The sequence below is a fragment of the Chiloscyllium punctatum genome, chromosome 6, assembly GCF_047496795.1.
Source record: "Chiloscyllium punctatum isolate Juve2018m chromosome 6, sChiPun1.3, whole genome shotgun sequence".
Taxonomy (NCBI): domain Eukaryota; kingdom Metazoa; phylum Chordata; class Chondrichthyes; order Orectolobiformes; family Hemiscylliidae; genus Chiloscyllium; species Chiloscyllium punctatum.
This window is the reverse complement of record NC_092744.1, coordinates 66792811-66856071: the sequence shown is the minus strand read 5'-3', so window position 1 is coordinate 66856071 and position 63261 is coordinate 66792811. Positions and strand designations below refer to the sequence as shown.

Genomic DNA, 63261 nt, shown 5'->3' with positions numbered 1-63261 from the left:
AAAGATTTAACAGCAATCTAGATTTGTTCAACACTTCACATCAATTACCTCCACATAAATCCATTGGACTATAACTTGGGCTGGTGTGATTTTTGACTTTGTCCACCACAGCATCTCCACATCATTGGAATTTAGGAAAGATGATCTCAGTGAAACACGTCAAGATTTAAAAGAGGATTCATAGGCTAAATACTGGTAGGATATCACCACCCATCATGGGAGAGTCAAGGGCCAGAGTTTAATCTCAGAATGAAGGGGTGGCCAATTCAAGACTGAAATCAGGAGGTACTTCTTGAGGGTAAGAAGTTGGGTGGGGGATTTGTGTATGCTTGAGTGACCGAATGGAGTACTCTTTTTGATCTTATTTAAAAATGCAGGTAGATTCTCAATTTTGAATACAAACAGGGAGTATTTTGTTTGCATAATTGATCGTTCAGATAATCAATCTGATCATAAACAAGCAGTAATGTATGAATGCCAGTCATCCAAACATTTCTTGGTTATCTGGTAATGCATGCCATAATTCTGTTTAATTGAATGCTAGGCTGCCCACTGTTTTTAACATGACTCAGATCTTGTTTGGATTATCAAAAATTTGGATATAAAGATTGTACTGCACATGTTTTCTCCTTAACATCACATCATTGGCATACCTACACCCAAGGTCTGCATTGATTAGAGACAGCTCACCACCAACTTCAGACAATTTGGAATAATACTGGCTTAACCTGTACCTACATGCTGGAAACAAATCAGACAGAAAATAATTTTCTCTGAACTTTTACAAAACAGGACTGAAGCATCCTTTAAATTTAAATGTGATTGATTTTGGACATCCAATTTAGGAACTTAGTGAAAAGCTAAAGTGACAGTAAGAGTGGCAAAATCCCAGTTCTCCACAACACTACCCCAAGATCAGATAAACAGTGAAAATGTAAAAGTAAAATAAAGCAAGTGACATTTTATTTCAGCAGCAAAGATTCATTGCAGAACATTTGAGGTAGTTAAGGCAAAACAATGTCAACTTCAGCTTAGTGCAAGATTTTTGATATCTTTAAAATGTTTCTGTTGATCCAATAGTTTAGAATGGTTTCACATTAACACTTAAATTTACTTCAAAATACAGTAAATCACAAATATTACTCAATAACTAACATTTCCCCAGAACATTTGCAACTGCCATTTGTGAATTCAAAAAAGTCCACTCACTCAAGATGCCTCCTGCATCTTCCCCATACACGTGTCCTAACCCCTCTGGTGCCAAAATGCTGCTGCCCTGAAATTGCACCTGCCAGAGGTGTTTCAGTATTCTGAGCGGTCAAGAATGATTCTACTTGGTTTATTTGTGCCATTTCCGTACTAGCTGCACGAACGTCAGGTTTTTGTATTGTTACTTGGTTAAAGTCACTTGCAGCATCTTGGTATTGAATTTCCTTTGTAGCAGTCAATGCATCAGTAAGTTTTTGAATTGAAAGTGTTAGCTGCTGACAAAGACTGGTCCTTAACTCCCTCACCTCCTGACAAAGACCTGTCTTCAACTCCCTCTTGACGAAGACTGGTCATCTCCTGTCTGATTAAATTCAACGAGTCTAACTGTCTGTCATGTTGAGCAACCAATATGTCTCGCAGTCCTGTAACAAAGTGCTCTTCCACTGATGTTTCAACATGGGGCTGAAGTGGTCATGTCACGGAGGATGATGGATGAACTGCTGTAGTTGTTGGACTCTCCCCACTTGACATTTGAGACTGGTCTATCACACATCCTCCTCCTAACCCTACAGAATCAACTTCATAATTGCTTGAACGATATTCAGCTGTGCCTCGCTCAGAGCAAGAAGGGCTGAGAGACAGATGGGGCAATCTGAATGTTGTCCCAGGATTGTAGTCCTCCCACAACAGCATCATTTTGCTTGCCCTCCCCACCATTTGCCACCTCCTGCTCCTCTGGAGGCCACACAACTTCCTTCTTAGTAATTCAATTACATTTATGATAGTCTCCTCTTTCACCTATGGCTCCATTCCCTCTCCATGCCAGCTTTCAATATTGGGCACTGTTGCCTGCTCACCATCTCCAGCTGATGGATGGATGTGCACCTGTCAGAACATGGCATATCACAGGGGTCCACATGCAGACATGGTTTAAGCATTCAGTTAACACTCACCTCTCCCCATTCCAATGTCTGCTTGACTACCAGACACTGAACTACTGATTCCCACCAGCTGCCTTGCCCTCTCCATATTCATTTAGATTCTTGCGAAATGCCACACCACCATCCCTGGTCAGTAAATGTTCCTGTGCATTATGAGCCATCTTAATCTGTTTAAACAGACATGCATCATAATTACTTGTGCTATCTTGCTAAGATTTGACTCACTTCATAGTTTAGAGTTAACATTCACTAAACATTTTATCTCATTAATCCAAGGGATCTGTACAAATTGTCAAAAGCCCAACCTCCAAGAGTAACAACTTCACAACCCTCTCAAATATGTCACTCAATCTGTCCACAAAACAAGACCTTCACTTCATAACCAGTTAAATCCTAAATGAAAATTCTACAAACCCTGGCAGATCGTGTTAAGTCAGTTTCTTGCAACATTGCTCCGCAGTCTGTGGAATAGTGCTATTAGCAGTCACCGTTTCTGCAACCTCCTTCCATGCCAAAATGCTAACTCTTCTAGGTGCCCTACGCTTTTCATAGCCAAGCAGCCTGTGTCGCTTTGCCTCCACCTCATTGAGAAGTGTCAAGGTCTTCATCACTAAAATTATGACCTTTCTTCCTCATCAGCCTTCTGCACTGCCATTTTTCTGCAAGAAAAAAGTTTTCAAATAACTGAATTACCTGGCATATTTATAAAGTGAGTGTTCACTTTCACAGTTACAGGTTCAGACTGGAATGCAGCACATAAGAAATTGAGTGGAATGCAGGACTACAACATATGACCAGAATGTAATGAATGAGAAATGGCATGAGAACAGAAAAAGGAACAATGGAACAACACAGATTTAGAACTGGGAAAATAAAGGTATAACATCACGTTCTTTCAAATGTTTGATGTTAGAACAATTTATAAAGTGCCCCTTTATCCATTTGTTCACAAGTCTTCAGTAAATTGTAAATCAACTAGTGTACTGCAGTAACAATGAAAAATTACAACAGGCAACAAAAACAAAAACCAATTTTAACACGTGTAAAATGGGTACAAACATTACAATTTAAGCCAACGCTAGCTAATCAAAACGCTTGCACATATGAACAATGCAGACTGATAGTCAACAATGGCAGAAACCTCAATATATGAGAACAGTGGATTTCAATTGCATATCAGGAGATCCACAAGAAAATGGTGAATAGGTGTTTCAGTCTGAGCGAGGAGTATTTTCAATAGCTCTTCATTTGCACTGTTTTGAAAAAAAAAGAACAAACATTAGTGAACAGCCAAGTGACACTCTCCAATGTTTACAATGACATCAAGAAATGACAATTGAGACTTGCGATTAATAACATGTTCTTTTGGCTTCTTTCAACCGAACAATGCAACTCCCAATTGTAAACAATATTGCACTGAGCACTTGATTTAAATATGTTAACCAGCTCTAATTACAACCCATAATTAAGAGAATTCTGAATTGACCATAACTAGGAATGTTATTACCACAATGTGGTAAAACAACCAAAGTGTTGAAAAATTAAACCTGCATTGGCAGCCAACATTACTTACCACTTTCAGCACAATCTTCGACAAAATACTGCAATGTTTCTTCAATGCTAATTGCTGAAAAAACAAAACAAAGTATGTCAGGCGGCATAATAGCCAGGAAAATAAAAACAGGATAACGAATGTCTTCACCTTTAGTCAGAAATGAAATTGAGCATCATCAGTCATCGCATCTGACGGCACTTCCTATGTGTATTATCATCATTCGGAGATTGAAGAACTGAAACTTTTGGTACAGTAATTTGATTGCAAGCAATGTTACACTCATTGAAACTCACCTGAAAATTAATCATCCATGTGTATACCCAAGCATTCAGGATGGTCAACATCTCCACCTGAGATAAGAGAAATGTGCTTAAAATGATTAAATCTTGGCATATTTAACTCAGGAACCAAATGCTATGATCAGAGAACCAATACTCAACGCTGCTCACTGACAGTAATATCAGCTTTCAGTAGTCAAAGCAGAGAAGCAATAAAACAAACCAGGATATAAATGTGTAGAAGATTTTAAGCATGGGTTTCAGGAAAATCTTAGGGCCAAGTTGGAATGGCTGTAAATGAAAAAACTGAAATAAGGGAAATGCACCAAGAGCACCCCAAAATGCTTCAGTAAAAGTGACCACAATCCATTAAGAAAAAAGTCATTTGCCACATTAAGGTCCTACCTTCAGCACTGGCAAAAGCCAATTCATGATTGAAGTCAGGTCAGCACTATTTAGCCATCTTCCATTACAACAACAGGCTCTTGGATACAAAGGAAAACACCAGACAATGTGAGTATTCAATTGCGCTTGAAATTTTTTTTTTTTAAAAGAGCAAATAAGCCAACATGAAAAGGTCTTACATCAAAAAAGGTCTTAAACATGATCAGAAAACCATTGCTCAACACATTCCAATCTGACGGTAATTCCAGCTTTTGAGTTTGGTTTCATCATTCATGTCTATCCATAACAGGTTACTCAAGTTTAGATACTAATCACAAGAGTGAAAGATCTTTTCAAAAAAAAGCCAGCATTGACTTTACAAGATGACAAAGCTAGCCTCCATTTTAGTGTATGCACATAATCGATTCAAAAAACCCAATGATAGTGAATTTTATCATGGGCACAAGCTGACCTGTTAGAGCAAACACTGTAGCGAATCTATCCAATTCCCATTCTTCAGATATCAAAATGGACAACTGCATTGGAAAAAAAACAATTAGAAAATACACCATTTGAATTCAGTACTTAAAACAGCCAGGCCACCTAACAGAGCTGTTTTGGATCATTTTCTTCATGCAAGTAATTCTACATTAAAATGTGCAGATCCATAAAATTTGTGCTATACATGAAGAAACATGCTTACTAAGGACAGACTATTTTCAGTCATTATAATCAAAACTTCAGTGGTGCAATTTGAGGTTTGCTGCAGGTTATGCCTATGGCACTCAACTAATTATGCTGAAGCTTTGACAACTGCCATGCAATTGTGATGAGAATACTCCGACGCAAGCATGCCTGCCATTTGTTAAATCAATTGCATAAGGAGCTGAAAAATGTGTTGCCGGAAAAGCGCAGGTCAGGCAGCATCCAAGGAGCAGGAGAATAGACGTTTCAGGCACAAGCCCTTCTTCAGGAATCTTTGGGCTTATGTCTGAAGATTCTCCTGCTCCTTGGATGCTGCCTGACCTGCTGCGCTTTTCCAGGGACATTTTCAGCTCTGATCTCCAGCATCTGCAGTCCTCACTTTCTCCTTGTAGAACTGAAGTACAACATTTAAAGAAATTGACCAATTAACACACTCCAGCAGAGGTATCAACTGTTAAAATAAAATAGTAATAATCAGTAATTTAATTCTTCAACTCAGGATTTGTTAAAAATGAAGTTTCATAATTAAAAAAGTCATCAGTTTTCAAATCTGACGACACTTCCTATTCGGTTTTATCATTAAAAAGGAGAAATAAAAGGCTTTTTACAAGCTCAAAATATCCTTTGCACCTCAATATTAATCACGTTTCCCATGCCCCTGCAAACTTAAGCAATTCCTCACATCTTTGCAATTCAATACTAACGATACACAATTACAGACAAAAATACAGAACCAAGTCCAAAAAAAGCAAGAATTGCAGATGCTGGAAATCTGAAACAAAAACGTAAAGTGCTGGAGAAACACAGGTGGCCAGTGGGCGTCTGTGGTGGGAAAGCAGCATAAAGGTCTCTGGACTTTTCCAGCAACACATTTTCAGCTCTGATCTCCAGCATCTGCAGTCCTCACTTTCTCCAAACATTAGCAGAATTGCTTTCTCCAGATTAGATCCCATACGTTGTGGAAATAAGCCCTTCGGCTCAAGTCCACAACTACACAAAAGAAACCCACCCAGAACCATTCCCCTACATTTACCCCTAATTAACAGGCAAGCTTGCAAGGCCAATCCAGCTAACCTGCACACCTTTGGGAGGAAACCCTCGCAGACACGGTGAAAATGTGCAAACCTCCACACAGACACGTGCCCGAGCGGGGCTTCAACCCGGATCACTGTCGCTGTGAGGCAGCAGTGTTAACCACTGAGCCACCGAAGCACAAGAGGGGGAGGCATAGGTTAGCACTCGGAGGCTGCCAAGACCTGCTGAAATCCTCCAGCAATTCATGTTTTATCAAAGTGATTCATTCAAGCGAACGAAACGAAAAATCCCACCGTGCGACTCCTGAACCTGCTCGAACAAACTCGCCCCCCGAGTGTGCAGCAGAAAGAACACATTCAAGTGCCTTCGCCTCAAGTTATGCCATACCGGCTCCGGCCCGGAACAGAGGAGCCTATTGACTGCGTGGGAGGGCCGCGGTTCCCCCGGGTAGTGTGATGGGTAAAGAGCCACATCCCCAGGGCCGCATACCCAGTCCCCCTCTCCCCCGCCCGCCCGCCCCGCCTCTCCCATCGACCCGGCCGCCATCTTGCCGAAGAGAACACGTGCGACCTAAAAGGTCCCAGGCAAAGTAATGGAACCCGACACGGGGCTCAGACGGAAATTCCGGCGAACTAGCCTCCGGAAAGTCAACAACTACCGCGAGGTGCGGGGAAGATAACGGGACACAGGCGGAGGGAGGCTCCGGCGCAGGCGCCCGATCTGCGCACACGCGGTGGTAGAGAACAACGCAGACGCCGGACCGGCACGGGACCGGGGGGGGGGGGGGGGGGGTGAAAGAAGGAAACAGCGCAGACGCCGGACCGGCACGGGGCCGGGGGTGAAAGAAGGAAACGGCGCAGGCGCCGGACCGGCACACGGGCAGAGGTGAACATCGCATGCGCCGCATTGGCGCAAAGAGAAATAAAGGGATCAACACAGGCGTGGGTCCGGCACACGTACCGTGACCGGGAAAAGCGTAAGCGTTCCTTTCACCGAGTTGCCAGCAGCACCCCCCCCCTCCCCACTCAAAACACGCGGTGCGTTTCTACTGGGGAATAATAAATTTGTGAAACTCGAATCATTCGCTGAGAATACACTTCAACCGCTATATCGTAACGAATTACCGTCATGACGGCAGCTCGTGAGCCAAACCACTTCTTCGTAGAGCGGATACAGACCATCCGTACAGAGTCAACGACACCCTCAGAGAGACTGTTGGTGTCGCTCGTTCCTGTTCTTATAGGCTCGGCTGGGCACGCCCCGTGACGTCACATCAGAACTTTAAATTAAACTTCTAATCGTGAACACACACCAGCTCGGGGATGTACATCAAATTTAAATTGCTGCACTGTTTAAAAAACTCGATATGTCACTTCATTTTCAATATTGATTTATGAAGGGGGCAGTGGAGGAAAGTCATTTCCGCTCTGTTTAAATCGGGCGCGCGCGGGGTTGAGTCACGTGATGGTTCTGAATGATCTGAGTGGTTCAAGTCAGTAGTGAAGCTTCTAAGAGGAATTGGATGCTTATGTGTAATATGTGCTCGTTTGGGTCAAAATACTAGGATGCTACATCCTTTTCTAATTATGCTTTACTGAGTCCCAAAATATGTACCGTAGCCTGAATTATTTTCCGATCTCCAAGTTCCTGCAGTATTCCCTATTTTTTTTTTGCTTCTGCAATGCTTTGTTGCAAGAATATTTTAAATTCAGGAATGGGATTTTGCTATTTGAAGTCACGTCAAAATAAACTCCTGGTGCTTTTCAAAACTTCTGGAAATCTTGCTTTGTAACAAACTATGCTGTCATTGAAGTGTCAACTTGTCGCTTAAATTGTGCCAAGGTGTCTTTTATATCTGCCTGAGCTGTTTCAAATTGAGCTTGGATTAATGTTTTATCTGAAAGATAGCTTTGCTTCTTGCACTGAAGATCTGGAGTAAAGCTTGACCTTTGGAATGTAATAAGGCAAAAATGGTATTGTGCTGTCGTGAACTCTTCATGGAAAAACCAATTGAGACCTTTTGCTATAGGAAAACTTAAATTATTTTAAATTGCTATGTTTATTATTCCAACCAGTCTGTTCTGAAGAAGGGTCACTGGACTTGAAACCTTATCAATGTTTTCTCTCCACAGCTGCTTCTAGATCTGCTGAGCCTCTGCAACATTTTCTCTTTTTGTTCCAGGACACAGCAGCCTGCTTCATTTGACACCACATCCACAACATTCCCTTCCTTTCCCACTAACAAACAATAGAACCAGTGTGTACTATTTACAAGATGCACTGCAGAAATTGACCAAGATTTCTTAAACTGCATCTTCCAAACCCATTACCACTACATCTTGAAAGACAAGGACATAGAAACACTGCTATCTGCAAGTTCCCCTCCAAGCAGCTCACCATCCTCACTTGAAAATATGTTGGTCTTCAGTGTTACTGGATCAAAATCTTGAAATTCCCAGTCATAACAAGACTGTGTGTCTGTGTGTGTGTAGCTACATCTAATGGACTGCAGTGATTTGAGAAGGCAGCTCACCATTACTGCCTTGTGATAATAAGGGATGAACACTAAAAGGCATAGCCAGCAAAGCCATGTCCCATAAATGAATTTTAAAAATGTTTTCTAGGGTGATGTTCTGAAGGAGCTAATGTTCATTTTACATTGGCTCCACCTATTCTACTGATGTCACATAGTCTTTTGGGGAGACAATGCCTTCTACTTGAGCTTTCAGAGGCTGTGAATATATCGACTAGCTGCCTCAGGTCTTAATAATTATGACTGTCCAAATGTTGCATTGATTGTTAATATGCGATAAACCCCATGTATCTTAGAAGAATTGATCTTCTGTAGGCTCTCCACAGTAGTATATGCTTTACCATTAATTACTAAATAGATCCAAGACAAAGCAAATACAAAGGAGGATTGGTGGCAGAGAACTATCTCAAACAATCCTTGACAACTTGTAGAGATAACAAATACCAAAAGTTGCTCGCAGTGATCATCTATGAAAATGCCAAAAAATAAAATGTTTTAATTTGTTTATATTGGAGAAAATGATATTCCAATCATCAATAAACCAATTCCATTAGAAATCCCATTCAGGTAGTATAATTTTAATGCATTGGTGTGAGCAGGCACAATTATACAAAGATGAGTGGAAAGAAGTAAAATTAAAATAATATGTAATGTTTACAAGTTTTATTTTAACGTAATAAAATGGCCTGAGATACCATGAGCTGCAATGGCACTTTCGGTTTAACAAATTTACAATGCTAGTGTTAATTTTAATCTTGATTGTCTATCACACTTCCATCCCACCCACCGTTTAATTAAAATTTATATTTCTTTCATTAATTTAAAAGCAATTAGATTAATTCTGTTCGAGCCTTCTACATAGAGTCATAGAGATGTACAGCACGGAAACAGACCCTTCGGTCCAACCTGTCCATGCCGACCAGATATCCCAAACCAATTTAGTACCACCTGCCAGCACCTAGCCCATATCCCTCCAAACCCTTCCCATTCATATACCCAACCAGGTGCCTTTTAAATGTTGCAATTGTACCAGCCTCCATCACTTCCTCTGGCAGCTCATTCCATACACGTACCACCCTCTCTGTGAAAAAGTTGCCCCTTAGGTTTGTTTCATATCTTTCTCCTCTAACCCTAAACCTGTGCCCTCTAGTTCTGGACGCTCCTACCCCAGGGAAAAGACTTTATCTATTTATCCTATCCATGTCCCCCATGATTTTGTAAACCTCGATAACGTCACCCCTTAGTCTCCGACACTCCAGCCTATCCAACGTCTCCAGCCTATTCAACCTCTCCCTATAACTCAAATCCTCCAACTCTTCACTTTCAAGGAGCTATCAACCTGATTCCAAGGTCTCTTTGTTCAGTAGGACCTTAGCATTAAATGTATAAGTCCTGCTAAGATTTGCTTTCCCAAAATGCAGCACCTCACATTTATCTAAAACACCATCTGCCACTTCTCAGCCCATGTTTCATTCCAAAATTAACATGTATGTTCTGAAAGTCATTTTGCACATTTGTCCCTTTTGGTTGCTAAGTTAACTCAAGATAACATTTGTGCTGTGCCCGCAGCAGAGTACAAGCAAGCACCTTTATGACAGTTTGGCATACACTAGCAAATATAATTGTTTGAGTTAAGAAGCAGATCAAGTTTCAGTTTGTTGCCTTGGGCAAAGATGTTATTCCCCAAAAACTCAAACTAAAATACAGTGCTGGAGACACTCAGCAGTCTGACAGCATCTGTGGATACAGAAAGTAGAGTTCTGAAGAAGTACCATATCATATCAGATTTGAAGCATTCATTTGCTTCTCTGTCCACAGATGCTGCCAGACTGCTGTGTTTCTCCAGCATTGCATTTGTTTCAGATTTCCAGCACTTTATTTTGCTTTTACTCAAATGGAACCTAACCCGGAGACACTACAAATCCACCATAGAATTATTTATAGTGCAGCCCACTGATCATTCATTCAAATCAAGAAAATTCAGAAAGATCTAATTGTACAATAGCAATTTATATTTATGTAGCATGTTTTATCATAATGAAGCAAACCAAAACAATGTAAGAGCATTATAAAACAAATCATGACACTGTGCTATATGAAGTAATATTTGATCAGAAGAACAAATACAGTACTTGATTAAAACGATAGATTTTTAAGGAATGTCTTTGAGGAGGAGGAAAGGGAGTTGGTGAGACAGAAAGGTGTAAGTAGAGATTCAGCGTTTGGGGCTTAGACACAGCTACCAATGGTAGAGATATTTTCAGTTGGGTACACATAAGGACAGAATTAGAGTGCAGATATCTCACATGGTTGAAGGAGATTAGAGACCTAGCAAAGGGCAAGGTCAAAGATGAGAATTTTAAAATCAAGACACTAATCAAGAGTCAAAAATCATGAAGGTCAGCAAACATAGGGGAAAGGGACTTGCAGCTTTTTAAGGTATTGACAATAGAGTTATAGATAACCTCCAATTTACTGAGGATAGAATGCTGGAGACAAACCAGAAGCAGTTGTACTTGAGGTAACAAAGGCGTGAATGGAGGCTTCAGCAGCAAGTGAACTGAGTCAAGAGTATGGCCAAGTGGTGTTGCAGAAATTGAAAAAAGCAGTCTTGGTGATGGCATGAATATGATGCTGGAAACTCATCTCAGGGTCAAATGCCATATCAAGGATGTGAATAGACAGACTTTGTTTCAGACTGTTGCGAGGAAGAGGGATAGAATTGGTAGTTATGGAATGGAATTTGGAGCAGGAATTGAGAACAATGGCTTCAGTCTTCCCAATATTTAACAGGGGGACATTTCTGCTCATCCAGTGCAAGATGTTGGATAAGCAGATGGATCATTTAGTAACACGGTATGAGAGAAATGGCAATAAGGTGCTGTTGCCATCATATAAATAAAAACAAATGTCATGCCTTTGGATGATGTTGCCTTGAGTCAAATGTTAATGAGAGTAGGAGGGGGCTAACTAATGATGTCTGGGGTGGTACCAGATGTAACAGTGCAGGAGCGGAAAGAGAAACCAATGCAAATGTTTCTTTGGCTATGATTGTAAAGATAAGGATGGAACCATGTGAGAGCAGTACCACCAGCCAACAGATATTCAGAATGCATTGGCGGAGAATGGTGTTGTCAACTGCGTCAAAGGCTGCAACAGGTCAAGAATGGTGAGGAGGGAAAGGTTACCATTGTCACAGACAGAATACATTTGTAACTTTCCTAAGAGCTGTTCTGGTACTGCGGCTGGAATAGAAACTTCTCATTCAGTGATTTCAATTGAGTAAACCTAAAGGAAAACTAACATTAGAGCAAAAAAAAGTAAAATAAAATGTAACAAGCAATACTTTACTTTGCTTAAATGTGTTATTGTGTTTTACAGATCTTAACACAAGATCTTTACAATACAAAATACAAAATCTATTCATTCATTTTTCACACAGTTTTGATAATCCTTCTCACAATATAACTAATCAGCAATGCTTTTAGTGTTGACAATCAAGTGTTCAATTTTTAAAAATTATATTAGTCTTCACTCAAAAGTCCATTTATTACTTGTTAAACTAAACAGTGATTGTTGACGGATGTGTCAGGATATCAGAATCAAGTCTAACATTATTATCCATCCTAGCAGTTCCATCCAGTATGGCTTATTGTGAAGCTTGCCAGCAATGGAACTCTTCCTCTAATCTGAAGACTGAAGCCAATTGACTTTTCTGGCTCAATAGGCAGAGCCTATAGTGGATTCTGTAGTAGAGACATCTTACTACAAGCCAGTTTAGGATTTTAAAACTTAATTCAGGTATTTTTAAAGGCGGGGAAGGGTGTTTGAGGGTTTTAAAAAAAAACTAACTAGGTATGGATATCTGAAGTAGTCATGATTTGGAGATGCTGGTGTTGGACTGGGGTGTACAAAGTTAAAAATCACACAACACCAGGTTATAGTTCAACAGGTTTAATTGGAAGCACACTAGCTTTCGGAGCAATGCTCCTTCATCAGGTGATAGTAGTTTCAGTATCTTTGATAGGAATAAACTTTTCCTCAATCTTTCATCAATACAGAATATTTCATTATAAAATGCAAGTAAAAATCTTGCAAATTTTGTATTTGTTTGACATTTTTCAGGGTGTGTTGAAATCACAACATATATTTGGAAAAGGATTTGAGAATCAGTTTGCTTTTAATGGTTTCACTAGCATTTCTCATCTTCTTGATAATCCAAGACTATTTTTAATAAACCAATGTTTCAAAATTGAAAAATGTTGTGAATTTATTTGGCATTCAGACTTAGTAGGAAGTTTTTTATTCTTCTTTCCAGCTATGTCATAATTTAATTAGGAAATATCAATATCTGCAAGCAGGTAGTACATTTTATTGAAAATCTATGCCAAAATGATAAAGTGATTTTGGCTTGGAATATGTGTAGATAGTATCTCAAAGAACGAAGAAGGGTGTTGATCCCAGGCTGGAAGACAGCAAGTTCTGCATTACTACAATGAAGGGAAACAGAAGTTATTAGCCTCTATTAGTTAATATTTACAAATGTAATCAATATTAAAGATTCAGAATTAAAAGTAAATGCAACATTATATCCTATAAAGGAATTTCATTTATTTGCAACCATGGAGGTATTCTTCTGTTTTCTATTTATGTGTGCATGTGAGCACATGGATGCTGAGTTCTAAAATATCACTGATTATTGGTACAGAAGAGGGTGGACCTTAGGCTAAATATCCACAAGACAAAGGTCCTTTACCAGCCTACTCCCGCTGCACAATACCGACCCCTGTCATAAAACATGGCAGGCCTCCAGACAATATAGATCAATTCCCATTTCTTGGGAGAATCCTCTGAACGGGATTCATGATGAAAATCAGAACGCCTCCAATGTGATAATGCAGGCTTTGGCCTTCTGAGGAACAGAGTGGTTGATAATGAGGACTGCAAATCCAGCACCAAGCTCATAGATAGAAAACTTATTGGTGTAGTATAAACCCAAATCTTTTTACAAGCCTGGCTATGCAACTTTATTAATTTGGCTGAATGCATTCAATGGATTTTCTCATTTAGCAAGTACTGATAACCAACAACAATAAAGATATAAAGTTTATATCTAAACACTTACACTTGGCACATAATATTCAATGACCTATGATGTTCTTTTGAAAGTATGTCATAATAATGGGTTCCATTCAATTTATTGATGCAAATAATGCAGATTAGAACATGATGCCATTTAACAAATTTCCAACAGATTGGTTATATTAAAACCAATGTCAAAAATAATATTCCATCTTCACCTCTATAACACCATGATACTGAAGACTTTTGCGTGTTTGTATGTGACAATAACAGTTGTATTATCATGCATGTACCCAAAGTTAGAGTAAAAAGCGTAGCTCAATTTTCAGTGAGTAACTTTTCAAAATGGTTTTGAAACCAGGATTTACTTTGTAAACTTATCATAAATATTTCAATGAGTTATGGATGACTACCTGAAATGATTGATCCATCCTCTTGTAAAAAAGAAGATAAGCTACTCCGTTCCTAAACAAAATGAAAATTGTTAAACTGTGATAGTATATAGCGTGCTGCATATATTTACATCCAGTGCACTACTGTTAATCACGGATCCAAGTGTACAGACAAGATATTGTGCTGATAGTAGCATAGAAAAGCTTGAGCATCAGCTTAGCAATTTTACCACAGCCCAGTGCTGGCAATGAGATGCTACTTCTGTGAACTGATGAAGGCAATGAAAGAAAAGTGGGTACTTGTTACATGGTTGGTTCACATGTACTGATCACTGGTTGTAGGCTCGTTCCTAAGTACTAACATCATCACACATGCTATCTTCCATGCCCACTGGGAAAGACGTGCAGCACAATTGATCTGATAAATAGTACTGCAACAGGAGTTCTGGAACTTTAAAAATTAAAATTCATTTTGCCCTCTGTAACAAGGCCAATGATGGGTGATAACATTTCCTCCATGATAATCCTCAACACTGGTGACCTGCAAAGCTGCGCATTCTGTCCCCTACGATACTCCATGCACCTGACTGTGTGGCCAAATCCACACCAACCCCATTTACAAGTTTGCTGATGACAGCACCATTGTAGGTCAGATCTCAAACAATGGCGAGACGGAGTACAGGAAGGTGATACAGTGCTTATTGGCATGACATAAAGACAACGATCTCTCCATCAACATCAGCAAAATGAAGGAGCTGATCATTGTCTTCAGGCAGTGGAGTGGCAGGCATGCCGCTGTCTGTATCAATGGTGCTGGGGTGGAGATAGAAGTGTCAAGTTCCTGGTAGTGATGATCACCAACAATTTGTCCGAGTCTACTCATGTTGATGTGACAGTCAAGAAAGCACAGCAACACTCCCAGGAGGCTAAGGAAATTCAGCATGTCCATAAAGAATGTTACCAATTTTTATAGATGTACCACAACATAGTACAGCAACTGCTCTTTGCAAGACTGCAAGAAACTATAGAGTTGTGAACACAACCCAGTCCATCATCGAACTAGTCTTCCATCCATTGACTTGATCTATACTTCCCTCTGCATTGGGAAAGCAACCAACAAAATCAAAGATCCCTCTCACGCCGGTTATACTTTCTTCCACCCTCTTCCATCTGGCATATAAAGGTTTGTATACAGGTACGAATAGATTCAAGAACAACTTCTTCCCTGCTGTTATCAGACTTTTGAATGGACCTCTTTATTGTTAATGTTGATCTCCCTATGCACTTTTTCGGCAACTGTAACATTGCATCATACACTCTGTTTTGTTACCATGATGCACTTGTACAGTACGATCTGCCTGTTTAGCATGTAAGGCAACACTTTTCACTATACTTTGTACACATGACAATAATAACTCAAATCAAATTTGGCAGATGTCTAGCCTGAAGTATTAAAACATATCGTATTATTGAAACTATTTGTGTAAGGTTGCACTGCATGTATTGCTACATTTGTGGGTCTTCTCTACCCTTTAGAATTTGTTAGCCTGTAATGACCCTTACAGATGAGCCTGAACACTCTACATCTTGGTAGCACTTTCATCAACTAGACAGATTTTCAGTAATATATCCTAGAAAATGAAAAGACCAACATTTTGTGAATTTGTTGTCTGTCTGTATTTGTCTAAACAGTACAAATAGTGTTTTTTTTATTAGTGTTTCTTTCCTCGATTCTTAGCAATGCAGCAGCTGTCTTGTCTGGACTGCTTCTCTGAGAAATTCAAAAATAACTTTTCCAGATGTGTGGTGGCTACACTTCCTTAAATGTTTCCAGTAGTCATTACAATTACAGATTTATTTGGATTAATTTCAAAATAACTGCATACATATAAAGGCTAAAACTTTGTGGAATAATCAACAATACTGACAATGGGGAGAAAGCATGCCCAAGGCTTTATGATGCTTATTTGGTGAAAGAGGTGGGAAATAAAGGAGAGGTGTCCTGTATCCTTGCAGTGAGTGAAAGCCCCGCAGACATGCACTGACTAGAAGGAAAAATAACCACAGAAGTCAATGCCATGAGTGTAGACGCAACGAGCTGCAAGTAGAGGTTTTGTGATTCTCAGACAAGTGGTCAAGGTCAATGAGTGTATTGTCAAATGCCATGTTCTGGTCAACTGCATCTCTATCCTCAGCTATTGCTCAATTCCTCTTCACTCACCTAAGTGAAACCTTAAACACATTGACAGTGAATTAATCAAGGCAGCCAGTCAAATATAGTCACAATGCCTTCTGACAATTCCCTCTCCCTTGCAGGAGACCATGCGTAACAAAAGGCAGCAGGAATTAAAAGCACAGGGATAGCCTGTGCATATTTCAACTCTTATGAAAGAAAGGACCATGCACTGGTTGAGTTGAATGGCTTCATTCGGTGCCATGTGTCCTATGTAATTGTTACTAATAAGTTATAATAAGTTTAAAGGTTTTGTGAATTGGGGATTATACCACCCATTTCTTAAACTACAAAAATAGTGTCTTCAATTCAGATGTGCTCTGGATCCCATATTTTGTAAAGGTGTTTCTGCAAGGATCTAGGGTGAAAGGCATAGAAACTGTTTAGCCCAACTCTTGCACACAAATGTTTTTCTACTCCCCTCAAGTTTCCTTCCTTATTTGGAAACATGGAAAAACCTATCATCATAACCAACTGTTTCCTTCTCTCGTATGTTTGTCGAACATTCCATTAAATGTACAGACACTATTCACCTCAACTGCTTCCTAGTGGATGTGAATTCTACACTCCCACCATTCTGTGGGTAAAGAAATAAAAAAAATTCTTGAAGCTAAAAGGAAAAACATCTTCATCTTTGTCGCAACTATGTATTCACTATAATTTACAACCTTTGCATGATATATGGTATTTACCTTATTTTAAGTATTTTTGAGCATTTCCATTTTGATGCTTGTGTTTGAAAACAATTTGTGTGAATACATTTGACTTTAAAGGACAATTCTTGAAAATATTTCTATTTCTTATATTCCAAATCCTTGTTTTGCAAAAAACAGTTTAAAAAAACCTGAATTTTAGTTTTACAATTAAAGTTGGCAATAATCATCTCATACATACAAAATTATGAGGGGCATGGATAGGATAAATAGACAAAGTATTTTCCCTGGGGTCGGGGAGTCCAGAACTAGAGGGCATAGGTTTAGGGTGAGAGGGGAAAGATATAAAAGAGACCTTCGGGGCAACGTTTTCACACAGAGGGTGGTACGTGTGTGGAATGAGCTGCCAGAGGATGTGGTGGAGGCTGGTACAATTGCAACATTTAAGAGGCATTTGGATGGTATATGAATAGGAAGGGTTTGGAGGGATATGGGCCGGGCGCTGGCAGGTGGGACTAGATTGGGTTGGGATATCTGGTCGGCATGCATGGGTTGGACCGAAGGGTCTGTTTCCATGCTGTACATCTCTATGACTCTATGACATTCAACAAAGATAATGGAATGTATTGCAATAACCTTACATTTGAAATTCACTTTGATCAGATGAAGAGCTGGATCCAAATGTCTTTTTAACATCTTCCCATGTTGCCTATCAAAGCAGAGATCAACAGTATTCATAACATAATTGAATTTATACAGTCTGAAAATTCATATGCTGCAGCATTACTACAGATGTAGGTTTGCTCGCTGAGCTGGAAGGTTCATTTCCAGACGTTTTGTCACCCTACGAGGTAACATCTTTAGTGGGCTTCAGGTGAAGCACTTTACATGATTCCTGCTTTCTATTTATATGTTTGAGTTTCTTTGGGTTGGTGATATCATTTCCTGTGGTGATGTCATTTCTGGTTCTTTTTCTCAATTGTACAGAAGCAATCATCCCAACATCCACAAATGAAGCTGCATCAGAACATTATTTCAAAGAGCCAACACATACTGCAGCACTGAGGATCTCTGCAGAGCAGAGGAAAATCACCTATACCATGTATTCAAAAGAATGGGTACCCAATGAACACAGTCCACCGATTTCTCAGCAACAAACCCAAACAAGCCGACAAAACACGTCCAGGAACCCTAACTACTCTCCACTATATCAAAGACATCTCGGAAATGACTGCCAGACTACTCAGACCCTTTGGCACCATGGCAGCCCACAAACCCACCAACACACTAAAACAGCAGCTAATGAACTTGAAAGACTCTATACAGACAACAAGTAAAACTAATATCATTTACAAAATACCGTGCAAGACCGTAACAAACACTACATTGGACAAACAGGCAGAAACCTAGCCACCAGGATACACGAACACCAGCTAGTCACAAAATGATATGACCCTCTCTCACTAGTATCTTTATATACAAATAAGGAAGGACACCACTTTGACTGGGACAACACATCCACCTTAGGACAAGCCAAACAGAGACATGCATGAGAATTCCTAGAAGCATGGCATTCCAACTGGAACTCTATCAACAAACACATTGACTTATACCCCATCTACCACACCCTGAGAAAAAGAACAGGAAATGACTTCACCACAGGAAATGATGTCACCACTGGAAATGACATCACCAAACCAAAGAAACCCCAAATATATAAATAGAAAGCAGGAATCATGTACTGTGCTTTACCTGAGGCTCACTGAAGATGTTACCTAGAGGGTAATGAAACATCTGAAAATGAACCTTCCAGCTCAGTGAGCAAACCTACATCCAGAACCTCAACCTGAGCTACAAATCTTCTCAAAGCTCACTAAACGGCATTATTAGTTAACTAACACAGGCTTTTGAGAGATCTTGTGTTAATCTTGATTTCTGTAATCCTTGGGCAAGGCATGCTCGATCAAAATGCACTTGTGTATGACAATAGCTCCAGAAGAATAATTATTAACTGAACAAAAAAATTAAAAAAAAAGTTTCATTCCACAGATATGTCACAAATCAGTACATATTGGGAGAGGGGTGGACATTGTGGATTCCGCCTGGTGATTCACCAGGGGGAATCCACAATGACTAACAGTAGCCTAGATCATATGTTGAAAAGGAAGCATTTGTCTTTACTCAAAATAGCAGCAATGTCTGGATTTCACATTGTTTTGTGAGTGAGCAAACTATAGACATTTTTATCAGTGATTCGATATTTCTCCCTGGATACACTGTTGAGGACCCCAAGAATGTGATCAAAAGGAAACCTTTGAACAGATGAGAACTTCTACTCGAAAAACTTTTATCTTGCTTAAGATTAGATTAGATTCCTTACAGTGTGGAAACAGGCCCTTTGGCCCAACCAGTCCACACCGACCCTCTGAAGAGTAACCCACCCAGACCCATTTCCCTCTGACTAATGCACCTAACACTATGGGCAATTTAGCATGGCCAATTCACCTGACCCACACATCTTTGGACTGTGGGAGAAAACCAGAGCACCTGGAGGGAATCCACACAGACACAGGGAGAACATGCAAATCCCATATAGACAGTCACCTGAGGCTGGAATTGAATCTGGGACCCTGGTGCTGTGAGGTAGCAGTGCTAACCACTGAGCTATCATGCTGCCCCTTGTTGTGTGATGAGGTTTTTAATGATGTAATGATTTCATGATTATTGCCAAATGTCCTTATTGGCCAGAAGGAGTTATTTTATATTTGTTAAAAGTTAAAACTTCCCCATTTTGATAAGATATAACATGTTTTAAAAATAGCATTCTCCAAACCTTCTTTGTGTTGGTAAGTTCATTTTTTTTTCCAATCATCATAATTTATCTCACCATCTTCTTCTCTCCTTTAAATATTCCATACTATCTCTTTCTCAAAATCAACCCTTGACCTCACTGTCTTTCTATGTTACCTCCCAATTTCCGACCTTCTTTTCCTTTTCAAAGTCCTTTTTGCTGCCTTGAAACTCATGGATGTCATAGGCAGAACCCAATGTTTGTGTACATATTTTGTAAGTTTGGGACAAAATTGACTCCATGTGTCCACTTCAGATATTGAAGCAGAAATTCCTAAATACAACTAATATAAACATGACTCTCCCATACACAAGTGATGGATAATTTGAGATTTTAATTATGTCCGAAGATTTTTTCAGAGTTTTCAAATGGCTTCAGTTGTAAAGATTTCAAGCAAAGAGAAGGGATACTTTTTAATCAGTCATACTAGTAAACCAAGTCATATTTTGGAATAAGAAAATGTAATTTTGACACTGCATTACATCATAATGCACAAATAAATTAATTGGCTAAAATTGCATGGAACTTCAATAACCTATCTGCCTGATAATGTGCAAGATGTACCTGGGATATCATTCTTCCTGCTAATTTATTAGCAAGATCGGCAGACTGTACTTCAGGTAGCCAGGCAGCGTCCACAAATAACCAATCTCAAGTAGCCCATAACAGAAGCAATTGTATGGTCTGAACAATAGGAAGAGTATTTAGTTTAAGTGGTCTGTATTTAAAATATATGAGTACTTACTTCCGTAACACGTTCATCATTGAAACAGTGCCATTTTCTTTTTTCAATGTTCTTTATATAAACATAATAATGGCCAAACGATACGAAGTCCTTATGCACAATCACAGATATGAGTTTGTATTGTGGGATGTTCTGCAATGGGAAAATCAATTTTTTTAGTAACAACAGATGTACAGTACAACACATTTAGCATTTAAAAATAGCCCACCCTACAAAAGGCATTTTTGCTGATGCAGGGTAGAGGAATTGAGAAAGAGCAATCAAAGTTGAGTAAATTGTTCTCTTTTAGCATTGGGGAGAAAAAGATGGCAAGATTGAATTGTCTCCCTAAATTACTCAATCCAGGCAGTTGCTTGAGGATCTACCTTCAGTCACATGGCAATCATATAAAGCTAGATTAGAGAAACATCATTAGGATTTGTAGAGATATGATGAGACACGGGCATTAGGCAATTTATGAATGACACTAAAGTATTTCCATTTATTGCATTGGGGAAACAGGACATTAGATGAACAAGACTAGGATGGTAGATTTGTGGGACTGAGTGTGGAAGTGGATACTTGTGGCCAATGTTTTGAATAATCTCGAAATATAAAAAGAATCCCTACAGTGTGGAAACAGGTCCTTCAGTTCAGCAACTCCACACCAACCCTCTGAAGAGTACCCATTCCCGTATTACTCTACATTTGCTAATTGACTAATGCATTTAACCTACACATCCCTGCACACTATGGGCAATTTAGCATGGCCAATTCACCTAACCTGCACATCTTTGGATTGTGGGAAGAAACTGGAGCATCCGGAGGAAACCCACGCAGACACAGGGAGAATGTGCAAACTCCATAGAGACAGTCTCCCAAGGCTGGAATCAATCCCAGATCTCTAGTGCTGTGAGACAGCAGTTCTAACCACTGAGCCACTGGGATGCCAGGTGAGAAAAGCATTCCCCATTACATCTTGGCGGCAGCTGCCCCAAGTTTTAGTATGTCCTTCAGGACATAGCCCCGGATCTTGGAACGTGAGGTCAATTCTTTGCACTGGAAGACCAATCAGTTTTGGGCAGACTTTCACAAGTTGATTGTAGTCCAGGTGCAGTGGATGTTTGGCTTGGGAACAGACCATACAGCACTGAGCCCTAAGTAACAGAGCTGTTCAGGATGAATCTTGATAAAAACTGCAGTATCTCTCCCCTAACCTTTGCATAGGAACTATGTAACAGTCTCTTCCCCACTGCAGTCATCTCAAGAGCAATGTGCAGTAGCAAAGGGAGACCAAGTGTGCATGAAGGATCTATCGGATAATGACCCAAGAAATAGTTGATGCATTGCTGATCATCTTTCAAGATTCTATAGACTCTGCTATAAACTCTGGAACAGTTCCTGTAGATTGAATGATAGCTAATGTAGCCCCCACTATTTAAAAAAAAGGATGCATAGAGAAAATTGACTGGTTAGCCTGACATTGATAGTAGGGAAAATGCTCAAGTCCATTACAAATGATTTACTAGCAGACGACTTGGAAAACGGTGACAGAATCCGAGACAGTCAGCAGTGATTTACAAAAGGAAAATCATGCTTGACAAATCTGGATGGTTTTGAGGATAGGGAGTTTATAACGGGGCACCAATAGGTGTAGATTTCTTAGACTTTCAGAAAGTTTTGATAAGGTTCCCATATAAAAGATTAGCATGTAAAATTAAAGCACATGGGATTGGGGGTAGTGTACTGATATGGATCGAAAACTGGTTGACACACAGGAAACAAACAGTAGAAGTGAATGGGTCTTAAGTGGCAGGTAGTGACTAGTGGCATACTAAACTATTTCCAATATAAATGATATAGATGAGGGAACTGAATGTAATATCTTCAAATTTGCAGATTGCACAAAACTGTGTAGAAGGCAGAACTGTAAGGCAGATGCAGAGCTGAAAATGTGTTGCTGGAAAAGCGCAGGTCAGGCAGCATCCAAGGAGCAGGAGAATCGAAGTTTCGGGCATCAGCCCTTCTTCAGGAATGAGGAAAGTGTGTCCAGCAGGCTAAGATAAAAGGTAGGGAGGAGGGACTTGGGGGAGGGGTGTTGGGAATGCGATAGGTGGAGGGAGGTCAAAGTGAGGGTGATAGGCCAGAGTGGGGTGGGGGCGGAGAGGTCAGGAAGAAGATTGCAGGTTAGGAAGGCAGTGCTGAGTTCGAGGGATTTGACTGAGACAAGGTGGGGGGAGGGGAAATGAGGAAACTGGAGAAATCTGAGTTCATCCCTTGTGGTTGGAGGGTTCCCAGGCGGAAGATGAGGCGCTCTTCCTCCAACCGTCGTGTTGCCATGGCCTGGCGATGGAGGAGTCCAAGGTCCTGCATGTTCTTGGTTAAGTGGGAGGGGGAGTTGAAGTGTTGGGCTACGGGATGGTTGGGTTGGTTGGTCCGGGTGTCCCAGAGGTGTTCTTTGAAACGTTCCACAAGTAGGCGGCCTGTCTCCCCAATATAGAGGAGGCCACATCGGGTGCAGCGGATGCAATAGATGATGTGTGTGGAGGTGCAGGTGAATTTGTGGCGGATATGGAAGTGTCCCTTGGGGCCTTGGAGGGAGGTAAGGGGGGAGGTGTGGGCGCAAGTTTTGCATTTCTTGCGGTTGCAGGGGAAGGTGCCGGGAGTGGAGGTTGGGTTGGTGGGGGGTGTGGACCTGACGAGGGAGTCACGGAGGGAGTGGTTCGGAATGCTGATAGGGGAGGGGAGGGAAATATGTCTCTGGTGGTGGGGTCCGTTTGGAGGTGGCGGCTTCAGTGTGACTTGGACATATTGAAGGAGTGGGCAAGTGCATGACAGATGAAGTACAATGAAATATAGTGTGGATAAATGTAAGCTTGTCTACTTTGGTAGCAAAACAGGAAGTCACATTATCTGAATGGTAACTGATTGAGAAAGAGGGAGGTACAACAAAATCTTGGTATCCTTGGACACCATTCATTGAAAGTAAGCATGCAGGTGGAGTAGGTCGTAAAAAGGCACATGGCATGTCAGCAATGGGAAAAGTTTTTCTCACCCTTTATATATCTAGATTATTCAAAACCCTGGCCCCCATATCTACCTCCACATGAGTCCCACGAATCTACCATCCTCTTGTCTTGTACACTATTCACTGAAAGTAAGCTTGCAGGTGGAGCAGATGGCAAAAAAAGGCACATGGTATGTCAACCCTTATAATGGAAAAATTCAAGCACAACAGCAGGGATGTTTGCTGCAATTACATTTAGCCTTGGTGAGACCACACCTGGAGTATTGTGTGCAGTTTTGCTTTCGTTACCTGAGAAAGGGGGTTTTGGCTATGGAAGGAGTGCAACAAAGTTTTACCAGACTGATTCCTTGGATAGCAGTACTGAGATATGAAGAAAGATTGAATCATTTAAGACTATATTCGCTGGAGTTTAGAGCAGTGAAGTGAATCTCATAGAATCCTATGAAATGCTAACAGGACTAAACAGGGTAAACACAAGAAAGATGCAAGCAATGATCAGGGAGTGCAGAATCAGGGTCACAGTCTAAGGAAATGGGCTATGCCAGTTTGGACTGAGAGGAGGAGAAATGACTTCATCCAGAGAGTGGTGAGCCTGTGGAATTCTCTATCCCAGAATGTAGTTGACACAAAAACATTGGGTGTTTTCAAGAAGGATTTATATATTAGGGTTAAGGACATCAAAGGATATGGGGAGAAAGCAAAAACAGGGTGCTGAGTTGGATGAATAGCCATGATCATGTTGAATGAGAGAGCAGGCTCAAAGAGCCTTGTGGCCTACTCCTGCTTCTATTTTCTATGTTGCTACGGTTGTGCTAGATCCAATGGAGGGTCCTCTGGAGGTAATGGCCATTCTTGTGGCTATAACACTATGGATGAAGGTGCTCTTCCTCCTGATTAATTGGGCCTGCTTGACAGGCTGTTTAAAATAAACCTAATCTTTTAGGATGACTCATTCATTATTCATTTGACAGCAGCAATGATGCCTATAATAGTGGCCTAGCCAAAGCTGCAATATTTCTGGCTCCCTAATTGTGGTGGCAGCACTAGCAAGTAGGATATTGTCCTCATTCAGTTGCCATTCCTGTGACAGCCTTCAAATAGGCCCGAACTGGTAAAATCCCATTGCCCTGTGCTGGGTTTGACCCAGAATGTGGTACCAGCAACAGAGCTGCACAACTTAAGAACAGTCAGCCCTTTGGATAGGTGGGAAGGTCAGTCACTGTGCTCTCGAGAATGGGAAAATTCACACACTTATTGCATGCATAAAAACATGCCTTGAGGTTGTGAAGTTCTTTTTCACAATTGTTTAAGCCGATGCTTTCTGTAAATTCCATAAAAGTATTGTTTATGAACGTTTTCCTCAAACTTGCAACAAAGTCAAAGCGTTTTAGCTGTAGGCATAGTATTTCTGGCCAAGAATGCACTCTGCAGCCCTGTTGAAGAGAAAGCGATTGTCAAATAATGCAAAGAAGCATTTTAAATAACTTTCATACAAGGCTAAGCATTACTGAAATAAAAGGAAGCAAAACAAATACCAAGTCTAATTGTGAATTGTATGCTACATCATTGGGAACACAGCAGTGTAGTGACAATATTACTAGATGAGGCTAATGTTCTGGGGACAAGCATTCAATTGTTATAATGGGAGGTGGTGAAATAGGAATTCAATAAGAAATGTAGAATGAAAAAACAAGGCTAATGTTGACTATATCACCACTATTGATTGTCACCAAAGCTTGTCTGGTTCACGTATGTCTTTTAGGGATGAAAATCTGCCATTGTTACCCAGTCTGGACTGCATGTACTTTCAGATCCAGAGTAATGTGGTTGACTCTTACCTGCCCTCTGAGCAGTTACGGATAGGCAATAAATGATGGCCGTCAATAAGTGATGGATGCTCACATCCCAATAATGTTTTATTTTAAAATTACTTGCTAATACAGAAATGACAAATGCCATTTTGGCTGTTTGACATAAATGGATGAATATTTCAATTCAGATTTATTAGCTAAGTACTTACATGTTGAGTTGCTGTCTTTTCTCCACATTGGTCACAATAGCATTTGTTTTCATCATCTAAAGTTTGCAATTCAAAGAAGCCATTCAGGGAATTCATCTGGTTAAACATAAATGTTTTCAATGTTAAATCAGAAAAAAAAATCTGGTTTACATATTCTGGATGGTTGCATTAAGGCAATCTAATTTTAAACATATTATGAACAGGGGAGACAATGGCTTTGTCAACAAATTGTCAAATATGTTTTAAATTTCAAGGTGAATTATTCCCAGATACTGCTGATTCCATGGCCAGCTTCATGATCAGCAAGCTACTGGGTATTTTGCTAGTTATGCCATCAAACTTCTAACGTTATAGATCAAAAGCTCTATTTATTTTTTTAAAAGTACATCTTTTCACCCAATACGCGTCTGTGATGATTTGGTGATAGAGTCATAGAGTTATACCGCACGGAAACAGGCCTGTTGGTCCAACGTGTCCATGCTGACCAGATACCCTAACTTAATCTAGTCCCATTTGCCAGCACTTGGCCCATATTCCTCTAAACCCTTCCTATTCATATACCCATCCAGATGCCTTTTAAACGCTGTAATTGTACCAGCCTCCACCACTTCCTCTAGCAGCTCATTCCATACACGCACCACCCTCTGCATGAAAAAATTGCCTTTTAGATTCCTTTAGAACTTTTCCCCTCTCACCCTAAACGATGTTGGGTATTAAGACTAGATGACCATATGATATAGGAGCAGAATTAGGCCATTCAGCCCATCAAGTCTGTTCTGCTATTCGATCATGGCTGATTACATTTCTCAACTCCATTCTCCTGCCTTCTCCCTGTAACCTTTGATCCCCTAACTAACCAAGAATCTATTATCATTGTCTCAAATAGTGACTTGATCTCCACAGAAATGAGTTCCACAGATTGACTACCCTCTGGTTGAAGACATTATTCTTCATCTCAGTTTGAAAGGGTCATGCCTTCACTCTGAGTCTGTGCCCTCAGGTTCTAGTCTCTCCCACTAGTGAAAATATCTTCACGTCCCCTCTATCCAGGCCTCTGAGTCTTCTGCATGTTTCCATGAAATGCCTGCCATTCTTTTCAATTCCATCAAGTATAGACCCAATGTCCTCTACTGCTCCTCATATGATAAGCCCTTCAGCCACGTGATCATGTTTGGAAACCTCCTCTGGACCTCCTTTAAAGCCAGCAATTCCTTCTATAGACATGGCACCTAAAAACTGCTCACAATAATCCAAATGCGGTCTGAGCAGAGCTTTATACAACCTCAGCAGCACATCTGTGTTCTTTTACTCTTGCCCTCTTGAAATTACTGCTAACATTGCACTTGCTTTCCTAATTGCCACTGGACATGCACATTAACCTGAACAGGATTCTGTATATGAACTCCAAAGTCACTTTGTACTTCAGATTTCTGAAGACTTTGCCCATTTAGAAAATAGTCTATGCCTCTATTCTTCCCACCAAATTACAATATCTCACACTTTCCCACTTTTATATTTTGTCTGCTGTTTCTTCGCCCAGTCTCCTAGCCCATTCAAGTTCTTATGCAGCCTCCTGCTGCCTCAAAACTACCCATCATTCTACTATCTTTGTGTTATCTGCAAACTTAGCAACAATGCCCTCAGTTCTTTCATTCATATTGTTTATGTATAACATGAATAGTTGTGATTCCCAAAAAAAACACTTAATTCCCACTATTTTCCTTTTGCTAGTCAACCAATCCTCTAACCATACTAGTACCTTGTTCTGATACCATCAGCTCTTATGTTATTTAATAGCTTCCAGTGTAGTACTTTGTCAAAATCCTTCTGTAAATCCAAATAAATCATGTCCGTTGGCTTCCCTTGATTGAACTTGTTCATTACCTCCTCAAAGAATTCCAACAGATTGGTCAGATATGACCTCCCCTTTGCGAAGTTGTGTTGACTCGGCCCTATTCTGTATTACCATGCACTTCCAAGAACTCTGCAATCTCATTCTTAATAATAAACTCTAAAATTTAATCAATGAACCAAGCCTAACCAGCGTATCATTTCCCATCTTCTGCCTCCCTCCCTTCTTAAACTGGAGTGTTATGATAGCACTTATTCAGTCCTCTGGAACACTCCCTGATTCCAGTGATTCCTGAGAGGTCACCACCAATGCCTCCACAATCTCTTCCTTCAGAACATGGGGGTGTAGTCTATCCAGTCCAGGTGATTAATCCACCTTCAGACCTTTCAGCTTCCCCAGTACCTTCTCCTTAGCGATGACCATGGCACTCACCTCTGCTTGACTCTTCAAGTTCTGGTATGTTCCACTATGAAGACTGTTGCAAAATACTGATTCAGTTTCTCAGCCATTTTTTAAAATCCCCTATTCCTAATTCTCCAGCCTCATTTTCCAGCGGTACACTGTCTACTGCAGCAGGGACACAGGTTTGATTCGAGTCTCAAGCGATTGTCTGTGTGGAGTTTGTACATTCTCCTCATGTCTGCGTTGCTTTCCTCTGGGTGCTCTGATTTCCTCCCACAATCCAGAGATGTATAGGTTTGGTAGTTTGTACATGCTAAATTGCTCATAGTGTTCAGGGATGCACAGGCTAGGTGGATTAGCCATGGGAAATGCAGGGTTACAGAGGTGGAATGGGGGTGTGGGTTGGGTCTGGGTGGGATGCTTTTTGGAGGGACAGTGTGGACTCAAGGGGTTGAATGGCTTCCCCACTGTAGGGATTTTATGATTCCACTCTCACTTCTCTCTTAATTTTCCTATGTATATCGAAAAAAAACATTTGCAATCTATATTACAAGCTAGCATACCTCATATTTCATCACCCCACCCTGCCAATGCTTTTTTGGTTGTCTTTGCTGGTTTTTAACGGTTTCTCAATCCCAATTCTGGAAAAACACACTTACTTCATTAATGTCCTTTAAAGAAGGACATAGCACCCTTACCTGGTCTAGTCTACATTGACTCTGGACTCACCTCAATCTGGTTCATTCTTTAGGTTCTCTCTGGGTCTTGAGGAATGGACAATAAATGCTGGCCTAGCCAGCAATGTCACATCAATCAAGAATTTTTTTTAAAATGGTGGTGTAGCTAAAACCAAACTGGTGGATGGATTTTACTTAGAAGTGGCAGGTCAAAGATTACTGTGGAAAATAAAAGCTCATGGTTTAGGGGTAGCAAGTCAGTATGGATAGAATATTAGCTGTGTAACGGAAAACAGAGAGTAGGCATAGGTGGGTCTTTTTCAGCTTGGCAATGTTTAATGAGTGATGTGTTACAGGGATCAGGTCCAGGACCTCAATTGTTCATAAATTTATAAATGATTTGGATGAAGGGTCCAGAATTTTATTTTCCAAATTTGTGGAAGACGCAAGGTTGAGTAAGGAAGTAAATTATGAAGAGGACCTAAGGAGGTTCTAAAAGATAGAGATAGATTAATTGAGTGGATAAAGTTTAACAAATGGAGTATAACCTGTGAAAATATGAAATTTATTTTGGCAGCATGAATAAAAAGAGAAGCATATTATATATATGATTAGAGATTGCAGAGCTCTGAGATGCAGAAAGGTAAGGTTGCCCTGGTGCATAAATCATAAAAAAGGCCATTGTGCAGTTAAAGCAAATAGTTAGAATCACAGAATCCCTATAGTGTGGAGAGAGGCCATTTGACTGTTCAAGTCTGCACTCACCCTCCGAGAAGCATCCCACCCAGATCCACTCCTTCACTCTAACCCCATATTTCCCATGGCCAATTCACCTGCACATCCCTGGTCTATACAGGGCAATTCTGATTTTTCAGCATGGCCAATCCACCCAACTTGCACATCTTTGGATTGTGGAAGGAAACTCGAGCACCTGAAGATAATTCATATAACCACACAAAGAAGGTGCAAACTTTACACAGCTGCCTGAGGGTGGAATCGAGCGCAGGTCTCTGGTGCTGTGAGGCAGCAGTGCTAACCACTGTACCATCCTATCATTAGAATCCCTACAGTGCAGAAAGAGGCCATTTGTTAGGAACACTAATAAAATATTGTCATTTGTTTTGAAGGGAATTGAATACAAACAAAGTGAAGTTGTGCTTCAGTTAAACAGAACACTTGTGAGACCACATCTGAAGAGTTTTGTAAAGTATTGTTCACCCGAATATAGGAAGGATGTAAGTGCATTGTAAGTAGTTCAAAGACCGTTTATCAGACTAACACTTGGAATGGGTGGGTTATGTTATATGGAATGGTTTGACAGGCTAGGCTTCGAGCTGGTAGAACTTAGAACAGCCAGGTGGCAAATTCTGAAAAACAAAAGATCCTGAGAGGTGTTGACAGGTTGAGTGCAGAGAGATTGTTTCCTCTTATGGGAGAATCAAGAACTAGGGTTCATGATTTAAAAATAAAGGGGCTTTAAAATTAGGTGTTTGCCTTTTTAAAATGATTTTTTTGAATATTATTTTTTCTCACAGAAGTTTGAGAGTCTTGAGTCCCAAAATGCTAATTCTTTGTTCTTTTTTTTTAAATTTTCAATATTGATCATTTAAAGAGAAAGCATTCATATTTTGAGATATTGGTTGTGTCATAACAATGACGTGATTGGCCTTATTCAGTTTAGCTTTGTAGAAAGTGTACATAAGTTTAGACTTGTGTAAATATTGATTTTATCATCAATGTCTAGATTTCAGAATTCATTGAAAATATTAGCTAAAATCAACCATTAATAATTTTCGCTAAACTGTGTCATGATGCTTGATTATTGAACAACATCCTAGAATGATCAAAGTTAGGGGAAATTGTGCTGACTAAAAAGCCATTCGAGATTGCAATTAGCATTAGGTTCAATAGCCAAGCATCAAGATCAAACATGAAGGGTCAAATCCATATCAGACTCCTAAAACATGTCACATGGGATTTAAAAAGTAACACTTACTACATTCTTATAACATTTCCCCGATGAAGGTTCGTAAAGCGAAAGAGGAATAGTGAGCATGTGTCCAATCTGCTGGAATTCATTTTGGCATTTTAAACATATTTGATATTCCTCAGTGGTTAGCACATGCAAATCATCAACAAATTTGCTCTGTAAAATAAACAGAAAATGTAGTTAAGTATTAATGTGCATCACTTTTCAATTCTCTTCCAGCAGCATTGTAATTTGGTGCTATGGATCAGAATTTGCACTCAATTGTCAAAGTGAGATCAAATGCCTTGTATCTCCAAGAAAGGTACACCAAAATATGTCATAGTCTATGAGGCAAGAGATTTAGCTGTCTCAATTTCCAAATGATAGAATGTTCTTCAACAGGAGTTTGCACCGTTAAGCTGCAGTAATGCCATCAGTCAAAGAAGCAGCTGATCACATAAATACACTTTCACAGACAGTAAATCAGGAATGAAAAGCAATAAAACCAAATCTATAGTTACACAGAGAAATAAATATTGGGATACACATAGGATTTAACATGGATTCTGAAAGGTTATGAACATCTTATTTTTCTTGTTAATTATTTTGAAAGTGTAATTAATTAACAATGGAGAAATGTATCAACATTTTTCAAATTCACCAAGGTTCCTTGGACAGCACCTTCCACACCTGCAACCACTACCATGTAGAAGGACAAGATTGGCAGATATAAGGTAACACTACCCATTGCAAGTTCCCCTCCAAGCCATTCACCATCTTGATTTCATTCCTTCAGTGTGACTGGGTCAAACGCCTGGGATTCCCTACCTAACATCATTGTGGGTGTCGCTACAACAAAGAGACTATCGCAGTTCAAAAAGGGATATCAGCACCACCTTTCCAAGGGACAAGTAAGACTATGCAATAAATGCTGCTCCTGCCAGTGACACCTACATCCCAAGAAAAAATTATTATTCTACAGCCAGATGAATTGTTCAAAAAATACTTGGTTCTCAGAGTGTCTACAAAGGTCAGGGGCAGACCTTCTGCGGTCAACAGCGATCACTAACTGAGAATATATTATATTCAATGACTAGGAAGTGTTTTCTATCCTTGCAGCTGCATTTTCCTGCACTGGCTGCAGTAGTGATCTCTCAAGTAGAAATATTGTCTGCAGATGCTGGAAACCAGATTCTGGATTAGTGGTGCTGGAAGAGCACAGCAGTTCAGGCAGCATCCAAGGAGCTTCGAAATCAATGTTTCAGGCAAAAGCCCTTCATCAGGAATAAATATGAAGGGCTTTTGCCCGAAACGTTGATTTCGAAGCTCCTTGGATGCTGCCTGAACAGTAGTGATCTCTCATCCTAACCATTCAAGTTGAGCAATGAAGAAGATAAATGATGGAGAGTTCACATCAACTTTTTAACAACAACATCTGCTGTATTGAGTAAAGACTTTTAAAGGGTTGTAATGGTGGACGAAATTGATATTGATAGTCAAGGCATGTGGGGGGAAAAGGGGGAGTGGCAACCTCCAACAGAAATGAACAGCAAAATAATACAAGAGTAAATACTGGGTGATTTTTCTCACAAGGTCCGAGACACTACTTGAAAATAGCAGCTTCAGTAGATGAGAATAGTATTGTGATCGAAGTGATGTCCTCCATTGATGAGCAACTTACTGGCACTCACTCATGAAGAACACTATTTGGATGATGTAGTATTGGACTGTCTAATTCCTAATGAGTCTTTAACACAGCAGAGGAGTCTTTAGAAGGAAAATCTGTGAACACCTTTGAACATCTATGTCTACTTTGATCCACCCCAACAAATTGATGCAATGGTATGATAGAAGAATAAAATAATAACATTTTCCCATGCTTACATATGGTGTCTTCTTCAATTGATCCTCTAGTAGATTACAGAGTGAACGGAAGAGTTCCTCAGCATCCATCTGACTCCCCACTTAAAATAAACGTAGAGACAAAACACTTTAAACATTTGGGAATATTATACATTAATCATTCAAGTATGTCTGTACCTTATGAAAATTATTATATGCTATAAAATGATCACATTCTTTAAGAATCTAAACTAGCAATAAGTCTGAGGATATACATTGTGGACTGATGTGGGTATAGAAGAGAGTATCTCCGCTAATCTTTCATTATGTTGCACTGTATCAAAGTTCGAATGGTTCTGCTCCTGTGAAGTGTCTTGAGACTTTTTCTTCCATTAAAGGCACAATAGAAATGCTAGTTATTAACGAACAAAGATGATGGTCTGAGATTAGGAATTTGCTAGATAGAGAATTGTGTTTGGGGGCAAGTTTGGGTGGGATGAGGATCAGTAACAACATGTCCTGTGACCTCACCTCAGAAAATATTAGTACATCAGTGTGCTTCAGTCTCACCCAAGACATTATTACCAATAAAGCAGTATTTCAAATGAAACTTAATTTATTGCATTTCTTTTTATTTCCTAAAACAATTTCATCAGATCTTTTGTGCACTCCTTGATCAATAGATAAAGTCGCATTAAATATCCTAACTGAAATGGATACTATACTTACCATTAATATGGTTTGATCTCAAGGACTTAATAAATTTATCAGGTGATACAGTTCTCTTGGTTTTGTTCTGTAGATGATGGAAAACCTTTTCAAGGTGATACAGAATGTGGTTCTTGTCTTTTATCAGAAGGCCTTTCTGTTGGCAACTATAATAAGGAAACAAATGAACTTCATACACTTAAATCTAACTGAACAGAATTCTGTTCAATATAGTAAACAGGGATGGACAAAATAAAATGGAGAGGCCATGACATTGGTGAAAACTGGCCTGTTTTATATCAGAACAGACCTGTTGGATCACAATGTATAATTAGAAACAATGTAAAGAATTTTGGTACTTTAAATATCAAAGTACTTCACAGCAAATAGATTATATTAGTTATAACATTAATTTCCTTTAGATTCAGTTTTCTGCATCATGACCATTGCTTTACAGTCAACAAGTTGAAGATAATTGCAGGAGTAACAGCAAACACTGTGCTACATAATGTACAGGCATTTGCTTCAGTTCTGCACAAGTTGATAGGAGCAGTGTGTGGTTAAGGCAACAGTCAGGCTGCAGGCTAATTATGTAAATCCCAATCATTAATGAATTTATTTCACTCAGTATCCATTGTCCTCTACTGAAGGGCTTAAACACATGTTATGCACAGCACCCTGCTGCCCTCTGACCTTGTGCTGAACAACACCTCTTTATATTAGACGCAGTGCTGACAGCAAGATACATCACAGCTGAGCCTGATCCTTTAGCTAACCAACATCCGCTTACATAACCTGAGGGGTAATACAATTAGGCCTGGCTGATTTAGGGTCCCCATGGGAGACTGATTAGCAAAGTTAGATCTCATGGAACACAGGGAGAACTAGCCATTTGGATACAGAACTGGCTCAAAGGTAGAAGACAGAGGGTGGTGGTGGAGGGTTGTTTTTCAGACTGGAGGCCTGTGACCAGTGAAGTGCCACAAGGATCGGTGCTGGGTCCTCTACTTTTTGTCATTTACATAAATGAGTTGGATACAAGCATAAGAGGCACAGTTAGTAAGTTTGCAGATGACACCACAATTGCAACATTTAAGAGGTATTTGGATGGGTATATGAATAGGAAGGGTTTGGAGGCATGTGAGCCGGGTGCTGGCAGGTGGGACTTGATTGGATTGGGATATCTGGTCGGCATGGATAGGTTGGACTGAAGGGTCTGTTTCCGTGCTGTACATCTCTGTGACTCTATGTAAATATATCTAAGCATTTGTGTTGTGACTTTACTACACCTGATTGTGTTTGGTTACCTCCAACGAGTTTCAGAATAAAAGCTTGGAGACTGCTAGTCTGTACTATGGGGTACTGGGTACCATATTTGTCAAATAAACAGTTGTGGGAACTCTTGATGTATTACAACAGTGTTAAACGTATCTTGCCATTCCCTTCCATTTTTAATGCTTCACATAATTTGTGATTACAATGTGAGCATTAAAATTAGATAACTGACTCCTTGTAATGTTTTCTTTAATTAATATAATTGTGTTAACTGATTTAACCTTAATCTGTAAATCAGAAAATGGCAGGTCACTAACAGCTCCAGTATTAAGTTAAAAATCACAAAACACCAGGTTATAGTCCAACAGGTTTAATTGGAAGCACACTAGCTTTTGGAACGACGCTCCTTCATCAGGTGGTAGTGGAGGGATCAATCCTAACACCAGAATTTAGAGCAAAAATTTGCAGTGTGATGTAACTGAAATTATACATTGAAAAATTGATTGTCTGTTAAGCCTTTCATCTGTTAGAATACAGTGATAGTTTCACTTCTTTCATGTGTAAATCACAAAATCTTTTTTTAAAAACGTTGCATTCTCAAGTTAGTTGTTAACAATGGTGATAGCTAGACAATATGTTGAAGGTGTTGGCCCCCTGTGTTCTCTGTCTATGCCATGATGTTTAGATTGATTCTAATCTAAAAAGTGAGGTAGCTGAGTTTTACATGAATTCATGCAGTTTCTGAGCTCAGAGTTCAATTCAGCTCCAGTATTGTTCTTTATACAAAGACTTGAATCACTCCCCAGCAACACTATGGGTGTACATACCCCACATGGACTATAGTTTATGTGGGGTATGTACTATAGTAGTTCAAGAGGGCAGCTAATCACCATCCTATCAAGGGCAATTAGGAATGGACTATAAATATTGACCCAGAGAGTCCCACATCCAACAGGTGAATATTTTAAAAGACCTGCCAGTAGATGGCACTGCTACCCAATAATTGGCAAAACTGCAGGCTGCAGCCTGAATTGACAACCAAGTTTATCATCAATCCTTATTTCAGAAACTTAAGTCATTAACACAATTTGCAAGTAACACACAATTGACGTTGACATCAATAAAAATTGCAATTGATAAGCGGAATGTACCCTGACTCTACTTATCTGCCTTTGTTCTGATTTCCTTGATATTCTTATTTAAACAAAATGTTTAATAATATCTATCTTAAAGACCTCACTTGATTCAATATTTTGGGTTGTTTAAAATTTCCACTAGCTTCTGTGTAAGAAAAAAAGATTCTTTCTTCCAGATTATAAGATTTAGTCCCTAAAATATCCTCCAGAGGAAATACTTGCTCTGATTCAGCTCTCTTTATACTTAAGTCCTCAATTGGATCTCTTCTCTACCATCTAAACATAAGAAAATATATACCAAGTTCATGCAATCTATGCTCTCGACTTAACTTCTTAAATTCTGGTACCATGCTGGTAAATCACTGTAAGGCCAAAGTATATTTACAAATATCTATAAAAAGTTCTGCCTGTCAGTTCCATTAATCACTGTTAAGGTTACCTCTGATCAATACTTTACATCATTCTCCACCCACACCTCTTTCTCTGGACCAACACCTTTTTTCCCTCATTTTAACCCTACTCTCAATAAACTGCTGATTACCTAACTCCACCTACTTCATGTTAGCTGGCAGTGTCAAGTCCTTTAAATCTAACATCAGTACCCCTTTCAAACACTCAACTGTCCTTGCAAATTACTGTCCCAATTTCCAACCTCCTTTTGGTCTTCATGGTCCTTGAATGTGTTGACACCTCCCACCTCCTTTCCAGACTTTCCTGGAACCTTGAATGTCTGAAATCGGGTTCCTGTCCCTGCCACAGCACCTCTTATCAAAGTCACAGCTTCCATTCACTGTGACTGGCAAAGGTCTCTGCCTGTTTGCTGCCTTTAGCACAGGTGATCACTCCATCTTCCTCTAATGCCTTTCCTTTGTTGTTAAGGGTATGATAGCTCTGACCTGGTTCCATTTTTACCTATCTAACAATAACCAGAGAATCACAGTCTTTTCCTGTCCCCACAATGTCACCTCTGGTGTATCCTAAGGATAATTTGTTGGTCTCTTTCTATTTCTAATCAACATATGAACTTGAGCTTTTGAGTTAGCTTTCACATGTACACTGACAACAAACACTGTTGCTAAATTATCACATTGCTTGTCCAATATCCAGCACTTAATGGGCTTTAATTTTCTGCAATTGAATAATGCAAAGACTTACGGCATTATTTTCAGCCCTCACTCTTTAACCCCATTCCCTCGCTACTGAGTACATTTCTCACAATGGCGACAGTCTGAGGTGAAGCAGTCTTTCTGGAACCTTGGTGTCATATTTAATCCTGAGATGAGATTCCAACCTGTATTCATGCCATCACTAAGGCCACCTATTTTTATCTATGAACATCAACTAACTTTGTTCATGTGTCATCTCATATACTGATGAAAATCTCATTCCAACCTTCATTATCTCTAAGTTCAACTATGCCACCAAACCCTTGGCCTGTGTCCCTGCATTCTACCCTGCATAAAACCAAGATCATCCAAAACTCTCCTGCCTGTGACTTATCTTACAGCAAATCCCATTCCCATATCACTCCTACGTTTGCAGACATTTTGACACTCAGTTGAGCAATATCCTGGTTTCATATTCTCATTCTTGTTTTCAAATCACTTCATGGTCTCATGTCTGTCTCTCTCTGTAATCTCTCCCACTATGATAACCCTCCAAGATCTGTGTTGCTCTCGGTCTGGGCTGATATATATTCCCATCTTTTAGAGCTCCACTAATGGCTTCGTCCCTTCAGTGGCTGAGGTCCCAGAACTCCTGATGCTCTGAAAATCCTCCCCTAAACTTCTCTCTTTCTCTACTTCACTTTCTGCCTTTAAGACACTTCTTAAAACTGAATGATTTAATCATGCTTTTGGTTATCTGGCTTAATATCGCCTTGGGTGGCTCAGTATATTTTATTTTATAATCTTTTCATGCTGTTTAATTATGTTGAAGGTGCTATATAAAAATTTGTTGTTGTTGTATTCACCCACCTAAGAACTCTCCCAGAATTCATTTACAATTAGTCACTTACAATTACACTTTCAAAATCCTAACGATAGATCCATAGAAACATAGAAAATGAAAGAGGAGTAGGCCATACAGCCCTTCAAGCCTGCTCTGCCATTCAATATGATCATGGCTGATCATCCAACTCAGTACCCTGTCCCTGCTTTATCCCCAGGCCCTTTGATCCCTTTAGTCCAAAGAACTGGATCTACCACCTTCTTGAAAACATTCAATGCTTTGGCTTCAACCATTTTGTGTTGCAGAGAATTCCACAAGCTCACCACTCTTTGGGTGAAGTAATTTCTCCTCATCTCACTCATAAATGACTTACCCCTGAAACCGTGATCATTAGTTCTAGACTCCATGGTCATTGGAACATCCTTCCTGCATTTGCCCTGTCTATCCCTGTCATTATTTTACAGAAATTCTCCTTCAGTCTTCGAAACTCCAGTTAATATAGTCATAATTGGTCAAGTCTCTCTTCATAGATCAGTCCTACCCACCCAAGAATCAGTCTAGTAAACCCTTCATAATTCTATAATTTCCTGTTTTCACTCTACCTCCTTTCGAATTAATGGGGTTACATTAGCTACCCTACAATCCAGACTTTGTAGGCCATCTACAGAAAGGTGACTACCAATGCATCACCATTTCCAGGGCCACTTCCTTAAGTACTCTGGGATCTAGACAGTCAGTCCCTAGAGGTTTATCAGCCTTTACTTTCATCAATTTGCCCAACACCATTTCCTTAATAATACTGATATCCTTCCGCTCCTCCCTCTTGTTAAGTTCCCCACCATTTTTCGGATGTTATTTGTGTCCTTTGTTTTTGAAGACAAAAACAAGACACGTATTTAGTCAGTCTGCCATCTCTCTGTTCCCCATTATAACTTCCCCTGTCTCTGAGTGTAAGGGACTTACGTTTGTCTTCACTAATCCTTTTCTCTTCATATATCTGTAGAAGCTTTAACAATCAGTTTGCATGTCCCCTGTAAGTTTATCCTTATTTTCTATTGTTCCACCCATAACCAACCCTTTCGTCCTTCTTTGCTGAAATCTCACCGCTGCCAAACCCCAAGTTTGCTTCTTTTTTGGCCAATTTGTATGTCCCTTCCATGGATTTATTACTATCCCTAATTTCCCTATTTAGCCATGGTCAAGCCACCTTTCTCATTGTATTTTTGTGCCAGACAGGAATAAACAATTTTGGCAGTTGCTTCATGCAATTACTTACGTTAAATGCTTGCTATTGCCTATGCACCATCATGTCTTTTTTTCCAAAGTAATATTCCCAATCTATCATCATTATCACGTGCCTCATAACATCACAGTTTCCTTTATTTAGATCGAGGACCCTAACCTCAGAATCAACTCCATCACTCTCCGTTTCAGTAAAGAATTCTATTATATTATGGTCAGTCTTCCCCAAGGGGTCTCATACTACTGGATTGCCAATTATTCCTTTCTCACTGCACAATACCAAGTATAGGATGGCCTCTTGTCTAGTTGGTTGTTCAATATAGTGATCCAGAAAACACTCTGTAAGCACTTTAAACCATATAACATCTGGTTTCCCCCTTTACTTCAACATTTCTGCAGCTACTAATTAGTCAAACTTTCGCCTCATTTCCACATTTTAATGCCCTAGTCCCCATTAAAATTATTGTGACCATTCACCAGTACAGCATACAGCTTTGGTTACTGAAGACTCCAATATGAATGGATATGGCAGATTTCGTTGTTCACTGCCAGACCTTGTTGAACACATAAAGCAATATTGCGTTCTGTTTTTTTTCGTTTGAACTGCTTACTATTCCGTGATTGCCCTGGAATGACAAAATAATCTCTAGCTTCTTTTCTCTACAATAAACCATTTTCTTAAAACTCTCTCCCATCTCCTTCACATTCACTTGCAACAACATGTGCAAGGAACTCCTGGATATATTTATCACTAAAATTCAGTCCACACAATCTGTTGCCTTTACTGTTTCCCTCTCTTTCACCAGTCCACCAGGGCTAACTTTCTTTAAAGCTCTCCCATATTCTAGCCCTGAATTCAAATAGTTTTTTTTATTGTTTCTGTCCTAGTTCTCCTCATATTCTCTGAGTTCACATTGTTCTTGAAACACACATCCTGCTTCTTTGATTTGTTCCACCTAACCTTTTGACCCTCAACACCCCCTTCTGTTGGCCAATACTGTAAATGAATCTTTCTTCAGATGTTGTCCTTCTTTCCTTTAAATGTCATATTATTATTCCTCTGCTCAAAAGCCAACCCTTTACAGCACAATCCTTGCAAACTTTTCAATTTTCCCCATAGTCCCAAATTTGTACCCTTGAACTTCATTTTTGAATCCTTCCAAATCAGTTTCTGCCTCTGTCACTGTACAGAAACTGTTTTTAAACTGTTTTCAAACTCTGCTCCTTAGCTACTTACCCCATCACTTCGGCTGACAACTGTCTGAGACTGAACCAATCTGTTCATGAACTTGGTGTCAAATTTAACCCTAAAATAAGTTTTTGTCCATATATCTGTGCCATCACTAGGGTGACGGCTGATTTCCATCAATGTAACATCGCTTGCCTTCGCCCATCCCTCAGCTCCTCTGCATCTGAAATCCTTGCTCATGTCTATGTTCCTCTATGATGTGAAGCAGCTGATGTTGGACTGGGGTGAACAAAGGAGAAAGTGAGGACTGCAGATGGTGGAGATCAGAGTTGAAGAGTGTGTTGCTGGAAAAGCACAGCCGGTCAGGCAGCATCCAAGGAGCAGAAGAATTGATGTTTCAGGCATAAACCAGTTGGACTATAACCGGGTGTTGTATGACTTTTAACTATGTTCCTCTAGACAGGACTATTCTGTGTACTCCAAACTAATCTCCTCCATTTTACCCTTGGCAAATTCAGGGTCTTTCAAAACATTGGTGCCCAAGTCCTATTTTTATTCATTCATGGGTTGTAGGGGTCACTGGCTGGGCCAGCATTTATTGTCTATCCCAAATTGCCTTTCAGAAAGTGGTGTTGGGCAGAAATTTCTGCCAAATAAATTCTTTTTGAACTGTTGAATTTCATTTGGTGTCGGTAGAGCCACAATATTGTTAGGGATGGAGTTCCAGAATTTTGACCCAACAGTGAAGGAACTATGACTTGTTCACCGTGTAACTGCTGCCTTTGTCACTCTTAAACGGTAGCAGTACTGAGTTTTGAACATGCTGTCTAAGGACACTTTGTGAATTTATAGTTCACACCAAATCCTGTTCACCTATCACTCCTGTGCTCATTGATTACACTGACTAAATACACATGCTTAGTTTCAATTCCCTTCTTGTCCTTCTTCGTCCACATTTCTGAAATTTCCTCCAGGCCACTATGAGATATCCCTCAGCATTGTTCCAGGTGCCACGGTCCTAAGTTATGAAATTTGCACTCTTAAACTCTCTGCCTATCTTTCACTTTATAAGATACTCCTTGTCAAACCACTTTGATTGACCATTTGGCCATTTGCCTAATATCTCCCTCTGTAGTCCAGTTTCGGTGTTCCATTATAAAAACCAAAAGAACTTTGAATGTTGTAAATCAGAAACTAGAACTAAAACTCAGCAGGTCTGGCAGCATATGATTAGATTACTTACAGTGTGGAAACAGGCCCTTCAGCCCAACAAGTCTCCACCAACCCTCCAAAGAGCAACCCACCCAGACCCATTCCCCTACATTTACCCCTTCATCTGACACTACAGGCAATTTAGCATGGACAATTTACCTAACCTACACATTTTTGGACTGTGGGAGGAAACCGGAGCACCTGGAGGAAACCCACACAGATACGGGGAGAATGTGCAAACTCCACACAGACAGTTGCCTGAGGCGGGAATTGAACCCGGGTCTCTGGCGCTGTGAGGCAGTAGTGCTAACCACTGAGCCACCATATGTGAAGAGAAGCCAAAGTTAACATTTCCAATCCAGTGAGCTTTCCTTAGAACTGACTCAAACCATTAACTGTTGTTTCTCTTCACAGATGCTGCTCGAACTGCTGAGCTTTTCCAGCCGTATTTGTTTTTGTCTCAATGTTCCATTATAATGTCTATGTGATTTGGAGGTGCTGGTGTTGGACTGGGGTGAACAAAGTTAAAAATCATACAACACCAGGTTATAGTCCAACAGGTTTATTTGGAAGCACTAGCTTTTGAAGTGCTGCTGCTTCATCAGGTGGTAGCAACCAAAGGAAACACTAGCTCCAAAAGCTAGTGATTCCAAATAAACCTGTTGCACTATAATCTGATGTTGTGTGATTTTTTAACAAAGTCTATGCAAAACATCTTGAAGCACCATCCTCTTGAATTAAACATTTTGGTCATCTAAACTAAAATCTCCTTATGTTCTCTGCTGTTACTTTTTACTATAATGCTTTTACCTTTCATTATGTTAAAGAAACTAGGTAAACCTAAATTATTATTGTTGTGTTTCATTACACTAAACTGAATCCAATATCTAGATGTGTTCTGACCAAACGTTCAATATAACTGAAGCATAATTTCCTCATTAAGCCAAAATTCAGTCTGGTTACCTTTTCAACGAGTTATACAGTTATCAAAAAAGAGCCTTCAATTAGGTTAGGGTAGTATTGCTTGTGCACATGTAAAATATAACAAAAGGTGTTTCTCAAATATACTAAATTTTGCAAAATCTGCTAGAAGATAAATTGTGTGATAAAACAGTAGTCTTAATTAGTTATAAAACAGAGAAAATGCAAGTAAATCAGCAAAGCCAGAACTTACTTCAACAGTAGGTTGCTATATTCTGGAATTATAAACAAGGTCTGCAGAAGGGCATTTACACAGCAGTTATTCCTTATATTGATGAGTGTCACAAATGCTATGAAAAGAAATAATACATTACCCACTTCTTTTTGATGAAACCACCCCCACCCCCAAGTTATTTCCTCCACTCAGCAAGTAAAGCAATAAAGATAAAAACAAAGTCTCATAATATCACATCCAACTAACTCGAATTTTGTGACCCTCTCCCCCTCCCCTGTATTGATGAGAATCATAATATCCTTACAGTGTGGAAGCAGGCCATTCAGCCCATCAAGTTCACACCAACCTTCTAAACAGCATCCCACCAAATCCCTGTAACCCTGCATTTCCCATGGTTAATCCACCTAGCCTGCTCATCTTTTCACTGTGGGATGAAACCAACACAAACACTGGGAGAATGTGCAGACTCCACACGGAGAGTCACCCAAGGGTGGAATCACACCCAGGTCCCTGGCACTGTGAGGCTGCACTGTTCATCACCGAGCACCATGCTGTCCTGTACAACTTGAATCATAGTAGTCAATTTGAACAAGTCTCTACAAAAAAAATGAAATAGCTGTCTGTCTGTTAAAATTGTATTGCATGAGTCACAGGGTAGAAACATTACATTTGTTACTATTCATGTCTTCTGTACAAGTAGATAAGTTTAATTTCTTTGGTAATGTACTTCTTCGGTGCTTCAATGGAGCATTAGACTAATTTATATGAATACATTCCACAGTTGGATAATCATTTGATTCAGATTAGAGCAGTATTATTGAGACAAGCTGGTGCTTTGAATGTCAGTTCTACATGGTGCATTCCCAAGAACATACAAACCAGAAAATTCCACACAGCAATTTGTATATCTTTACCCAAACAGACGAGAGAAGCATTAATGATGTTGCATGTTGTACCAGATGCATATGCTAACAATCTAGTAATACAGGCAATATTCATTGAAAATAAAACCAATACGGTTTAAGCTATTCCAGCTGATTCCATAGGCAATACGAATTCTCATCTGTCCCTGTGGGACAAAACTGCATGTAATGAAGAGACATGTTTTTCTTATCATACCTGCTGCAGAAAACGGTGTGAAGTATTGTTTTGCCTGTTCCCAAGTGATCATAATAACTTGAAATGTTAACTCTGTTTGTCCCAGCAGTTGCCACTAAACCTACTGAGTTTCTCCAATGTTTTCTCTTTTTACTTCAGATCTTCAGCATCCTCAGTACTTTGCTTCTATTTAAATATCTTTGCCCAATAACCTTGAAACAATAGATCTCAAAATTAAGAGACAGATTTCAACACAATGTGGTATTCACATAGCATATAGCCCAGAGAAGAACAGATTAATGTTTGGCAAATTTGCAGAGCTGCAACTTGTTTAAAGGATTGGTCAACAGTGGAGGATTGGAGAATTTTTTTCAAACAATGTTTGGATTATTTTAGTTGTAGTGTTGTTTTAGAATGGTTTGTCTCAGCTACTGTGCTGCAATTTGTCACAGATGTCAAAATGTACTTTTTAAAAGCAGGTTCTTGGATATGAATTGGCTTGAAGCTTCAATAGATGGAAGCTCTTAATAAATTTTCACATTTTCAGGAGCATCACCTAGGTAAGGAAAAGACGCAAGGAAGATTTGTTTAATTGTTATGGGGCACCTAACTGAATGCTTTCTTTGATTGTTAAAGTTGATTAATACTCCTAAGATTCATTTGGTTACATCTTTAACATTATTTTAAAAAGTATTCTTCATTCATAAAATTTCTGTGCATGCACTTACTTTCATTGTAATGAGAACTTCTGAGTGACTTTTGTTGATTTTCTGCGTCAACAATGTTTTGTTTGTGGTTACCGCAATCTGTTAAACGATTTGCATTTTCAAAAGAATGCAGACTTTCACCTCTTTCTGGTTTTCTTTCCTGAAAGAGATGGATGTGAAGTTTGATCATCCTTCATGCAAATTCATTCAAGTTTTGCGAATGATTGATTAATGCTAATAAGCATTTCCATGACAAATAAAATGGAGCAATAAATTCAGGTGTGCAAACTCAGATGTATACACGATTCTGCACATTCAAAAATAGGCCTAACATAGCATTAGGTTATTATTGTTAGTGTGCTATTCCAGAAAAAAACAATTGTTGATCTAACAATGACATACCCATTGTTATTACTGGCTTAGAAGTTTTAAAACTTCAGTTTTGGTTTGCTGGCCAGGCAAGCATTTATTGCCCATCCCTAATCTCCCTTGAGAAGGTGGTGGTGAGCTTCCTTCTTGAACTGCCGAAATGCATTCGGCTCAGGCAGACCAATAACACCATAACGGAGAGAGTTCCAGGACTTTGACCCAGTGACAAAGGAACTAACAGGATGGTTAGTGACTTAGAAGGGAACTAGCAGATGGTGGTATTCCCATGTATCTGCTGCCATTTTCTTTCTAGGTTGTCATGGTTGCGGATGTGGAAGGCACTGTGTATAGACCCTCAGTGAATTTTTGCATTGCACTGAATGTTGGTGGCGAAAGGAATGAATATTTGTGAATTTGATGCCAATCAAGCAGCTACTTGGTCCTGAATAGTGGTAAGTTTCTTGAGTGTTTGCTGTCTTGTGGTGGACAGGTTTTCCGGACTCTGGAGATGAGTTACTCACTGCAGGATTCCCAATGCCTGACCTGCCCTTGCAGCCACTGTATTTATTTGACAGCTCAGTTTCTTAACTAATATTTTGTGCAACAGATTGTGCAACACTGACTTATATTGACCTCACTATTTCTTTGGGTACCTAAAGAAGTTAAATACAAAAAAGGGAAGATCTTATCCTTGCCAAAAGGATTTGCAAGCTGAGGATAAATTAAAGAGTTCTAGATACTAGGCTATACATCAATACACACCAAACAGCCCTGACAGCATTCTAAGGAACCATGCCTCAGAATTTGGCACATGCAGAATGATTCCAAATTTGATTTACAAACAGTCAACCAGTCAGTTTCTTTGTTAAATTGTCATGCTGCCAGTTAATAGCCCCTTAAACTCTTACTCCTTTAGGAGCATAGTACAAAGCTGGAATGTGCAAGAAAGCAATTCTGAAATCCGATTTTAGGAATCCTGAACAGGCTGGTGTACATTTTGGTCACCACAGGACCAATGAAAAGTTTTGCTGAAATTATATTTAAAAGGTTAACTGAAGGGGCCACTTCCCACCATCTCATCCTCTCGGCCCATTCCTCTTAGGATGGGCAGCCCATAACACCTGCTTTGTCACCTGCTTTTACTGCTGACATCATACAGTCAGCTCCCAGAGGAGCTTGCCATCTCTGACTGCACACTGAGGTCACCAGTTGACCGATTTAAACCACTTATGTTTCCAGTTTAGGCACACAATTGGGACATGAAACTGACTTGCATATCATTTTCCCATAGCTACATTGAAAATCGGGCTTTTGAATGTGTCTTTGAATGCTCCGGAACATATGGGTGTGCAGAATTAAGCCTTTACTCTATGATTCTTTGAGTTATGTTCTTTTTGAGAAACCAGCTAGCCTCCTTCTCCAAACTGCTCTCTGTAGGCATATTTATCTATTTTCTTCATGATACAATGATTTAATGAAAACCTTATGTAAAATCCAATTGAGTTATATTGCTGCATTTGTATTATCCAAAAATAACTTCTTATACAACTAGGCCTGAAAAACCATACTTTTCTTTTACCTAGAGCTCAAATGGCAGTCATTGATATTTATCATGATGTAAAATGAATACCCATGATTGAATTTTACCAAAAAATTGGGAAAGTGTTAATTCTGTGAGTTTAATGCATGTTTTAACTCTGAGCTCTGGCAAGCTCTGTCCCACAATTCTCTGCTGCTGACCTCATTATATATGCACTACAACTCTCCAGTCACTCTCCTGCTATCTCGCACTCACCAGCAGTGGAAGTACGCAATGCTGCAGGGACTGACTACGATTTCTGCAGGCAGCATCATGTTTAAACCACACGTCAAACGCTGTAAGCCCAGGAACTTCCATTCATGGTTGCAACGTGGGAAGACTTACCCCAGAGAATAGTGACAAAGGCAACTTAACACACTGATTTAACATCAGGGATCTGGAGGTCACACTTGGCAGAGTATTGGAGAGTAAGGCTGTTCTCCTTCCTCAACAGAAAAGAGATCACGCCACCAGACCCTGCCAGTCTGGGTGAAGTTGGCACCTGGGTCAGTGCAGCGTGCATATTCTGGAAGAACTCCCAGCAGTGCAGGAAGCAAGTTAATGACCTTCTCTGCTCTTCAAGGGCAAGTGCCACCATTTGCTCTCAGCTGCCTCACATTATCCCTGCAACTGCACCCACTTCGCATCAAGGCTCCTGGTCTACCACTCTTAATTGCAACCAGCATTTTCCCTAAAACTAGCTATATTTTCTGAACTGCCTCACTGTTGCCCTCTTTGCTCAGAGGCTGATAAAATTTAAACTTAGACTTGTAAAATGAAACCCAAGTCTCTATAAGCAAATAAGATAAAAGAAACAGCCAAGCTATAAGGATGAGCTGCTGTTTAAAGTAAGCTAATGGCAAGGAGATGAAACTTAGGAAAGTTACTTTTAGACATTGATATTTAATCACACATCAGCCAATCCCTTGAAGTTGCAGTATCAGTCACTAATGAGCAACCTTAGTGCCAATAGCCTTACTGTTATTTTGATAGCACATCCTGGTCTACGTTTGTGAAGGTAGTATGAAATTCCAGATCTATTTTCACTGGAGCAGATGAGGTCAAGAAAGGAATTAATATAGATTTTGATTATTTTGAAGATATTGATGGTGTAACGAAAGAAAAAGTATTTCTTCTGCTTATGGAGCCAAGAACAGGAGGTAATCAATTTCAAACTGTCTTTTAAAAGGTCTCTTCATTGTGTCATGATGACAGATCAAAACTTTGAAGTACTTACAGAATTATTAAACTTATAATTTCAGCATATGTTTGTTTATTAAATGAGGGCACCACAGCTGATAGTAAAAGATAACTGCAGGTTTAAATTCAATCACTGACTTTCAGATTCTTGTATAGACTCATGGTGTGCCCACACCTGTACAGACCTAGGAAAACTTCAAAAAGAAAGACTAAAAAAATGGAACAATAAGAAGAAGCTAGCTACCTCTCGTTACGTTTTAGTCTTGCAGGGATTAAAAACTAACCGCAACCCTTGCTCTGTGCATGTTAGTGACCTGACCCACAAGTATGTACAGTTGTGCGATGCAAAGGTTACAGTATGACAACAGCCATTACACACCTCTACACTGTAGGTAAGGAACTTCACTCACTACCTTGCAGTGCTAGCCACTGTTGAAATAAACCAGGGAAAATATAACTTGATTCAACCCGTAAACTCAAAATCAGAAAATTAATTGTTCAACTACCAATGTCAGCACAATCAGTATCTCCCCATGTAACAATCACAACTTCTCACTATCTCCTCTTCACAAATGACTCAGACTTTATGAATTTTTTTCAGATTTACATCTTGGCCTAATCTGTTTGTAAATGTGTTGCATTATAATTTCTTCTTGTGCTTAAAAAACAATAAACTCACTCTCTCATTAACTCAAGAAAGCATGGCAAATTAACTCCTTTTAGAACATAAATCTGGTTGGGGAGAAAGGTATCCTCAAAGAAAAGGATCCTTTTTATGAAATTAACCTTGACGCAATTAACCAGAGGGTTGGTGAATAGAGTCAGTTCATTCTTCCTTACCCAAGAGATTAACAATTTGGAGTTTCCTGTCTGAAACTCTAACAAATTGAGCCTGCTCATAACAACATCACTGGGTCAAAGTCGTGGAACTTTTTTCCTAACAGCACCAAGGGTATTTCCACATCCAAGAATGGCAGCGATACGTGAAGGAAGCTCTCCACTGCATTCTCCAAGGCAATTAGGAATGGTCAATAAATGCTGGTCTATTAAAAACAGTCACATTTCATGGGTGAATTTTTTTAAACGGTAAATAAAACTTCTTTTTCAGATTGTTAGGAATTAGACAATAGACAATAGACAATAGATGCAGGAGTAGGCCATTCTGCCCTTCGAGCCTGCACCGCCATTCAATATGATCATGGCTGATCATTCCTAATTAGTATCCTGTTCCAGCCTTATCTCCATACCCCTTGACTCCACTATCTTTAAGAGCTCTATCCAATTCTTTCTTAAAAGAATCCAGAGACTGGGCCTCCACTGCCCTCTGGGGCAGAGCATTCCACACAGCCACCACTCTCTGGGTGAAGTAGTTTCTCCTCATCTCTGTCCTAAACGGTCTACCCCGTATTTTTAAGTTGTGTCCTCTGGTTCGGCACTCCCCCATCAACGGAAACATGTTCCCTCCTGCCAGAGTGTCCAGTCCTTTCATAAGCCTATACGTTTCAATCAGGTCCCCTCTCAGTCTTCTAAACTCAAGGGTATACAAGCCCAGTCGCTCCAGTCTTTCCGTGTAAGGCACTCCTGCCATTCCAGGAATTGACCTCGTGAACCTACGCTGCACTCCCTCAATAGCCAGAATGTCTTTCCTCAAATGAATTGGGATATTTAAGCACAGAATAGTGGTGATTGGAATTTTCAAAACTAAATATTGGATAAGTATTAGAAAGCGGATGGAGATTCAGGGCACTGAAAGAAAACAGGATTAGTTTTCTCCAACTCCAATAAGGAACACAGTGGATCAAATGCTGAGGAATCTATCTGGTTGAATGTAACCTTGGGATTCATCTGTGGTTCAGTACAAGAAGGAGAAAGGAGTTGTATTCAACAGGGGATCACAAAATTTGTCTTTTGTTACGACATGGAGACAGACAGCCAAACAAAATCAGCCTTCTTACCTCTGTATTCAAAACACTATAAAATTAAAGCCTTCGAAAACTGTCAAAATTGATCCTAATGGTTCCTAATGGAATTTTTGAATAATCAATCCCAGACTTTGTGAGTAATCAATTTCAGCCGCCAGCCTGTAGCTTGCCAAACTCTTAGCAATTTATGAACAACATGTTAACTTCAGCAGAGCAAATATTAAACAACAAAATAGTCTAATTTGTCAAAGGCGTTAACCCTATTTTCAGTCCCATTCACACAAATGACAGGCAGAAAACAGAGTTTCGGGATAAATCAAGGAAAATAACAAAACTGGCCAGATTACCTAACAGTGATTTTCATGATGCATTGTTCCACAAGCATAGGTGAAGACTTCTTCATCAATTTTTTGGAGATGCCCACCAGGGTCACATTTACAGTTCACTTAAGCAGTAATAACTATAATTTAGACTAGATTCCCTACAGTGTGGAAAGAGGCCCTTCAGCCCAACCAGTCCATACTGACCCTTCGAAGAATAACCCACCCAGACCCATTTCCCTCTGAATGATGCACCTAACACTATGGGCAATTTAGCATGGCCAATTCACCGAACCTGCACATCTTTGTGGGAGGAAACCGGAGCATCTGGAGGAAACCCATGCAGACACAGGGAGAATGTGCGAGCTCTACACACACAGTCGCCCAAACCTGGGACTCTGGTGCTGTGATGCAGCAGTGTTAACCACTGAGCCACCATGCTGCCTTAGTTTTCTATTCTCTGAGCTTGCAAGCACTGCTAAGGGGAGGTTAGGCAGGGAGCTGTCAAATTTTCATGCTGTAATATTAGTAGCTTTTTTTTTGAAAACTTAGTCCAAAACCAAGTCAAACTCGATCATCCTTGACAGACTGACCATCTCCTGCACAATGTCTCAGTTACCATTCAACATCTGCTTGAGCATAAGGTCATTTCCAGATTTGCTGGAAACAATTCCCAACTGAATTGAACAGTTCTAACTTGCTATCTGTTTAAATATAATATGCTTCCCCAGTGACAAAGCATCTGCCAAACCTTTTGATCCAACCTGCAATTAGCTGCCAGGCTTTGCCTCAGGAATAAATAAAAGCTTGTTTTCCTTTATATTCCTTTGAATACAAGCTTTTGACCCACAGTCCAAAAGTCATTTTAGCTCACAGTAACTAATTCACAGCTTCAAACCAAAATTAATAAAAGAACAATATTTTAAAAAATGAAAAATCAGAAAGGTGTTTAAGGTGTTTAAATAGTGTTTAAGAAGGAGGATATTGTCATTCTCCAACAAGGTTGCACAATTTATAAATACATCAACCAAACAATTCTTAACTGCACTGATGAAATCATTACCTTTGATATTTTTAAGATTGTTTCAACATATTTTTCACTCACCATTCTTGAATGTATGGAACTTGAGTTCCTTCCACAAAATATCTAATGTAAGAATAATTTCTATTACTTTGTAAGCAGTTGCTTCTTTATAAGTCAAACCACTATTATAGATTTAAGTAACCTAATTTCTCTAAGAATTATCACAATAATGTAAAGCACAGATAGTCCTTGCAACAAGATGGTGTTTTTCAAATAAGCACAAAAAAGTGAAAATGTATATTGTTAATTCAATAAGTCAATTAAAAATATTGCTCATGCTTACCACAGATTCCTTTCTGGGTAAACAGGGATTCTTGTTTACCCCATGACATCCAACTTGATCATACATTTGATAGCTGAAAACTCCAGAACCAATTTCTCTCCTGTTTGTTTCATAGTATAAGCTATTTGGAAGTCTTTGCTTTTAGTTAATAGAACAGATAAATATTTCAGGTCAATAGAATATAATATGATATAGACTGAATCCATTATAAAACTTCATTTGGTCTATATTCTGCTACTATAGATCTTTTAAACAAAATCAAGCAAGATTAGTAAATTTGCCAGCAATGTATTTATGAAATAAGACTTAAGTAAAGGATAAAAATAATTTACGACAAAAGTCATACACACATTTAGAAGCTTGTTTTGCAAACAATTCAGTCTATAAATCATTGATATATGAAACAAAGCAAACTCTTACAACTGCTTTAATTTCATTATAACTACAAGTAGAATATTTAGATTTACCCACCAAACCAAATTCTTACATTAGTTTAGCATGTTAGGCCTTTCAGCTCCCTGACCCTACACCCTTCAGCTATTGTACTGGGTTAAATTCTGCTCCCATAGACTTTTAAACAAAGTCAGGCATGATTACTGAAGTCGGACTAGATAAATTGTTCTTGCAGAGAGATGGATAAACTTGACAGACTATATTATCTCCTTCTGTGCTTTGGTTTTGTAAGACTTAAAAGCAGAAAGTGCTGGAGAATCACAGCAACTCTGGCAACAACTGTCTTTAAAAAATTAACATACTGCTCATTTGTGTTGCCTGTGTCAGTGTTCCGGTTTAGATATGAAAACAAGTTTAAGGAAAGATAGCTTGTTTTCCTTTATTTTCCTTTGAATACAAGCTTTTGACCCACAGTCCAAAAGTCATTTTAGCTCACAGTAACTAATTCACAGCTTCAAACCAAAATTAATAAAAGAACAATATTTTAAAAAATGAAAAATCAGAAAGGTGTTTAAGGTGTTTAAATAGTGTTTAAGAAGGAGGATATTGTCATTCTCCAACAAGGTTGCACAATTTATAAATACATCAACCAAACAATTCTTAACTGCACTGATGAAATCATTACCTTTGATATTTTTAAGATTGTTTCAACATATTTTTCACTCACCATTCTTGAATGTATGGAACTTGAGTTCCTTCCACAAAATATCTAATGTAAGAATAATTTCTATTACTTTGTAAGCAGTTGCTTCTTTATAAGTCAAACCACTATTATAGATTTAAGTAACCTAATTTCTCTAAGAATTATCACAATAATGTAAAGCACAGATAGTCCTTGCAACAAGATGGTGTTTTTCAAATAAGCACAAAAAAGTGAAAATGTATATTGTTAATTCAATAAGTCAATTAAAAATATTGCTCATGCTTACCACAGATTCCTTTCTGGGTAAACAGGGATTCTTGTTTACCCCATGACATCCAACTTGATCATACATTTGATAGCTGAAAACTCCAGAACCAATTTCTCTCCTGTTTGTTTCATAGTATAAGCTATTTGGAAGTCTTTGCTTTTAGTTAATAGAACAGATAAATATTTCAGGTCAATAGAATATAATATGATATAGACTGAATCCATTATAAAACTTCATTTGGTCTATATTCTGCTACTATAGATCTTTTAAACAAAATCAAGCAAGATTAGTAAATTTGCCAGCAATGTATTTATGAAATAAGACTTAAGTAAAGGATAAAAATAATTTACGACAAAAGTCATACACACATTTAGAAGCTTGTTTTGCAAACAATTCAGTCTATAAATCATTGATATATGAAACAAAGCAAACTCTTACAACTGCTTTAATTTCATTATAACTACAAGTAGAATATTTAGATTTACCCACCAAACCAAATTCTTACATTAGTTTAGCATGTTAGGCCTTTCAGCTCCCTGACCCTACACCCTTCAGCTATTGTACTGGGTTAAATTCTGCTCCCATAGACTTTTAAACAAAGTCAGGCATGATTACTGAAGTCGGACTAGATAAATTGTTCTTGCAGAGAGATGGATAAACTTGACAGACTATATTATCTCCTTCTGTGCTTTGGTTTTGTAAGACTTAAAAGCAGAAAGTGCTGGAGAATCACAGCAACTCTGGCAACAACTGTCTTTAAAAAATTAACATACTGCTCATTTGTGTTGCCTGTGTCAGTGTTCCGGTTTAGATATGAAAACAAGTTTAAGGAAAGATAGCTTGTTTTCCTTTATTTTCCTTTGAATACAAGCTTTTGACCCACAGTCCAAAAGTCATTTTAGCTCACAGTAACTAATTCACAGCTTCAAACCAAAATTAATAAAAGAACAATATTTTAAAAAATGAAAAATCAGAAAGGTGTTTAAGGTGTTTAAATAGTGTTTAAGAAGGAGGATATTGTCATTCTCCAACAAGGTTGCACAATTTATAAATACATCAACCAAACAATTCTTAACTGCACTGATGAAATCATTACCTTTGATATTTTTAAGATTGTTTCAACATATTTTTCACTCACCATTCTTGAATGTATGGAACTTGAGTTCCTTCCACAAAATATCTAATGTAAGAATAATTTCTATTACTTTGTAAGCAGTTGCTTCTTTATAAGTCAAACCACTATTATAGATTTAAGTAACCTAATTTCTCTAAGAATTATCACAATAATGTAAAGCACAGATAGTCCTTGCAATAAGATGGTGTTTTTCAAATAAGCACAAAAAAGTGAAAATGTATATTGTTAATTCAATAAGTCAATTAAAAATATTGCTCATGCTTACCACAGATTCCTTTCTGGGTAAACAGGGATTCTTGTTTACCCCATGACATCCAACTTGATCATACATTTGATAGCTGAAAACTCCAGAACCAATTTCTCTCCTGTTTGTTTCATCGTATAAGCTATTTGGAAGTCTTTGCTTTTAGTTAATAGAACAGATAAATATTTCAGGTCAATAGAATATAATATGATATAGACTGAATCCATTATAAAACTTCATTTGGTCTATATTCTGCTACTATAGATCTTTTAAACAAAATCAAGCAAGATTAGTAAATTTGCCAGCAATGTATTTATGAAATAAGACTTAAGCAAAGGATAAAAATAATTTACGACAAAAGTCATACACACATTTAGAAACTTGTTTTGCAAACAATTCAGTCTATAAATCATTGATATATGAAACAAAGCAAACTCTTACAACTGCTTTAATTTCATTATAACTACAAGTAGAATATTTAGATTTACCCACCAAACCAAATTCTTACATTAGTTTAGCATGTTACCCCTTTCAGCTCCTCGACCCTACACCCTTCAGCTATTGTACTGGGTTAAATTCTGCTCCCATAGACTTTAAAACAAAGTCAGGCATGATTACTGAAGTCGGACTAGATAAATTGTTCTTGCAGAGAGATGGATAAACTTAACAGACCATATTATCTCCTTCTGTGCTTTGGTCAGTGTTCCGGTTTAGATATGAAAACAAGTTTAAGGAAAGATAGGGGTGAAGAATACTTGTGAAGAGGGCACTTTTGAGCAACTAAACACAATGTTTCCACGATATGAAAATATCACTTCCTCAGATTGTTATGGAACAGATCAGACTTCTTTAAAAATATATTAAGAAGGAAGCCTAGCTTTTCTTATTTTCTAAGGTAAATGTAAGGTGCTGTGTTCCAGATACAATTTGAATGTTCAAATTACTTGCCATTAAGCAAAACACAATTTATTCAAACATGGTTGTTAAAATACAACAAAAGAAAGAGGAACTTGGAATAACTTAACTCTATTGGAAAACGTAACAGAACAATTGATATAGTAACTATTACTAATTAACTGTTCTAGTTTAGCAACATCCCATAAACACAGCCTTGGCAAAACACAAATTTAGAAAATAGATTGTCTCACATGTAATTCTCCAATCCAGGAGAAAAGAACATCAAAAGACAATTCTGAGAAAGACAGAACTCCAGCTTTTAGCTGTAGCAGAGAGAGATGTGTAGCTTTACAAAACCCCAGCAGCTTCTGCTACTAAAAGTTAAAACTAAAGATACTGGATTTGTGAGGCTTGACCACCCCCAATCAGGCTGCTTCTATTGTTCCAACATTCAAAACAAAACCAAGGTCGGATAAGCTGTTCACTGCCTTTTCAACTAGATAGCTCAGCACCTCTATCTTAGAACCCCTCTTTCTTAAAAAAGGACAAAATAATCTTTTAAAGCCACAGCATCATCACAAGATTGAAAGATTTCACCATATTGCTCATAATTTAATGTGATTGATAACTGGAATTGCAGTTTGTCTGGACCACGTAAATTCCACCAACTTGTCTTTGTATCTAGTTTTCTTGCAGATGACTGAGTAAATACACCAAATATTATGGCAATGACAACATATCAAGATATTGTTTATATGTAATGTCCTTTGAAACATCTCTGAAATCATGAGATGAAAAATGCCCTCTATTCTATCACTGACATTTGGGCTTCATCAGAATTTTCTAAATTTTGAATGTTATGAGACAAATTTCTTGTCTCTAGACGTGAACAATTAGCTGCCTGCTGAAATCAAAATGCTGCAGCATACCTTTGCCCACCTTTGCAGCCTGCTGGCAAATGAGGTGCAGTTAGCAATACTATTTCAACCCAGCAACTCTTGTTATTTTCTAATCAATCTATTCAGCAGGTGGTCTCCTGGCTTAGAGATGGTGACAGTACCACTACCCTACAAACGCCTTCCCACTAACTGTTATCTGTATTTGACTGGTAAGTTACAGAACTGTTTCCCAAGTTGGCAACTGTCTGTTTTGGTGCCCGTCATGCCCACCCTATAACAATGACGTGTATTGTCAGGGTGTCTTTTATAAATGTGAAATATTCCATGCTGTCAAACAAAGTTTGACAGAGGGATTACCATGGTAGACAGTCTTTCTGGGCAAAGTTAAAAATCGCACAACACCAGGTTATAGTCCAACAGGTTTATTTGTGACGACCACCTGAAGAAGAAACGGCGCTTTGAAAGCTAGTTCTTCCAAATAAATCTGTTGGACTATAACCTGGTGTTGTGTGATTTTTAACTTGGTCCACCCCAGCCCAACACCAGCTCCCCCAAATCAGTTTTTCTGGGTGTATCTTGTCAGAAAGAATTCCAGATTATGAGGAAAGGCGGGCGATAAAAAGTTTTCAGTGTGTAAGATGGTAATGACAGGAGAACGTTTATCTTGACCTGTCACATGACCAATAATAACCAGAAATGGAGGGCGGGGCGGTGTGGCTAAATACAGTAGAAAGAGTTCTGCTGTTACCTGTGTTGTTCCCATCCTCCTGAGCTGTGTCTGCGCCGGCGGTGACGGAGTGCGGTGCCGGTTTACAGAAACACCCCTGGGGCCGGAGCCCGGTCTGGTGGTTGGGACCTGGGAAGTGGAACTCACTGTAGCCCGGCTCTGCTCCCTTCTCCCTGCATTCCTCTTGCTGTGCCCCGATGTGTGGGATACCTCCATCGCAGTCTTGGGACTTCCCTGACACGACCTTGCAGATTCACTGTAACAGGAATGGCACGGAAGACAAGCAGTAACTTTCCTGGATGATATAACTGCAACTCTGAAACCCTACTGACTGTATTTGCAGAAGCTGCTGTCTTCGTCATGCCATTTGAAAACGAGGGAGAGAAAGCGAAACTCTCCTGTTAATTAGCACAACTGAAGCTTAGCAACACATACCACTGTAAATGAAACGCCCAGAAATGTAAAGCATTCACTGATTTGCTTAATGTCAGATTTCCAGCAACTAGATTTTTTTATCCGCGTTAAAAAAATCTTCGCAAACAGGGCAAGATTTCAAACTAAGGTTAACGAAATTAGCTAGCTGCTTGTTTTGCTGTTGGATGATATATGAAATGCAGTTCGCAGAACAATATGAACCACATAGTTATTTTATTTACAGACTTTCTCTTGGTTTTTCAGGTTGATAAAGTTCACACAGACCCATCGAGTCAGAGCTGCAGAGCATGGAAACAGACCCTTCTGTCCAACTCGTCCATGCCGACCAGATATCCTAACCTAATCTAGTCCCATTTGCCAGCATTTAGCCCATATCGCTCTAAGTCCTTCCTATTCATGCACCCATCGTTTTTAAATGTTGTAACTGTACCCGCCTCTACCCACTTCCTCTGGCAGCTGGTTCCACACACACATCACCTTCTGTGTGAAAAAGGTTGCCTCTAAGGTCCTTCTCAATTTAAACCTATTCCCTCTCGTCTGGACTCTGCGATTCTGGGAAAAGACCTTGGTTGTTCACCCTATCCATGCCCCTCAGGAGTTTAAGAAAACCACCCTTGCCTATAGCTTAAACCCTGCAACCCTGGCAACATCTGTAAATCTTTTCTGAACCCTTTCAAGTTTGGCAACATTTTTCCTGTAGCAGGGAGACCAGAACTGAATACAGTATCGCAAAAGTGGCCTAACCAATGACCTGTACAGCAGCAACATGACCTCCCAACTCCTATATTAAATGCATTGATCAAAAATGGCAAATGTACCAACCATCTTCTTCACTATCCTGTCTACCTGCAACTCCACTTTCACAGAACTATGAACCTACACTCCAAGCTCTCTATTTTCAGCAACACTCCCCAGGACCTTACCATTAAGTGTATAAAGTCCTGCCCTGATTGGCCTTTCCAAAATGCAGCACCTCACGTTTATCTAAATTAACTCTATCTGTTACTGTTTAGCTTATTAGCCCATCTGATTAAGATCCAGTTGTACCCTGTTTCCAACTCTCCCCTCCCCCCACCTCATCCCAGACCCAACCTTCCAACTCAGCACCACTCTATTGACTTGTACTATCTGTCCATCTTCCTTCCCACCTATCCGCTCCACCCTTCCCATCAACCTAGCACAATTACCCCCCCCACCACCTGCATTCACCTATCACCTTCCCAGCTACCTTCCCCCAGCCCCATCCCCACCTCTCATTTATCCCTCAACTCCTTCCCCCTCCTCATTCCTGATGAAAAGCTTATGCCTGAAATGTCAACTATCCCGCTCCTTGGATGCTGCCTGACCTGCTGTGTTTTTCCAGCATCACGCTTTTCAACTCTCTAGCATCATGTAGTCCTCACTTTCTCCTAACCTTCTTGGCTGTCCATTACACCATCAATTTTGATGTGATCTGCAAACTTACTAACCATACCTTTCAAATTCACTTCCAAATCATTTACATAATTGGCAAAAAAGCAGTGGACCAACCACTAATCCTTGAGGCACATCACTGGTCACAGGCCTCCAGTCCAAAAAGCAACCCTCCACTACTACACTCTGTCCCCTAACTTCGAGCCAGTTATGTATCCAAGTGGCTACTTTCCCTGTGTTCCATATGATCAAACTTTATTTTTTGTAAATGTATCCATAATGCCAGTAGGACTCTTGTGGTACAGTGGTAATGTCCATACCCAGGTGAGCTGGGTTCAAGTCCCATCTCGATCAGATGTGTGTAATACCATTTCTGAACAGGTAGATTAAAAAAAACCTACACTGTGCCATTAGGAGAGTTCCAAGAATTTCATCAATCATTATTTTTCCATCTGCATGCCCACCTGCTGCTCTTGGCCTTCTGGATGGTAGTCCTCATGTGTTTGGAAGATGCTGCCTAAAAGCCTTGAAGTTGTTACAATTCATCTTATAGATAGTACATACTGTTACCACTATGAATCAGTGGTGTATGGATAAATGTTTGTGGATGTAGTGCCAGGGGAGGTTGTGATCTAATGGTAATACCACTGGACAAGTAATCCTGAATATCAAGCTAAAGTTCTGGGGATCTAGGTTTGAATCTCCCAGGGCAGATGATGAAACTTAAGTTAGTAAACAAAAATAAAGCGAGGTCAATGGGACAAACGTGTGATCATTGTCAATCGTCATTAAAAACTCATTTGGTTCATTGTGCCCTTTAGGGAAGGAATTCTGCTATTCTTACCTGGTCAGGCCTATTTGTAACTCCAGACCCACAGCAATGTGGTTAACACTTAACTGCCCTTTGAGCAATTAGGGATCAGTGATACCATATTCTATTAATGAATAGAAGAAAATAGCTGGCCTTGAGATAAAAGAAGGGGAATCTCAGGCACTGATAACATTCCAACAGGGCAAAATAATTTAGATGCAGGAAAGCACTCCCTGTTGTGGGACAGTCCAGAACTAGAAATCAGAGTTCAATAGTAAGTTGCAAACCTTTTAGAACTGAGATGAGGAGACATTTCTTCTCCTGGAGCATAGTAAGCCTGTGGAATTCATTGACACAGAAAGTGGTTGAGGCCAAAACATTGAGTTTTAAAGAAGGAGGTGGATATAGCTGTTGTGGTTAAGGGGGTCAAGTTATATGGGGGACGGAGTGGGATTATGGTACTGAGCTCAGTGATCATATTTAATGGCTGAGCAGGCTAGAGGGGTCAAATGTTTCTAGTTTCAATGCCACATCATATCAAAGCATGAAAATACATACAAGTCAGCAACAAGAAAATTTAAAAAGTAGGCAACCATTGTTGTCATTGATGTACAAATACCAATTGGCCATACCTGTCTCCTATGCAGTCATAGGCTTTTCCAATTTCAGCAGCTCCAAATCAATCTCAATCAAAAAAAATGTAAATAATCAACACTGACCCTCAACCCATGGTTACAGTATGGAAAGTACAGATGACCTTTTGTTCACGTATAGGCAGTGGAAGTCACTGGCTGGGTCAACTTTACTGTCAGTCCCTTAAGCAGTGAGCAGTATTTTATTGTGTTGTGAGATGGCCTTAATGTAGTAAAACACTTCTTAATTTATTATGGATATTTGACACGGAGCAATTTCAGGAAGTTGTTTCCAGTTATATCCTATTGAGATCGTTCAGTGCTTACATCACACTGAAATTAAAAGTGAAACTGAATGCATTTATTTCATTTGCAATTGATCTTGAAAACTACGCAGGAGAAAGCAACTTCCAAATCCTCTGCCGCTGACAGTACAATGGGGAAAATCTTTCAAGTATTTATCGTAGGGTTGAAAGGGGAAAAAATGACTGTTGATGTTTCACACACTGAGGCAGAATTTAACGCCATGCCCATTCTCAAGTTTAAGGAATTGTTATTGAAGAAAGTGCCGGGAGAAGCAGGTAGTGAGCAATAACAGAGCATGAGAGTGGGCTTTTGAAAGTGATAGCAGTAATCAGCTAAAGAATTGAGTGGACAACCATATCACCCGGTGGTACAAAATGAGAATTAAACTACATGATACCGATTCAAATCTTTGGGTTTTAAAGCGCTTAACCTAAACTTTAGAATTTAACTTACCGAAGGGATGCGGGGTCTAAATCCTTTTAAGGTTAAAATTGGAATAATAACTAACCATAGTATTTAGGATGTTCTTGAGTTTTTTTTTAAGTTTATTCACTTTTCTCCGTTTCTGTTTCTTTTGGTGGATTAGCCATTGCAGGTGACCTGCGCCTTCTTTTTGCCAACAAAGAATTGGAGGATAACAAAAAATTCTCTGAATACAGCATCAAGGACAAATCAACAATCCTCTTGGTGTTACGTCTGCCTGGTGGAGGGGACTAGAGAGTAGGGCTCATCACACCGCGAAAACAAAATCTTCCAATGGCCTGATGGATCCGTCTGATTGCATTCTGATAACGCGAAATTATTCTGTTATTGGAGGAAGGCAGACATAACCGAGATGTTAACGCCACGATGTATTTCTTACTTTATGAATAACTTTCATAGCATTTATTTCATAGCAGTATTTTATTGTGTTGTGAGATGGCCTTAATGTGGTGTGATAAACTACAAGTTGTATTTTAATATTTAGCACGTAGAAGAGCGTATTTGTTTGATCTGCCGTCTTAAGTGATCTGTTATATTCTATAATTGCTATAAAATTTGTTTTAGCTTTACAGTGATTAGTAATGAAACCAATTGTACATTTTTTTTAGTTTTAACTAATTAAAGTACATATTGCATTATATTTAACTGATATGCTCCTTGGCAGTAACTTTATTTTATGCTAGCATTATTAATACGGATTGTGTATTTAATAGACCACAGAGCGACGTCAGAAGTTAAATGGCTCCAGAGCCCTGTAGTAATATTAAAGTTCAGTGTTAGCGTCTATGAAACATGAACATCTCTGGCCAGGATGAGGTTTGTTGCCCAATCTGATTACCTTTAAGAAAGTCCACAACTCAGTGGTTTGCCAGGCCATTCTGGAGGGTCAGTTAAGAATCAATCTAATTTATCGGATTCTGGAATCATATGTAAGGACAGCCAATTTCCCATCCTCAATGCTGACTGAAAGAGATGCCTTTTTGTTTACAACAATTGATAGTTTTATGGTCACCATTGCGAAAACGAGCTTTTCATATAATAAAATCTCTACAGTGTGGAAGCAGACCATTTGGCCCATCGAGTCCACACTGACCTTTCAATGCAACCCTGCATTTCCCATGGCTAACCCACCTAGTCTGCACACCCCTGGACATTATGGACAAGTTAGCATGGCCAACCTAGCTAGCCTTCACATCTTTGGACTGTGGGAGGAAACTGGAGCACCCAAAGGAAACCCATGTAGACACAGGCAGAATGTGTAAACTCCACACACAGAGTTGCCCGAAGATAGAATTGAACCCAGTTCTCCAGTGCTGTGAAGCATCAATGCCAACCACTGAGCAGCCATGCTGCCCCATGAGCCATCATGCCATCCTGTCCAACTGGTTTGAATGCAATGAATGGGTGAGAGGATAAATGCATCAATACATAAGGTGGTAGGATGGATAAATGAGTCTGGTAAGTGGTTAACTGGGAGGATGGGTGAATTAAGTGGTTAGGTAGAATGATAGTGGCTAGGTAGGCAGATGGATGAGGTATTAGGTAGGTGGAGTGAGTAGTTGCGTCAGTTTGGGAGGGAGAGTCAGATCGAGGGCGAGTCAAGCCAGATTGTTGGGGGTGGGGGTGGGGGCGCAGTCATGCAGATGGTAGATAGTACTCCTCCAAGTACTTTAAGGGAGTAATCTGGAGGTTGGAGATTGTAGTTAGGTTGGGTGGGGGTTTATTTGGGGCATGGGTAGTTGGTGCTAGGTGTAGTTGGGTTGGGGGTGTTGTTGAATGTCAAGATATATGGTTGGGATTTAAATTTGGGATTAGATGAAGGTGCAGGGCTAGTCTGACAGTCAAGGGCAGTTGGGATATTTGGAGGATGGTTGGAGGGTAAGTGAGTATTTTGGGGGTTGGAGATAGTTGGAGGGACAAGGTAGAAGAGTTGAAGTGTCAAGGTGTGATTCAAGGATCAGTGTAACTGATTGGAGATGTCAGTCATGCTAGAATGGGTGAAATAGGTGAGCTTAGAGATTTATCATTCTGACATCATCGATGAAAAGCATTAAATGGGCAGAATGTTCCTTCACTTGTCATTTAGGTGTTATCACAATGGGTAGAGGAGTTCAGTCCAATATTTATCTCCAAATCTACAGCATTAAATAAGATTACCTGATCATTATCATATTGTTGTATGTAGGACTTCATTGCATATAAGTTAGCAGCTACATTTCCTACCGTGCTTACACTTCATCACCAGATCCTTTGGGACGTTCTGAGGTTTTCAAGTGCATGACATCAGTTGAATTTTCTATTATGTATCTTTAAGATGGACAATTTTTGCTATTAGATTAGATTAAATTAGATTCCCTACAGTGTGGAAACAGGCCCTTTGGCCCAACAAGTCCACACTGACCCTCCGAAGAGTAACCCACCCAGATTCATTCCCCTCCTCCCTACTAATGCACCTATCACTATGGACAATTTAGCATGGCCAATTCACCTGACCTGTACATCTTTGGACTGTGGGTCAAAACCAGAGCACCAGGAGGAAACCCACGCAGACACGAGGAGAATGTGCAAACTCCACGCAGACAATTGCCCGAGGCTGGAATCGAACCAGGGTTCCTGCGAGGCAGCAGTGCTAACCACTGAGCCACCGTGCGCACTGATTAATGAATAGACATGAAGGTTGCAATTCTGAACAAGAGAAATTGTTGCCCATTTTCTTAATTCTTTCTTCTGAAGAAAGGTTTAGGTTGGAGATCTGAAGCCAACTGCTGCAATTGATAGATATCTGAAGAAGAAACACAAACAATGGAGACAGTCAATGGTTCAAACTGCATCTGCTGAGAAAATAGACCAGCTGATATTTCAAATACAATGCACTGCTTGCTGCATTACATAGAACATAGAACATTATAATGCAGTGCAGGCCCTTCAGCCCTCGATGTTGCACCGACCTGTGAAAATAATCTAATGCTCATCTAACCTACACAGTTCCATTATTATCCATATGTGTGTCCAATGTCCATTTAAATGCCCTTAATGTTGGTGAGTCTACTACTGTTGCAGGCAGGCCGTTCCACACCCCTACTAATCTCTGACTGAGGAAACTACCCCTAACTCTGTTCT

General features: G+C 39.5%; 2 protein-coding genes and 3 non-coding genes across 5 annotated transcripts; 1 reads left to right on the top strand and 4 right to left on the bottom strand.

Moving 5' to 3' along the window:
- Positions 1 to 3856: 3856 nt before the first annotated feature.
- LOC140479225 (small nucleolar RNA SNORD49) lies at positions 3857 to 3929 on the bottom strand. The gene has a single exon (XR_011961002.1). It is a non-coding gene; the product is annotated as a small nucleolar RNA SNORD49 (small nucleolar RNA).
- Positions 3930 to 4588: 659 nt separating this feature from the next.
- On the bottom strand, positions 4589 to 4660 carry LOC140479229 (small nucleolar RNA SNORD65). The gene has a single exon (XR_011961006.1). It is a non-coding gene; the product is annotated as a small nucleolar RNA SNORD65 (small nucleolar RNA).
- Positions 4661 to 5589: 929 nt separating this feature from the next.
- Positions 5590 to 5656, bottom strand: LOC140479226 (small nucleolar RNA SNORD49). The gene has a single exon (XR_011961003.1). It is a non-coding gene; the product is annotated as a small nucleolar RNA SNORD49 (small nucleolar RNA).
- A 5072-nt stretch (positions 5657 to 10728) lies between these two features.
- Positions 10729 to 56381, bottom strand: LOC140478511 (ubl carboxyl-terminal hydrolase 18-like). Its single transcript, XM_072571765.1, has 17 exons — positions 56083 to 56381; positions 53560 to 53697; positions 53298 to 53339; positions 52178 to 52315; positions 51916 to 51957; positions 50796 to 50933; positions 44060 to 44198; positions 42252 to 42348; positions 33095 to 33240; positions 32408 to 32487; positions 30551 to 30700; positions 25624 to 25719; positions 24878 to 25036; positions 20597 to 20728; positions 17642 to 17709; positions 14136 to 14187; positions 10729 to 13130 (listed from the first exon to the last, which is right to left on the bottom strand). Exons 1-17 carry the CDS (start codon positions 56275 to 56277, stop codon positions 13128 to 13130), a joined length of 1815 nt encoding a protein of 604 aa, XP_072427866.1. The 5' UTR covers positions 56278 to 56381; the 3' UTR covers positions 10729 to 13127.
- A 3369-nt stretch (positions 56382 to 59750) lies between these two features.
- On the top strand, positions 59751 to 60732 carry LOC140478510 (uncharacterized). The gene is made up of 2 exons (XM_072571764.1): positions 59751 to 59933; positions 60245 to 60732. The coding sequence occupies exons 1-2, from the start codon at positions 59789 to 59791 to the stop codon at positions 60373 to 60375; spliced, it is 276 nt and encodes a 91-aa protein (XP_072427865.1). The 5' UTR covers positions 59751 to 59788; the 3' UTR covers positions 60376 to 60732.
- Positions 60733 to 63261: the final 2529 nt, after the last annotated feature.

What these genes read in the sequence shown, in the direction of transcription:
- LOC140478511 (XM_072571765.1), bottom strand. Translation starts at nt 56,277, where the DNA reads ATGGAGGTATCCCACACATCGGGGCACAGCAAGAGGAATGCAGGGAGA. An exon ending in GTTCCATACATTCAAGAATG is followed by an intron (nt 52,316 to 53,297) that starts GTGAGTGAAAAA and finishes ATTAACTAAAAG; the next exon opens with CAAAGACTTCCAAATAGCTT. An exon ending in GAGATCAAACCATATTAATG is followed by an intron (nt 32,488 to 33,094) that starts GTAAGTATAGTA and finishes GTTTATTTTAAG; the next exon opens with TGGGGAGTCAGATGGATGCT.
- LOC140478510 (XM_072571764.1), top strand. Translation starts at nt 59,789, where the DNA reads ATGGGGAAAATCTTTCAAGTATTTATCGTAGGGTTGAAAGGGGAAAAA. An exon ending in GAAAGTGCCGGGAGAAGCAG is followed by an intron (nt 59,934 to 60,244) that starts GTAGTGAGCAAT and finishes TTGGTGGATTAG; the next exon opens with CCATTGCAGGTGACCTGCGC.